The sequence below is a fragment of the Salvia miltiorrhiza genome, chromosome 4 (assembly GCF_028751815.1).
Source record: "Salvia miltiorrhiza cultivar Shanhuang (shh) chromosome 4, IMPLAD_Smil_shh, whole genome shotgun sequence".
Classification (NCBI taxonomy): domain Eukaryota; kingdom Viridiplantae; phylum Streptophyta; class Magnoliopsida; order Lamiales; family Lamiaceae; genus Salvia; species Salvia miltiorrhiza.
The window spans coordinates 31,706,955-31,778,747 of record NC_080390.1 but is presented as its reverse complement, the minus strand read 5'-3'; the positions used below and the strand labels follow the sequence as shown (position 1 = coordinate 31,778,747).

At 37.6% G+C, this 71,793-nt stretch overlaps 7 protein-coding genes across 9 annotated transcripts; 1 reads left to right on the top strand and 6 right to left on the bottom strand.

Moving 5' to 3' along the window:
* Positions 1 to 9,351: 9,351 nt before the first annotated feature.
* On the bottom strand, positions 9,352 to 10,863 carry LOC131019933 (probable carboxylesterase 18). Its single transcript, XM_057948556.1, has 2 exons — positions 10,153 to 10,863; positions 9,352 to 10,018 (listed from the first exon to the last, which is right to left on the bottom strand). Exons 1-2 carry the CDS (start codon positions 10,724 to 10,726, stop codon positions 9,540 to 9,542), a joined length of 1,053 nt encoding a protein of 350 aa, XP_057804539.1. The 5' UTR covers positions 10,727 to 10,863; the 3' UTR covers positions 9,352 to 9,539.
* A 19,223-nt stretch (positions 10,864 to 30,086) lies between these two features.
* Positions 30,087 to 34,030, top strand: LOC131019931 (putative late blight resistance protein homolog R1B-16). The gene is made up of 2 exons (XM_057948552.1): positions 30,087 to 33,657; positions 33,792 to 34,030. Exons 1-2 carry the CDS (start codon positions 30,323 to 30,325, stop codon positions 33,802 to 33,804), a joined length of 3,348 nt encoding a protein of 1,115 aa, XP_057804535.1. The 5' UTR covers positions 30,087 to 30,322; the 3' UTR covers positions 33,805 to 34,030.
* Positions 34,031 to 34,172: 142 nt separating this feature from the next.
* On the bottom strand, positions 34,173 to 39,053 carry LOC131019932 (uncharacterized). Of its 3 annotated transcripts, XM_057948555.1 has the most exons (7): positions 38,940 to 39,053; positions 37,924 to 38,823; positions 37,274 to 37,839; positions 36,170 to 37,165; positions 35,508 to 35,733; positions 34,824 to 34,970; positions 34,173 to 34,722 (listed from the first exon to the last, which is right to left on the bottom strand). In XM_057948555.1, the coding sequence occupies exons 2-7, from the start codon at positions 38,804 to 38,806 to the stop codon at positions 34,418 to 34,420; spliced, it is 3,123 nt and encodes a 1,040-aa protein (XP_057804538.1). In that variant the 5' UTR covers positions 38,807 to 38,823; positions 38,940 to 39,053; the 3' UTR covers positions 34,173 to 34,417. The 3 variants fall into 3 exon arrangements, with proteins under 3 accessions (XP_057804538.1, XP_057804536.1, XP_057804537.1); XM_057948553.1 differs by having other exon boundaries at positions 37,274 to 38,823; XM_057948554.1 differs by having other exon boundaries at positions 37,274 to 39,031.
* Positions 39,054 to 46,441: 7,388 nt separating this feature from the next.
* On the bottom strand, positions 46,442 to 48,579 carry LOC131023300 (putative late blight resistance protein homolog R1A-10). Its single transcript, XM_057952847.1, has 2 exons — positions 47,750 to 48,579; positions 46,442 to 47,678 (listed from the first exon to the last, which is right to left on the bottom strand). Exons 1-2 carry the CDS (start codon positions 48,577 to 48,579, stop codon positions 46,442 to 46,444), a joined length of 2,067 nt encoding a protein of 688 aa, XP_057808830.1.
* Positions 48,580 to 52,012: 3,433 nt separating this feature from the next.
* LOC131019930 (uncharacterized) lies at positions 52,013 to 53,523 on the bottom strand. Its single transcript, XM_057948551.1, has 2 exons — positions 52,612 to 53,523; positions 52,013 to 52,492 (listed from the first exon to the last, which is right to left on the bottom strand). The coding sequence occupies exons 1-2, from the start codon at positions 52,703 to 52,705 to the stop codon at positions 52,053 to 52,055; spliced, it is 534 nt and encodes a 177-aa protein (XP_057804534.1). The 5' UTR covers positions 52,706 to 53,523; the 3' UTR covers positions 52,013 to 52,052.
* A 1,100-nt stretch (positions 53,524 to 54,623) lies between these two features.
* LOC131023299 (uncharacterized) lies at positions 54,624 to 56,276 on the bottom strand. Its single transcript, XM_057952846.1, has one exon. It carries the CDS (start codon positions 56,274 to 56,276, stop codon positions 54,624 to 54,626), a length of 1,653 nt encoding a protein of 550 aa, XP_057808829.1.
* Positions 56,277 to 68,199: 11,923 nt separating this feature from the next.
* LOC131019929 (zinc finger BED domain-containing protein RICESLEEPER 1-like) lies at positions 68,200 to 71,125 on the bottom strand. Its single transcript, XM_057948549.1, has 4 exons — positions 70,936 to 71,125; positions 69,332 to 70,581; positions 68,529 to 69,256; positions 68,200 to 68,420 (listed from the first exon to the last, which is right to left on the bottom strand). Exons 2-4 carry the CDS (start codon positions 70,575 to 70,577, stop codon positions 68,385 to 68,387), a joined length of 2,010 nt encoding a protein of 669 aa, XP_057804532.1. The 5' UTR covers positions 70,578 to 70,581; positions 70,936 to 71,125; the 3' UTR covers positions 68,200 to 68,384.
* Between the last annotated feature and the right edge of the window lie 668 nt (positions 71,126 to 71,793).

Sequence of the window (71,793 nt, the reverse complement as noted above, 5' to 3'; positions counted from 1 at the left end):
GGTATATATGACAAGTATATACCCAAGAGCTACCGCAAGAAAAAGGAGGCTGAATTTTACAATCTGAAACAAGGGAAGATGTTGGTAACTCAATACGACAGGATGTTCTGCGATATGTCTAGATATGCGCCGGAACAAGTTGACACAGATGAGAAAATGGCTGAAAAGTTTTGTGCCGGACTGAGGCAAGAGATTAGAATGGCTTGGGCAAGCCATGGTGGATCGTCTTACGTGGAGTCGCTTAGCAAAGCGTTATGCATTGAGGCAGCAATGCTGGGAGAGATACCAGCAACTGCGCCTACGTCTGCACCTTCACAAACTCGGACTCAAAAAAAAAAAAAAAAAAAAAAAAAAAAAAAAAAACTTTTGAGAAAGAAAAAGAGAATGGGATATAGTAACCCTGGCCAAGCTAAGGAAAGGGTCATGGCAGGGGCAGACGTCCCAGCAACGTGGCTATGACACCTCAAAACAGATGGGGGATAACAAGTATGGGACTCCACCCTACCCAAAGTGGAACAAGAACCATGGGAAACTCTCCAGGACTGGTAATGAAGGATGTTGCATAGTAACTGGAATGAACATTTTACAAATCGTTACCCGAATAAGCAACAAAGGGCGGGTCTCAGGCTAAACTCGCCTGTTCAGACTCTGCATTTGAGCAATTCAAGCTTTGCCCAACCATACCAAGAGCAGTAACCACACCAGCGATAGCAACAACAACAATAATAGCACATGTGTGCTTGAATTTAGAGCTAAGCATAAAAATTATTCAAATTGGAGTGAACAACTCGTATGTTATGCCGATGAGAGACATATACATAATTTTAGGAATGGAATGGATAGTTGAGAACTATGCCACCATCATTTGCAATGAAAGTCAAATTTCTTTTCGACCACGGGGAAGAAACTGACACGTTTTCATGGGATCAGCATGGGTATGAGAAAGACGATCAGCTCCGTCCCTCAAGCAACAAAGATGATAAGAAAATGGTGTCCACCCTACCTTGTGTAGTTGCACAGAAAACTAAAAAAACCGAGAAAAGTATAGGAGACGTGACAATCGTACGTGAATTTCCAAATGTTTCCTGGAGATTTCACCGGGGCGCACCCGTTCTTTTTGTAAAAGAATAAAGATGGCACATTGAGAATGTGTATCCTCTACCGAGGATACACATCAACTTATAGAGAGTTGAACAAGGTGACACTCAAGGACAGGTATCCTCTATCGAGGATAGACGACTTCTTCAAGCAACTCAGAGGAGTGAGTGTGTCCTCAAAGCTAGATTTAAGGTCTAGGTACCATCAACTATAGATTCAATGAGAAGATGTACCCAAGGTGGTCTTCCGAACCAGATATGGACTCTATAAGTTCGTAGTGGTGTCATTTGGATTGACCAATGCACCAGCCATGTTTGTGGACCTCATGAACCGAGTGTTCCACCCATACTTAGGCAAGTTGTCTTAGTTTTCGTAGATGATGTCTTGATCTACTCGAGGAACGAGAAGGACCATGAGAAACACCTGAGAATAATCATAAAAATGTTGAAAACAAAGCATCTTTATGCTAAGTTCTGCAAGTGCGAATTTTGGCTCAACAAAATCACGTTTTCGGGACATATTATCTCATTAGAAAGGATCAAAGTGCACCCTGAGGAAGTACAAGTTGTACATGAGTGGAGATCGCCTACTAACCCCAATGAGATCAAAAGTTTCTTGGAACTAGCAAGTTGCTATCAGAGATTCATAGAAGGATTTTCCAAAATAGCAAGGCCAATGACGCAACTACTCAGGAAGGGAATAAAATTCTCTTGGACAGAGGAGTGCGAGAAGAGCTTCCAAGAACTCAAGAAAAAGTTAACTACGGCACCAGTGTTAGCCGTCCCAACAGCTGACAAGGAATACGTGATCTACACAGACGCGTCCAAAAATGGACTTGGTTGCGTGCTGATGCAAGAAGGAAGAGTGATAGCATATGCGTCGCGACAGCTTAGACCACATGAACTGAACTATCCGACCCATGATCTAGAATTGGCTGCAGTGGTACACGCACTGAAGATTTGGAGACATCACCTATATGGAGTTAGGTGCGAGATATTTACGGACCACAAATGCCTGAAATACTTTTTCGAGCAAAATGACCTTAATATGAGACAAAGGAGATGGCTCGAACTAGTGAAAGATTATGACTGTGGTATTAACTACCACCCAGGCAAGGCCAACGTAGTGGCTGATGCATTGAGTCGTAAGACTCAATCTAAATTGGGATCTCTCATCACTCAAGAGATGGAGCTCATAAGAGAATTTGGTAGAATGAGCATAGAAGTGGTCAAACCACCAGGAACGATAGCAAGCGTTGTTGCAACGATACCCAACTTGAGGAAAATGATAATAGAAGCACAAAGAAAGGACAAGAAAATGGAAAAGCTTCGAGAAGCAATAAGGAAAGGAGACCTCAAGAATTATCAAGAAGCATCAGATAATGATATCCTCTTTGAGGGAAGGATATGCATCCCCCACGATGATGAACTTAAGGATAAAAATCATGAGCGAAGCTCACGATACCCCTTATACTGGCCACCCGGGGAGCACTAAGATGTATCGAGATAAAAAAAAAAAAAAACATTTTTGGTGGGAGGGCATGAAAAGTGACATAGCATCCTTTGTAGAGAGATGCCTAGCTTGCCAACAAGTGAAGGCCCTACACCAAAGGCCATATGGAAAGCTACAACCATTGGAAATTCCAGAATGAAGTGGGTGAGAGAAAAGTTTTAGGACCAGACATGGTCAATGAGATGGTTGAGATAGTCCGCCAGATCAGAGGGCGAATAAAGGAGGCACAAGATAGACAGAAATCTTACGCTGATGCACGTCGAACTGAGTTACGTTTTGAAATAGGAGACAAGGTCTTCCTAAAGGTATCTCTTACCAAAAGGATAACTAGGTTTGGTGTTAAGAGAAAGCTTAGGCCCCGATTTATAAGACCATATGAAATGCTAGAGAGGATAGGTCCAGTAGCCTACAGGTTGGCATTACCGCCAAGCTTTGGAAACGTTCACAATGTCTTCCATGTGTCACAACTTAGGAAATATGTTTTCGATCCGAAGTATGTGATCCACCAAGAAGAGATGATTCTTAGTCCAGATTTGAGCTATGAAGAAATACCTGAAACCATTCTGGATCGAAAAGTGCAACAACTCAGAATTAAGGCAATCACATCAGTGAAAATCTTATGGAGACACCACTGATAAGAAGAAGCTACGTGGGAACTTGAAGACAAGATGAAGGAGAAATACCCCGAATTTTTTTTTAGCAGAATTTTTGCAAATTTCGGGACGAAATTTTTGTTAAGAGGGGTAGTATGTAATGACCCGCTCATTTTTTTTTTATTATTTAAATCCAGTAGCGCGATAGTTAATGTCGCATCTTTCAGTAAATGGAGCCCAGTTGCCAGTTTTATATGAATTCGGCTTATAAACCTGAATTATTATTACCAGAGGCGGAGCTATTACTTTTGCTTTATGCTTTTGTATCGCGTGAGATAAATCGCGACGAGAATTTTTGAAGTATTCAATACGTAGTATTTCAAGTTTATAACTGACTTAGAGAAGTCATATTATTTATTAATCAAGATGCAGCTATAGTTATACTTTGTTGAAACCAGAGTCGTGAAATTATTTACGACTGCAAAGCAGATTAAATCCACGGATTTAATTTAAGTTAGTATGTTACAAATTGTTGATTTTAGCAAGGCAAGGAGACTAATATCGAGATACGAGATTTATTAGTGTATTCAGTATATTAGCAAAACTCGAATCTTTCATTACGAATATAGAATTACATAGACCGAGATTTAATTTCTTCTATCTTACAAGCTCTACTTCCACAACCTATAGTTATCAAATCCCTACTTCTACCTTCCACCTAGTCAACACCAAAGAAAAGAAACTGCAGCAATAAAAAGAAAAGAAAAAGGGGGAAAGGGACGTGGGATAAGGAGCAGCTGCAGTAATCAGCCACCCTACTCTACAGCTACAACTACATCCCATCCCCATCTCTGCTACAGAAATCAGCCGCCCCACTTCACCAATCCGTTAGTCAAAGGTTCTACAATTTTTTCAAGTTTGGCAGCAACTCTTTCCATTTTTGCTGCTTGCAGCAACATTCCCTTTTGTCAACATTTGCAGCTACAACCACGCCCTACTTTAGTCTCACATTTCTGCTCCCAACACTTCACACTTCTCCTCCATCTTGCACCAGCGAATGCAAAGAGCAAAGGGGACTTGTTTGAATATTCTGCCAAGACTTCAAGGTAAATCCAGCCTCTAAATCCTCCATCTTCTCCATGCTTCCACCTGCAATTATTGAAGGAACAACAAATTTTTAAATCTTTTCCACCATTCCAGTTCAGTTGATCCATCCAACACTGAAGAAGGGTGAAGGAACCCTCATTCATTACTCTGACTCAACCAGAAAAAAACTTCAAGAGATATTCCACAACACGTTCAATTCCAACAACAACCCAATTGTTTGAAAGCATTCAAGGTAATTTGCTATCTCAAGTATTCAATTCAGTTCGCATCCATATTTAGCATAATCACATTTCATCATCATCAAATAGCCAAGTTATGTCATACAATAGGAAGATTATAAACTTCACAAACAGGCTGCACTCTAGAACAACAAACTATGAGAGTTTTTTTCCAAACCTTACCAACTGAACATCAACCGACATAAGGGAGTAGGACTTAGCTTTAAGGGAGGAAGGGCCGGCTGCCCAAGGCAATTGCCGAACCTCAACCACCAGAACAGAAAAGGAAGGCGACGAACTCTCGTCGTCTCGCCTGCATCAGATTAACAACGACGTCGGAACTGAAGAATCGCTAAGACCGACCGGAACCATGGCCGAGCAGAGACTCGTGCGCAGCAGCAGCAGCCGCTCGGCAGTAGCGATTATTCCCTTTTCTGGAATCTAGAGCTCGACGTCGGAGAGGGATAGGAGGACGGGAGTTGGACGGCGCCGCTCCCAGACGACGACCGCTCGCCGGATTCCAGACAGAGGTGCGGCCGCGACGAGGAATTCCAAAGTTAGGGCTCGATTGGATTCTGTGTGAGGAAGGAAGAAGGATGAGAGATCGCCGGGGTTCGACGCGTCGACAATTGACGCCAACCGGAGCAGGCGGCTGGACAGCCGGAGAAGAAGACGTCGAGCGAGCTGGGAAGGGCCGATCGACTGGTTTTTGAATCAAGAAGAAGAGCAGATTTTGGGGAGGAAAGAGAGAGAGATCCGACTGATAGGAAAAAGGGAGGAGGCACGACCTTGCCGGGCTTAGGCGGCGGTGACGCCGGCAACCTCGTCGGAGCCGAGGTCGAGAGAGCTCGACTGGATTTTTAGTTTTTCAGTGAGAGAGAAAAGAGAGAAGCGTGCGTTGAGAGAGAGAGAGACCGAGTGGGAGAGATAAGGAAGGATTTGGGCCATTTCATGTGGGCCGAATTTTGGGCTTCTTTTTATTTTAAGTTGGGCCGAAATTTTTAAAGATTTGGGTTTTTTTTTTTTTTTTTTTTTATGTTGGGCTTAATTTTAATTTAATTGAATTGGGCCAAATTTTTGGGCTCTATTTATTTTAATAATTGGGCCGAAAATTTTACCTCTTATTTATTTTCTTTGGGCCTTGTTGTATTTATTTTCATGTGGGCCTTTATTGTTTCTCTTTGGGCCGAGTTTACTAATGAAAGCCCAACTGCATTTTATTTTAATTGGGCTTTATTTTTAATTTATTGGGCCTTTGTTATATTATTTCGTTGGGCCTCGTTTGATTTATTTAATTGAGTCCAGCTAATCAAATTATTTATTTATTAGACCAAGATTTATTTAATTACTTGAGCCGATGAATTATTTCAATTGGGCCTCTCATGTTAATTATTCAAGCCCACTCCTACTTAATTAATTATTAGGCTGCCTTATGTTGAGCCTTTTTATTCATTTAATCTTATAACATTACTTGATCCTATTTATTAAGCCTGATTAATTATGAGGTTATAAAGCGAATAAGTTGAAGTATTTATTTATTTTCTATTGATTACGAGGAGCGGGGTTTATTTAATTGACGGATTAGAACACCCTAAGAGAACGGATTAATTTTTGTTAATTATCCGACTTCATGAGACGAGACTTAGCTTTTGTTTAAATTCGATAGCCTGGATTAACAATAGAAATTCCCTAATTATTATTTCAGAATAATAATTCATGCATAAGGATCATGCATAGTTAATTCCGTATTCTCATTATTTGAGGATTTTACTCGAGCAGTATCTTATTTATATTCTCGTAATCAAGGTCAAGGTCGGGAATAACAGTCAATCAAGGAACCACTGAATCACAGAGATTTCATATCAGGTGGGTTTACTTTCATATATATCAAATGAATTAAATGTTACATTTGAGCAAGTTATTTCGTTCCAAATTATTTGAACTGTAAATCATTTCAATTATTGTCTTGCCATAAATGTTTAAATTTTAGTATGATATCTATCTGCTTTGGCTTTGCCAATGATGCAATCGAATTCGGGTCCTGAGCAGTTGATAGCTATCCTGCCAGGGCTAGTGTACACCAGTTGACCGTGAGTCATCTAGCGGGTTGGCCGGTCAAGTGTTCGTGAGAGGTGGCCACCTCTCCAGCACACAGTTCCAGATATGATAGATTACAAGAGAACTTAGACTGATCAGTCGAACTTTAAGAATCACAAATGAATTTAGTGAGCTTGGGCCTATTTCACGAAAAATCCCTTGTTGCACTGTTAAGATGGCATGACAATTTGATTATTTCAATGCAAGTTTCTATAGGCATATGTACCCACTGAGTACTTTTGTACTCAGCCCTGCATGTATTTCTAAATGTGCAGGTTGAGCAGTAGCCGGTGGTGATGAAGTGACGAGCAGGAAAACCCCCCTTTGTCTGAAGTCATATGTATTAAAGAACTCTTGAGTACATGTCTTCATACATGTATTCAGAACCTTCTTCCGCTGCGTACTCAAAAGAATTTCATGTTATTTTAGCTAAGTCGGAGCTATCCGGACTTACTAGTTTGACTAAGTCATTACGACTCCAACTTTGTTGTAAATGTTCCCTTCGTTGTTAATGTTTAAGTATGTTTCTTCGTCGTTTATTTCTTATTCGTTCATCCCCTTTCTATCCCGCTTCTTATCTCCAACCCTTGGTCATAGTTTCCCGGCTTAATTATCCTTAATTAAGACCGGTCGTGACAAGAATTATTATAACAAGAAACACTAAATTATTGGTAACAAATCAATAATAAAATTTAAAAACAAATAAATCAATAACAAAACCGAAAAAAAAATATATTCGAATTATATAATTTATAAAATTTTCTGAAATAAAAACATAAAAATAAGGAAACAAAGTCTTCAAAAATTAAGGAAACAAAATGGAAGATTTTGTGAAAATTAGAAACAAATTAGCCGAAAAAAAAGGAAAGAAAATGGACGAAAAATAAGGAAAGAGAATGGACGAAAAAATCAAGGAAGAGAGACTAATTTCAGATATATATACATGGAAAAAATCAAGGGATAAAACAGTAAAACCAATAAACCCCTAAAACCGGCCCACTCTCTACCCACCAAAAAAACCGGTTTTTTACCAGGTGTTCAGTACACCTGGTGTCCGTTTATCACTACTCTTAATTAAATATTCAGCGAGCACGTACTGGAAAAAAAATCTCTAACAACAAGTTTGAAAGAAGAATCTCTATCAACACTGGAAAATTAAAATCTTGGAGCTTGAATCTCATCTCTATCCACACCGCATTTTCGAGCATAAATTTCTCCATTTTTGAAACTAACACACTCGGCTAACTCATAAACACATCAATTCATCACATTTTAAAAAATTCTTCAATTTTTTCGTCCCACACGTCTTAGTCGATCAATTTTCGGACTCGACTCGGTAAGCGCCTAGTCCATGATCCGATCCCTTCCTTTTCTTTATTCTGTTCTGAAGTGGACGAACCACTCATTCAACGAGATGAAACTGAACACGAACACAATCTCGAAAACTTACTTATGATTATGGGCTCCACCCGACGGCTGAAGCTCGTTCATAAAGCCTGACTTCCTGAGCTCAGTTGATTGTCAAGCAGTAGCTCTGGATCAAGAGAGCTGGGTGCTTACCTTATTATTATATATGAAAAGGAGAAAGGGCCTGCAAATACTCCTCTATCCCACCGCTTTATCTTGTCGCATTTGCTTGCTATAGAATATAACCAACAATATGATATTGATTATCGCGTGGTGTTTAAACATGTTGCTAAGTTTGTGAAAACAAAGAGGTTATGTATAAAATTACCTTATTATCTGTAGTGGCATTGTTTTTAATGGCTTGTCTTGATGTATGGACTTAAAGATTGTACGTGATCCACCGTTACTGCATTCAAAGGGGAAAATTGATTTTTTTCGCTAAGAGTGCGTTTACTTTGATTGTAAAATTTTCATTAAAAAATGATGGATAAGAAAAGATGAGAAAATATTGAATAATATTTTCACATCTTTACCATAGGATAATATTATTCAACATTGAAGAAAAAATGAGTGAAAATGAGCTGCCCGAGAAAATAATCCACCCTGTCCGGAATATTTTTTTCATTATAGTATCTATACTAATAGAAAAAGAGCCTAAGGCAGTTTAAGACACAACATGTGGATTGTCTATTTTACCCCTATTATATATTTATTATTATATTTGTAAAATATAAATCTATTTTGATATACATTTATTTATCACCCAAATCTATAAAGAATACTTTATATCTATAGCTTATAAATAAATATATTCATCCAATAAATTATTTAATAAAAATAATGAATTAATAGATTTTTTTAAGTAATAGATTATCAATTAAAATAACATTAATTACACGTACAATGTACGTTCTTTCTGCTAGTGCATATAAAAATAATGAAAAATGAGTGACAATATATTTCTAAACGCATTCTCAGCAAAAATAAAATATAAATAGTAGAATTGCGCTCTTAGTCAGACTTCATCATGGTGCCTTCGGGCCCTACCTTCTTAAAAAATTAGTTTGGGCTCAAATGCACTTAAAGGGTACCCTTAATTTGAGTTGGGCTCTTTAATTTTGATTGAGTAATTAACCTAAAGGTTAATTATAGTTTTAACGTGATTATAGTTATAATTAAATAATTTCTCCAAGCTTAGATTATACAAAAAAAAAAATCAAACTTAAGAGTATAAACTGAAACTTTTTGAAAGGTAAGGCTATAAACTATAATTAACCTTCCCATGATATTCGATTTTGCCGACCCACTTTAGACTATGATTTTGATCAACCATAACAACCCACAGATACTATCCCAGTTCTTACATACATGTATCACAATACACAACATTAATCTCTTATTCAAACAACTACGTTTGAAATAACACAATACTTTTCTCTTACACGAACAACTACATTCTATTTGCATTTTCTTTCAATAACAAATTCTGTTATAGTAAGGTTGAAATTCAGTTGGAGTGTAGTTGTTGGCGGACGAAATTGGCGACATCACGAATGCAGAGAGCAAACTCAGGCATTTCAGGAAACACATAGAAACCATGAAAGGCATTGGGATAGTGAGCCACCACCACCCGCTTCCCGCAATCCTTCAACCACTCAGCGTACCTTGTGTCCCAATCCTGCAGCGGATCATTCCCTCCCACCACCACCAAACTCGCCGGATATTCAACATTCTTCACTCCGCCGCCGCCAAACACGTGGGCCGCAGGGTGATTCCTGTCCGCGCCATCCGGCAAAAAATCCCTCCAATACACATCCGTTTGCTTCACACTAAGCAGCGGTGCCTTCGTCAGCCTCACCTCCGACTCCGTCCGTTCCTCGCCTCCGAAGAAGGGCTGCAGCCCTATAATTCCGGCGATCCTCATCTTATCGAATTGCTCCATTTTCTCCAGAAATCTCACCGTCACATGATGAGCTATGTTGCCACCTGCGCAAGGACGGAAACATATTTTATTTGTTTCTTCATCCTCTTTCAATCCTTTTCACTCTAATTTTCCTTTCTTCCTCTCTGCCATTTGACAAATTTGACAGTAGAAAAAACAAAAGAATAGGAAGCAGCACCTGCGCTGTCGCCTCCGATGAAACATCTGGCGAGGTCGGTGTTGGCAGGTAGAACGTCGGAGCATTTGGCATCGATGAATTTGAGCGCGTCCAAGGCATCCTCGTATTGGGTAGGGTACTTGTGGTCGGGGCAGAGGCGGTAGTTGACGGACGCGACGACCGCAGGCGTTCCGGCGGCTAGGTGGCAGCAGAGGTGGCTGTAGTGCTTGGTGTCTGGGGCGTAATTGGCGAATCCGCCGCCGTGGAAGTATACGATCAAGGGCAGCGGCTCGGAGGTGGGCGTGGCCGGGTTGAAGAGGCGGAACCAGAGGTTGCGGGAGGGGTCGATTGTGATGTCTGAGGTGGAGACGCGGACGGTGTTGATGCGTTTGGTGGCGGGTGCCGATGTTTTGGAGTCTACGAGGCGGAAGAGGAGCTGGTTGACGCTGCCGTCGCGGCGTGTGCTCATGTATGTTATCAAGTCGAACATGAGGAGCTTCAATCTTGTGAGCAATGGGAGCGAAGCCATTTTTGTGTTTCTTGGAAAGAGGGGTCTAGTTTGAGATGGGCTACTTACATCATTAATAAATCTCATCTACCTTTCAATTATTAATGGGAAGATATGATTGGTTGGTTTACGGGTTCGACTTTTGCACTTTGTGATTTTCTTGGAATTTAGGTTAGCACGTTCGATGAGGGCATGCAGAAGCGGAATTAGAATTTTAAAATATATGGATAATATTATAATTTTATATAAAAATTTAAAAAAAAAAGAAAAAGAATACAATATAAATATAATAATAAAAAAAAAGTGTGCGGACGATCTGGTAGCGTAGCATAAGTGGCTCCGTCCCTGAAAATGGTGGCATAGGTGTATCCGAATTTGATATGAGATATTGACATGTTGTTACTCTCCCCAACTCTCTTCGAATCATGGCCGTCTATCGCCGTCGTGAACTTGATTGGAGCATTGTCACGTCTGACTGCCACCTTGTAACAGAAAATTAGGTGCTTTCAATTTATGTTACTTGAATGTGTGTCGGCAACCAGATCCAGATGCACTAATACCATAACTAAACCATTCAATTTTACGGCTAAACAAAAGACAAATATATATATATATATATATATATATATATATATATATATATATATATATATAGGGAGAGGTTCAAATAAGAACCACTAAATAAAATTAGAACAGAGAACCATTTTAAACCATTCGATCATCAAGATCTACGGTGGATGCATCATCTTGGTGGATGAATGCAGATCCTGGGTTCGAATCCTGAAGGGAGCAAAAAATTTATTATTTTCGGATGCATTAAATTTAATAGCGAATGCATTAATTTATATAGTAGATGCATTGATTTTAATGGTTCTTATGTTCTCACGATAAATGTGGTTCTCACTATAACCGCACCCTATATATATATATATATATATATATATATATATATAATAATAATAATAATATTCGATTTTAAAATCACTCCATCCCTCCCAATTTAATAGTGACCTATGATTTGAGCATCTCAATTCAATAGGCCACACATGATTTAGCATAGATGTTTTTTTTTTTTTTTTTGATAATTTTACAATATTAAATAAAGAAATTAAATGGCTGCGTCACAGGGGACTCGAACCCAAGACCTTTGGCATTAGGCATTAACCCTTTACCGCTTGGCCAACACACGCACACGATTTAGCATAGGTGTTAAAAACATATAATTTATAATAAAATATAATAGAGAAAATAACTTTTTTTCAGGAAATATTTGTGTAAAAAGAAGAGAGGAATAAAGATATTATTTTTTAAATCAAATGAGAGATAATTATGTATGGGCAACAATGATGTTTGGTGTAAATATTATGTAGGAATATTGTTATGTATTGACTTTCCATATTAAAAAACAACTTATTAAAATAGAACATCCAAATAAGAAAATATGGCATATTGAGGGACGGACGAAGTAACTAACGAGCTATATATGTGAGATCGGGAGAGAGTACAACCAAATAGAGGTGTTGCTGGGAACTGCCTAATTGGCCCGAAATTGAAATCATGATCAACAATTTCGAATCGGAAAAATAACCATCACCATCTGAGTCGATTCCCATTTGAATTTTTTGGAACCGTTGAACTGACAGTTTCAAACCGTGAAACATATATTGTAATTTTTTTCGGCCTTTAGAGAATTTGGATTCAAAGGACATAATAAAGAGATGATCTGAAACAAAAGAAAGATTTGAAATATAAGGGAAGACGCTCGTATCCGTGCTCATCCCTCGGATCAATAGCGTTGTTGGACAAGGTGGCAGCGGCTAAGGTTATCTTCGATTGAGATGAAGAGGTTTGAAGCGGTTGTTATCTGACCAAGTTAGACGAGGTCAACAACGGCGACAAATTTGGCTTTATTATCCACATTAAATCCAATTTTGTGTGTTCCTCTATTATTAATTCTGCCATTAGATAGATATAGAAAATTAAAAAAAAAAGAAAAAAAAGAAAGAAAAAAAAAGAAAAAGGGGAATGGTGTTGAGAAGTACTCTATGCTTCTATGGTTCTTGGCCATCTAAAAATGTCTTAATGTGTAAAAATGCCCACATTATTATGTTGTAATAAAATATGCGCATCTTTATAAAAAAACTTGATCATATGCTCAAATTGTAGTGAACATCCTAATTAGCCCTTAGATGTTGATGGATTGTCATTGATTTTTATTAAAAGTCTTACATTTTTCTTACACAAGTACAATTGTGTAAGAAAAGTTGATAATTATTACTCCATCCGTCCCATTAATCTTGGCATGTTTTTCTTTTTGGGTTATCCCAATAATATTGGCATGTTTCCATTTTGAGCTTTAATTAGAGCTTAGTTAAGGATTACTAATCTCACATACAAATACCATAAAACCTACCCTAATCTAAATCCCCTCACTCCACTAAGCGGCGCCACCCCGCCCCTTTCCCCTTAATTTGCTTATGAGAAAACCCTACTTTTGGGAGCCTAAGCGGCGCCACCCTGGATCTCGCCGTCCTGCTTCTATCAACCACCTTTGAGTGGTGAGACAGAGGATTGCAGCTCTCTCCCCTCGTGCTGTTCTTCTTCTGTCTCCCCAAAAAACCTTAATTTTGGGGATCTTAAGCGGCGCCGCCATACCTGTCGCCGATCTTCTTCTTCTTTAAAAATGGCGGATCTAAACCCTAAATTCTCTCCCTCCCTCCGTGTTCACCGCCATGATGAACTCTGTTGGGTCCCAGAGGGTTGACTGAACAAGTGTATGGGGGAGATACACTCGATGGCTATTTTTTTACGAAAACTAATGTTTGAAAGAAAACGAGAACTTAACAGTTTTTAGTTGAAGAGAGGCAAGCAACTGATACTGATAATATTATCACTGGATTACTTCAGTTATCCTGATCAGTCAGATAACTTCAGTCCAGAAAAGGCTTCAATCGAATTTGAACGTAAATAGATGAGTGTTATGAATCTTACTGATTATCCGTAGATTTATCAGTTTGACTAATAACACAAGCAACAGAAATTAAACTTAGTTCAAGTTGCCTTAGAAAAGTTTGTCACTTAAAGAAATCCTTAGTTACTATTTTCAGTTAGTTAGTTTCAGTATCAAACACGTTAAATGCAAGTAAGGAAAAACTGAAAGCAGGAAGAACACAAGGAATTTTTACATGGTTCGGAAAACAGATTCCTACGTCCACGGTCAGATGATTAGTTTGACAAACACTCTGGGCTAATGCTTAGGGGTGCACAACAAACCGAAGTGTATTTACGGGTGTACACCAAACCTTGAACTGAAAATTAAATTTTCAGTACCAACACCCTGGGTTGGATTTCTCGCTCGCTCTTAGCACGCTAAGACACACTCGTGCCCTTGTAGCGCTTCACTAAGATCTCTGGAGTCAGAACTTTGGTCTGAACTTCGCTCTACTCAAACACTCTTTTCGCTTGGTTGAAAAGGGGTTCGAAATCTTCCAACTAAGATTACTGAGAACAAGCTCTCAAGTAATTGAAAACTTAGGCTTTGGATAATACAATGATTTACCTAAGGTGATAAGAGAATATAGATAATCAGTGAACTGATTTAGACTTTGGGGATTCTCTTTTTCGATTCAAACTTTTGAAGGCAGTTGATGGTTGAGTTCCAAATTTGGCAGAGGTGCAGCTTGTGTGTTTGAATCGATGAAAATTGCAGTGTTCCTCAAGCTCTATTTATAGGCAAAGTTTCGAATAGTTCTGTTGGAGAGAATGTCTTCGAGATTTATGCCGTTGTGAGACAATGTCACTTCTTGGGCTGAGGTGGCAATTTTTGAGGTTCTTGTTTTGGTGAAGGACGACGTCTCAAAGGTATGGCAGGTAGGGCGCCTTTGAAAAACTTGCCCCAAATAAGAACTCTCTGCAGAGAAAGGACGATCTTCTAAATCTCTGCATTTAATGCGGTTGCAGGAGCATTTAATGCCGGTTTCAGCGATTCAGTCCGAAGAAGAATGTCAACTGATACTTGTCATAAGTATCAGTCTGCTGATTCCACGTGGTCCGCAATAATACTTCAGTTTTCACCGATCGTGCAGTGAGACTCTCGTCCAGTCAATACATTAGTATTTGACTTTATCTTTTCGCAGCAATCTTCAGTCTTCAGTCTTCAGCAGTCTAACTAGTAAACATGAACTCTAACACTTGAGTTCGAAAAGTTCTAGTCTATTACAATAGGGATAAGGAGTTTTTGTCGCAGCCCGCCCTAACTAAGGATAGTTAAGTCGAGTGATCTACGACTAGAGATGGGGTTAAAGAATAAGGGGAAGAAATGGGCGTCATTTGGAACCGTAAAACATACTCAACATAAGAAAACTCGTCATAATTTCTCATTAATACTCATTTAAACAGTCTATGAAAGACAACATAAAGCTTAATTACTATTATTAATCAAGTTGTACATCATATGAAACCATTCTCTTAAGACTCATAGTATGACATAACATACTATAACATCATAACATTTTGCAGCGGAAAGTAGCTAGACATATGTATGAAGACATATTCTAGACAGGTTAACTTCGTTTATTAACAACCCTGGAGACTCCGCTCATTGCAGCACCATCATCACACCGGCTCAACCTGCACATTTTTGAAAAACATATGCAGGGCTGAGTACAAAAAGCACTCAGTGAACACATGCCAAACATCTCATCTCATCTCGTGCTTATAAAGCTATAAATATTGTCATTGCCATTTCATATGCATAATACAAGGAATTTGTAGAAAGGCCCTGTATTAGCTAAACTCATTTTCATTTCCTCAAAGTTGTCTGCGCAGACTTTTCTCATCAAGTATGTATCATATCTGTTATAACATCAAGTACTGAGAGGGAGGCCTCCCTCTGCAGCACTGTGATCGGCCAACCCGCTCGATGACTCACGACCACCTCAGTGTACACAAATCCTTACTAGTATCTACACTAGCATAGGACCGAATTCTTCATCTCAAGCAGATAGATAACATACCAAAACATCAAAATTTTGGCAATGCAATAACTTCAATATAACATCCTTCATATAATAATTTCCTTCATTTCATTTCATTTCATAAAGAACCATTCATCATTTGATCATTTTCATAAAATCGAAACTTAACAATTATATCATGTCATTCATTTTATTTCGTATAAGAGGCCTGCATGCAGGGGATCTCTATATACGTGTTTAAGAAAGCCCACCTCGTTGTGTCTCTGTATCAATGAGTAACGTCACTCTCTCCCTCAAGTCGTTACTTCCCAAAAGGACCTTCATCGTTATGAAGTATCAGTGAGAAGTTATAAAAGAAAACTCGATTAATAATCTAATCTCTTTTATTAAACATTAGTATCTCTAATGTTCATCTCTCTAGGTTGTTAATCAATATAATCATTATTCTCTCTTGTCATGACTCATTAATTATAACATCCTTATGTTACAATTAGCAACGCTTCAATTAAAAGAAATAGCTAACTCATCGAAAAGTCCACTTTCTTAGCCGATCAATTCGCTCACATCTCATCTAATAAACCAATTAGAAAGTTAAACTTTCCATTAGGCATGTATTTGAGTCACGGGTCAACAAGAATTGACTATGCTCAAATCCTAGTTTCACTAAAAATTTATAATGATTATTTGATGATACATCAAAGTATTCACTAAAAATTTCGGCATGACCTATTCATACATAATGTCAGCCATGAGATTTCAACGCGTGAATCTCACTACGTGAACTCGTCTCTGGACTCAAAACTTAACATCTTGACATCTCTTCAACGCAAACCAATTAATTCAAAATCATCAAAACTCTTTATCTGTAAACTATCATTTATACTCGAAACCAATTGTTCGAGTGTCAGATACCAACATTTATGTGCGTTAATCATAACTCTCACACTCACTCCAATTAGACACATAATCGATATTAACTCAAATAATAAATTATATCTTAACAATTTAATATGCTCATAATTCTCAATTAAATCTACAACTTAGTAATTAAATACTAAATTCCAACTTTAATTAATTAACATACTTCTGTAATTTATTTCTCTCATTGAAACACAATATATCTAATTCATGCTATCTTCTCATACTTGGTCATTTTATATGCATTTCTCATGCAACTCAAAAAGCTCAACAACTCACTAATCATGCTCATCTCATAAATACTCAAATAATTCATATAGTCTTACTAACATAGCATTAACTCATATGCAGTGCTAGTTCACTTACATGACATATCTCAACTTAATAAATCATCGAATAATTAGAAAATTTGTATTTAATGGAAATAAATTCCAAAATTTAAATACAAATATTTTTAATTATTCTAAACACATTGGCATGCTCAAATTAACTCAATTAAATTCGAGCATCGCTCGTCTCTGGTCTTATGACTCGCGGCCTTCATCAAATTTGAACCTCGGTATTCAAATTAATCTAAGTAAATTATACGTGCAATATTTAAATAAATATAACCACATATATAAACTCAAATCATTCAAATAAAAATCAAATATTCACATTCGGGCATCAAACCATTCGGTCCTCATGCTTCTCGTTTCTAACATTTCTCGAAAATTCCCAAATTAATCTAGCATGCTCATGTGATACGGTAGAACACATATACGCAATAATATTCATCATGCAACGTCCCAAACTTCACGAATTTAAATAATCATACTCTAAAAACTTATACAATTTTCGTGCTTGGAAAAATACGAATTTAATATATATTGATCCTAGCATGCCCCTAAGCACAAATATCAAGTCAAAACGATCAAACAAAAATCGAAAGACGAGCTAACGGACGAAAAACGGGGCTGCCCTCATGAGTTTCGTAGCTACGGTTCGTTCCGTTCTTACTCTCTTCATTAAACATGCTCGACATCTACCCAAGAACAACATACTAAAATTTTACGACGATCCGACGTCGTTTCAAAATAAAGTCGAGAATCGACGTTTTTCGACGTCGACGAAAATCGAAAAGAAAACCATCAAAACGTAGGTAGAGATCTTACCTACTTAGATACGTGATCGAAAAGATGATCGGCGCTCGTCTCGGTGCTCAAATCGGAACTCAAAAGCTTGAACTTCAGGCTAAAATGGTGTTGTGTGTGAATGGTGTGTGTTTAATGTGTTTGTGTGTGTGCTGCGTGAGTTTGTGTGTGTGGGCTGAATATCAGCCGTGTAATATGTGTGAGTGGGTGGGTTTGGGCGGTTGGGGGTGGTTAGGGGTAGGGTAGGTTAGATATTTTAGGATATTTAATCCTTTAGTCGTTAAATATCTCGTTTCGTCTCGTTTTAACGACTAACTACCCGTACTCATCGTTACTCGCCCTCTCAACCTCTACTCACTTTCATTACACTCGTAATTCTATATAAATATAGAAAACGTAAGCCTGTTCTCGAAAATCTGATAAACGAGCTCGGTTCGTTTATCGAGAAATCCCGATTCACTATTCACTCGTCGTCCAAAAATAAAAGTTTTTATTATTGGACTCGTATCGAAAAACTAAGAATATTTCTCGACGACGTGCACGTAAGATTTTGAAAGTCGACAAAAAGATGAAATAGCAGTATTTTACTATTCATCGTCAAAAAGTCAAAATTTTCAAAACGTCGTAACGGACTCAGATCTCACTTCCGAGTTCACCGTTCTCATTCAAATAATTATCTCGAATTATTCAAATACTCAAACTCAATTACGGATATAAAATCCCACATCATCCTCACATCATCAAAAGAACATCTCAACATCTTCAAAATATAACAACAAAACTCCATATAACTCCTCATCTCTATACAAAGTAATCAAACAAGGGATCTATACCCTAATTACTCAAACTTAAGCAATTAAACACGTCATCAAAAGCCCAGGTATTACATACCCTCCCCCTTAAAATAAATTTCGTCCTGAAATTTGTACCTCCTGTAAATGTTTCGGGTACTTCTCTCACATCTTATCCTCAAGCTCTCTTTCCACTTCTTTCTAACTATAATATCTCCATTGGACCTTATCAAATGCAATCGACTTATTAATCAATTGCCGAATTTTATGATTTAGCATCATCTGAGGTCTCTCTTCATAACTCAAGTCTGGTTCTAAGATCATTTCTTCTTAGTAAACCCCATGGTTTGGGTCGAAAATATATATCCTCTCAATTGTGACACGTGAAACACGTTATGCACATTTCCAAAGCTAGGTGGCAAAGCCAACCTGTACGCTATTAGACCTATCTTTTGCAATATCTCGTAAGGACTTATAACTCTGGGTCTAAGCTGTCCTTTAACTCCAAATCTATTCATCCCCTTTGAGGGTGAAACCTTCAAGAAAACTTTGTCTCCTATCTCGAAACTTTGTCTCACATCTTATTGGCAAACTCAATTAGTGGCAACACATTCTCCCGATGTACTCCTCTATCAAGGATAGTAGTTCTTATCATATCGTCTATCGTCTGCTATGCTAAAATTCATCCTTGTACCCAACTCTTTCTGTAACTCATCCAAAAACGTGATGTAATTTTTTTTTTCACAACCTGATATATCTTTGTGCCTCCTGGGTAGGCGGTGGAAGGCGTGTCATGAGTCTCACTCATGATCGTATTCTTAAGTTCATCATCGGGGGAAATGCATATTCTCCCCTCAAATAAGATAGCATTGTCTGATGCTTTTTGGTAACTCTTGAGATCTCCTGCTCTTATCATTTCTCGTAACTTGTTCATTGTCTCATCTTTCCTTGTGCTTCAATCACTATTTTTCTCAAACTAGGCATCGTCGCAACAATACTCGCTATCGTCCCTGGTGGTTTTATCATCTCTATCCTCATCTTGTCAAAGTCCTTTATAAGCTCCTCTCTCGTGAGAAGACATCCTAACTTTGACGAGACCTTTCGGCTCAATGCATCGGCTACTACATTGGCCTTGCCATTAATGTCGCAGTCAACATCCTTTACTAATTCGAGCCATCTCTTTTGCCTCATGTTAATATCCTTCTGCTCGAAAAAGTATTTCAAACTTTTGTGGTCCGTGAAAATCTCACATCTAACTCCGTAGAGATGATGTCTCCAAATTTTCAGGGCATGCACAACGACTGCAAGCTCTAAATCATGCGTTGGATAATTTATCTCGTGGGGTCTAAGTTGTCGTGATGCATAGACTGTAACTCTTCCTTCTTGCATCAAAACACATCCTAGTCCATTCTTTGCCGCATCTGTGTAGATGGTATACTCTTTATTCATTTCCGGGACTATCGGCATTGGTGCTGTAGTCAATTTCCATTAAGCTCTTAAAAACTCTCTTCACACTCCTCTTTCCAATTGTACTTAGCTTCTTTTCTAAGTAATTGTGTCATCGGTTTTGCTATCATGGAAAATCCTTCAATAAACCTCCGATAGTATCCTGCTAAGCCTAAAAAGCTGCGAATCTCGTTAGGCGTAGTCGGTGATCTCCACTCATGTACAGCTTGTACCTTGGCGGGGTCAACCTTAATTCATTCGGATGATACAATATGTCCTAGAAAAGTTACTTCGTTCAACCAAAACTCGCACTTGGTGAATTTGGAAAAAAGCTTCTCAACTCTTAGCGTTTCCAACATCGTTCTCAAATGTTTTGGCGCTCCTGCTCATTCTTCGAATAGATGAGAATATCATCTATGAAAACTAGGACAAATTTATTCAGTTATTGATGGAACACTCGATTCATGTGATCCATGAAAACTACTGGTGCCTTCGTCAAACCGAATGGCATAACTATGAACTCATAGTGTTCATACCTCATTTGAAAAGCTGTCTTAGGTATATCCTTCTGTCAAAATTTGAACTGGTGGTAAATCTGATCTCAAGTCAACTTTCAAGAAAAAGCTCGCTCCCCCGTAATTGATCAAACAAGTCATCTATCCTCGGTAAAGGATATTTGTTCTTGAGTGTCAATTTATTCAACTCTTGATAATCTATGCACATTCTCAACGTGTCATCCTTCTTTTTGACAAAAAGGACTGGTGCTCCCCACGGGGATACACTAGGTCTGATAAAACCTAACTCGAGCAGTTCTTGTAGCTGAATCTTCAGCTCTTGTAGCTCCTTAGGCGCCGCTCTGTAGGGTGCCTTCGACATTGGTGCTGATCCAGGTTCTAGGTCGATAGTGAACTCCAACTGTCTTGTTGGTGGCAATCCTGGTAAGACCTCGGGAAATACATCTCTATATTCCCTTACCATTGCTACATCCTTAAAGTTTTTTTACTTGATTCTCCTTCATCATTCAAGTAAACTAGGTAAGCTTGTGCTCATTTCTTCTTTACCAATTTCGACGCCTGAAGTGCCGAAACGATTGGAACTCTCTTCTTTCTATCAATGCCGTGAAAACATGTCCGTTCCTTCCCAGGTGGTTGGAAAGTTATCTGTCTCTTCTTACAATCAATCGGGGCAAAGTTCTCTGCTAACCGGTCCATTCTTAGAAAAATGTCTACGTCCCACATAGGCATTAAGTGCAAGGTTCTTGCTTTCATTTTTAGTGATCCTAACTCAAGCTCTAAGTGAGAAATCATGTGAGAAACCGTAGTAGCTCTTCCTACAGGAGTGATTACTCTCAACTCGGGACTAGCTCGTTTTGGTTCGAGTTTGAAGGTAACATGCTTCAAACAATTAACGAATGCGAGGCTCCTGTATTAAATAGGATTCTAACTGGTGCATCCAATAACTTGCCCATACTACCTTAAAGTCCTGCCTTAAACCGGCACATAAAACTCAGATATCTCTTCATCAGTATCCATCTTCTGATGAGCGAACGTGGTAGCTCACAGAATTTTCGGTTATACTCTACAACCAATTTCTTTTCTTGCATCAAACTTCGATAGTCAACCTCTCGCTGCTTACTGTACTCCTCGGTACATACTTCTCAAGAATAGCCTTGAATTGTTCTCAGGTGTAGTTTACCAGTTGCTCGGGTGTCAGAGTCTTCTGACGTGCCTCTCACTAGTCTTATACATCAAAAGAATCTACTAGGATAAATCAAAAGTTGTAAGGGTTCAACCCTAGAACGACATCAAAACAAATTGTTCAAGAGACTCAAATGAATGACCAGAGGGTAGAATGAAGTAACTACCAGGTCGAACAAAAATGACCTAGAGTAAGAACCCATCTGGCTGTTCAACCGAAAGTTGAAACACGTGGGTTTATAAACCCAAAACACGTCTACTGAGATTTAGACCATGCGGACTGGCCAGGTCCAACATAATCACTCCCCAGTCACACGGGATATACTATCCCGAACTTGGAAATTCTGTGTCTTCTAAACCCTCAACATACTATACATAACAAAACTTAAGTTCGCACCAGCAAGCTAAAAGCTTAAACTTAGGGTCCTATGTTCTAAACTCTTGTTCCGAATGTTCAACATTTTTCAACTCTCCTCTCATGTTGCGGTAGTGGTGGCGGAGTATTATCCCGCCTATCCTTCACATCACACTCTTGATGACATATTTGAGGCATTTTGAAATCACAAAAGAAAGACTCAACTCGACCAACGCTCTAAGCATCCTCGAAACTCAAGTTCAATTTACTAACTCAACTTTAAGGAAACCCTCACGGTCACCTTAACATTCATCTGTAAGGCAATAAGCACGCACGAAATGCTAACAAAAAGACCACTCTGGTCAACCCAATATATCCATCAGTAGAATGTCTCTTTTAGAGGACTTACATACGAAAACCATAGTATCTATCGTGATGTACCTTCTAAGCCGACACCATTAATAGTACTATGTCTCGGTCTGGACCTCCTACGGTAATTGCTACCAGTTAACTCATCTAGTTGCTACTTTAGCACACTAGGAACATCCATCTATCTAACATCAGTAGGGTACTAGATTCGTATGCTTATCTATCAGCATGTCAAAAGCTCAAGTACAAGTATCTCCTAAGTAAGTTATATACATCGTAATGTAATTGAAAACTAATCAAAACAAGGGTGTACCGCTCGTACTCTCAAGATCATCCTTAGCTTTAGCCTACATCGGCTTCTCTTCTCATCCTCATCAACTCTAGCCCTCCTCGGCTACTTCTCATCCTCATTAACTCTAGCCTTCCTTGGCACTTTCTCATCCTTTCATAGTCTATGAACATGTGTTTGAAAATCTGCTAGGGTATCTCTGTACCACATACTGTACGCCTCGTCCTCGTATCCGATCTTCCCTGAGTTCGATCTCACAGCAGTGCACTTTCGTGCAGTGCCAACAGTCCTGGCCAGCCTATAAGGAGAACTTAAAGGTGACTCTAGGAACTAACTCTACTTGGCTCCAGCAACAGAAATAAACAAAACATAACTTAGCAAAACTCCTACTAAGTAGTACTGTTATCTTAAAACTCAAGCTCAAAACATCTAAATTCTCATCTCGTCCTATCATTACATGGTAGGTAACCTCTCTAAACAATGATATTAGATCCCTTAATTTAAATCATCGTGACTCAGTAAGACAACTCAAACAATTCTCTCTCAAAGCCATCTCCAAAGAATATGGCTCATGATACCTTCTCAAGTACCATTCAGGTTGCGTGAGCAAAACTCGCGTCACAACTTTTAGCTTTTTTTTTATATATATATAAAATATCCCCCAATTTTTAGCATTTTTTAGAAAATGTCCTCAACTTAATTTCATTTTCTATATTAAAATACATACAACTTTTCAGTACTGCACAAAATTCGGCAACAATGAGTTACTTCATCGAATTTTAGATGAAATATATATACTGTATTTGTTTTCATCTCACTCAATAAATTGACATCGTTCCACCTAAGATTTGGTGAAGTGACTTATCGTTTCGTCGCCGAATTATATATATAACATGACAATTTTTGGAAAATGATGAAAGTTGATGATATTTTTATGAAAAACGATGAAAATTGGGGATTGAATAAAAAACAAAATTGTTGCTCCATTATAATTAGCAACGCTTCAATTAAAAGAAATAGCTAACTCATCGAAAAGTCCACTTTCTTAGCCGATCAATTCACTCACATCTCATCTAATAAACCAATTAGAAAGTTAAACTTTCCATTAGGCATGTATTTGAGTCACGGGTCAACAAGAATTGACTATGCTCAAATCCTAGTTTCACTAAAAATTTATAATGATTATTTGATGATACATCAAAGTATTCACTAAAAATTTCGGCATGACCTATTCATACATAATGTCAGCCATGAGATTTCAACGCGTGAATCTCACTACGTGAACTCGTCTCTGGACTCAAAACTTAACATCTTGACATCTCTTCAACGCAAACCAATCAATTCAAAATCATCAAAACTCTTTATCAGTAAACTATCATTTATACTCGAAACCAATTGTTCGAGTGTCAATACCAACATTTATGTGCGTTAATCATAACTCTCACACTCACTCCAATTAGACACATAATCAATATTAACTCAAATAATAAATTATATCTTAACAATTTAACATGCTCATAATTCTCAATTAAATCTACAACTTAGTAATTAAATACTAAATTCCAACTTTAATTAATTAACATACTTCTCTAATTTATTTCTCTCATTGAAATACAATATATCTAATTCATGCTATCTTCTCATACTTGGTCATTTTATATGCATTTCTCATGCAACTCAAAAAGCTCAATAACTCACTAATCATGCTCATCTCATAAATACTCAAATAATTCATATAGTCTTACTAACATAGCATTAACTCATATGCAGTGCTAGTTCACTTACATGACATTATCTCAACTTAATAAATCATCGAATAATTAGAAAACTTGTATTTAATGGAAATAAATTCAAAAATTTAAATACAAATATTTTTAATTATTCTAAACACATTGGCATGCTCAAATTAACTCAATTAAATTCGAGCATCGCTCGTCTCTGGTCTTATGACTCGCGGCCTTCATCAAATTTGAACCTCGGTATTCAAATTAATCTAAGTAAATTATACGTGCAATATTTAAATAAATATAACCACATATATAAACTCAAATCATTCAAATAAAAATCAAATATTCACATTCGGGCATCAAACCATTCGGTCCTCATGCTTCTCGTTTCTAACATTTCTCGAAAATTCCCAAATTAATCTAGCATGCTCATGTGATACGGTAGAACACATATACGCAATAATATTCATCATGCAACGTCCCAAACTTCACGAATTTAAATAATCATACTCTAAAAACTTATACAATTTTCGTGCTTGGAAAAATACGAATTTAATATATATCGATCCTAGCATGCCCCTAAGCACAAATATCAAGTCAAAACGATCAAACAAAAATCGAAAGACGAGCTAACGGACGAAAAACGGGGCTTCCCTCATGAGTTTCGTAGCTACGGTTCGTTCCGTTCTTACTCTCTTCATTAAACATGCTCGACATCTACCCAAGAACAACATACTAAAATTTTACGACGATCCGACGTCGTTTCAAAATAAAGTCGAGAATCGACGTTTTTCGACGTCGACGAAAATCGAAAAGAAAACCATCAAAACGTAGGTAGAGATCTTACCTACTTAGATACGTGATCGAAAAGATGATCGGCGCTCGTCTCGGTGCTCAAATCGGAGCTCAAAAGCTTGAACTTCAAGCTAAAATGGTGTTGTGTGTGAATGGTGTGTGTTTAGTGTGTGTTTAATGTGTTTGTGTGTGTGCTGCGTGAGTTGTGTGTGTGTGGGCTGAATATCAGCCGTGTAATATGTGTGAGTGGGTGGGTTTGGGCGGTTGGGGGGTGGTTAGGGGTAGGGTAGGTTAGATATTTTAGGATATTTAATCCTTTAGTCGTTAAATATCTCGTTTCGTCTCGTTTTAACGACTAACTACCCGTACTCTTCGTTACTCGCCCTCTCAACCTCTACTCACTTTCATTACACTCGTAATTCTATATAAATATAGAAAACGTAAGCCCGTTCTCGAAAATCTGATAAACGAGCTCGGTTCGTTTATCGAGAAATCCCGATTCACTATTCACTCGTCGTCCAAAAATAAAAACTTTTATTATTGGACTCGTATCGAAAAACTAAGAATATTTCTCGACGACGTGCACGTAAGATTTTGAAAGTCGACAAAAAGATGAAATAGCAGTATTTTACTATTCATCGTCAAAAAGTCAAAATTTTCAAAAACGTCTTAACGGACTCAGATCTCACTTCCGAGTTCACCGTTCTCATTCAAATAATTATCTCGAATTATTCAAATACTCAAACTCAATTACGGATATAAAATCCCACATCATCCTCACATCATCAAAAGAACATCTCAACATCTTCAAAATATACCAACAAAACTTCATATAACTCCTCATCCCTATACAAAGTAATCAAACAAGGGATCTATACCCTAATTACTCAAACTTAAGCAATTAAACACGTCATCAAAAGCCCGGGTATTACAGTTTTGGTATTATCAAAACTAGGGATAAGATATTTCATTAAGTTCCCAACAAATTCCAATTGGGAGGGTTATCTGAGCGGGGAGTATGTTCCCGAGTCCGAAGACTCCATGTCCAATTGGGGGCCACCGCCGGAGGTCTATTTCCCTTGGTCTGACACTTTGTCGGAGGCAGATCACGCGTCGATCAGGACGAAGTAGATTGAAGCTATGCGTGAGTGTTCACGAGGCCGAGCTTCACCCTCGGGCCCAACTCCAACCTACCGCCGTGCATGCAATGTTTCAGAGAGTATTCATTCTTCTAATTGTTCATTGAATTCTGAAACTAACTTTGTTCCTTCTTCATTTTTGTGAGTTTTTTAGGGTGGTGTGTTGATTATGTAAACCACTGAATTCTGGAAAGCTTATGTAGAGGGATTGCAAGTTGTATTTTAGCTAATTTTAAGAGGGAAATTTGAATTCCCAAAATTTATGGAATAAAGTATGAATTTTTTGGAATGAAATGAATGTCCGTTTCTGTTCTATACATTTGGCAGGAAATCACCAAAAAAAATTAGACTTGGCGCCTTTTATTTATTTATTTATTCAGTCAATGCATTTAAATGAAGTCAGCCTTCATTTAATTAAGGGAGAACAACTTTTGTTAATAAAGTGATTTAAAATGTGGGCCCCAACCTTTACTACACTAATTTAACTCTCCTTAATAATCATGCCTAAAATAAATGGGACAAGCTTATTGGGACAAAGAAAGTATTAAGTTAACGGTACAATAGTTGCAACATTGGTAGTATTTGAATTTTTAAAAAAAATTTAATGCTGTTGTCGGTCAAGGTAAAATAATATTTGAGGGTTTTTTATTTTATTTTCATTATTAAACTATAGTTTAAATTCTCGAATTAATCCATTATTTATGAAAAAAAAAATACATGATTCGACTAGAAAATAAATACGCTACTTACTATGTAGTATAGGTTGTCATCCGTCAAAGTAGGTTGCCGGTTGGAGGTATGAGGTTGCCGACGGTCGACAACCTCCCATTTTCCTAAAATTAATGCAATTACTTCATATTACACTATTTCTGCAACTTGTTACCTTTAAAATTCACTTAAATGTGCAGTCATCACATTTACTACAATGAATTTAGTACAATAATGCATGACACGAATTTGATATATCGACCAACTAATACATTGGCATTCAAACACAATCGAAGAGGAAAAAAAAAAGCAAACAAGAGGGTGCATTTTGAGTTGAATTGAAGAAGATCAGAGGCTACAGAAAAAAGAGAGGTAAACATTAATATTATAAATTAACTTATAGTTTAATTGAGCATGAATTACACGTGGAGTGAATTTAATGAAATTCGTGGGAAGCATATGGGGTGGATTAGATAGTTAATTAATCATGTTTATTTATTTTCAATTTCTTTTATGGTATGAGAATCACATGAATTAGATTTTATTCGATGTGAATTGCATAATATTGTACTAGAAAACATGTCAGGTGGATTTAATAATTGAAATTATAAAAATCAAGAGCTTGCTGCCAGTGAATAGAGGTTGCCGGCCGCCGGCGAACTTGATGAAATCACGGGCGGCTAGCTTGTAATTTTGGCTATTTTCGAATTTCAATATTGTTGTTTAGTTAATTACTGTTGTTTTCTAATTGAATTATCGTTGTTTAATTAATTTTGGTTGCTTTCGAATTTGATAATTCTTGTTTAGTTAATTAGATTGTGGATTTAATTTAATTATTGTTGTTTAATTGATTACTAATTCACGATTTTACAGGAATTTTTTTAGCTTAGTTGTTCGATTATTTGTTGTTTAGTTATTTTATATACTTGATTGTATGCAATTAGCGGATTATATAAAAAATTTATTTAGTTATTAATTAAATGCACACGATTATTATTTATAGATTCAAAATTGTAAAAATTACGAGTTTGACGTCCGTGAATAGAGGCTGTCGGCCATTGGTAAGCTCGTGATCTTTACAATTTCAGTTATTAAATCGTTTAGTAGCTTGTGATCTTTACTAGATCAGTTATAAATCGTTTAGTGACTAATATAGTGATTTTGATTAGTTAAATCCTATTATGTAATTGGACTAGTTAATTTGCTTAGCTAATACACAACAAATTTGATTATTAATTCCTTTTGGTAATATTAATTGGGGTTTTAAATTGTTAATTCATTAGTAATCTTTTGATTAATTGATTAGTGATATATTGAGTATTAATAATTAATAACTAATTTACTTTCAATTGATGGTGAATTCCCATTTTATTAGTAATTGATTAGATAATTATTGCATTTGATAGTAATAGATTGAATAATTATTACATTAGATAATTAATTGATTTTAATTATTCTCAATGCATACAATCAAGACTCACCAACATTCTAGAGAATTCATGCATTTGCTCATGAAGTTGAAACAAGCGTTGAATGTCATCTTCATTGGCACTTCTCAAGTATTGAGCTCCGAATAGATCAATGACACAATGACAAAAAATGGTTAGACAACTCGAGATAGTTCCGTCGCCCATCCGCATATATTCATTGAATGAGTCACCTGGACACCCATATGCCAATTGGCGGATAGTTTTCGTGCACTTTTGGAGTGGTGATAAGTTGGTCCTTCCAGTTGCATCTCGTCTCAACTTGAACTCATCTGAGTAGTTTCCAACGCATTAACAATCGAAGGAATAACTCTCTTCTCATTCGAAATCAACGACAGAATGTATCCACGCCAAACATGGGAATATCAACAAAATAATCCTTGATAAGACGCTCATGTCCGCTTTCACAATCTCGCTCAACATATTTTCGTAGAGCTCGTCTTCTTGATGAACTATGAACTGCTTCTACATCTTCTTCATCAATAATAACAATCATCTTTTGTTCTATATCATCTTTCGTTGTTTCACGAATCAAATTCATAACCATTTCTTTTATTTGATCTCGACTCGGTGAGTAGGACATTTTAAATATTACTTTAAGAATCAAGAAACCAATACAAAGAGGAGGAGTTATATATATAGTTTGCAATATTGAGAACTTAAAGTACATATAAATAAAAAAAACTAAAATAATAAAAATTGAAAAAAAAAACTGTAGCACATTAAAAAAATTACAAATAAAGGTTAAAACATTGAAAGAAAAAAAAAGTGAAATGAAAATGCAAATTGGCCAACAAGTCTGCCAATAAAACGAAAATTTAGAACATAAAAGAAAGAAAAAAATTGAAATAAAAGTGTAAATTTTCAGCTATGGTCTGAATTTTATCTTGATTTATATGTACGAAGTTGGGTTTTATGTGTATTTTTAGCTATGGTCTACATTTTTTTAAATTTATGTGTATGGAGTTGGGTTCTATGTGTGGAAGTCAACTTTAAGAAATCGTGTCAACATAGCAATTTGTAATGGCATGGAGCTAACTTCCAACTCCTTAAAAAATGAAATTAGTTGCTAATATCACCAGTTCACCTTTATCAAGTTGTTTTATAAGTTGTTACATATAAACTATAACGTAAGGTGATTTCACGTCAAAACTTCTCAAACTCAGAGGCAGTCCTACGAATCTACTTTTTTACTTTTCTTTCCTAGAAAAGTCACATGCCTTAAATCTAATAATAACTCGAATTATCATAAAAGAATAAAAAAAATCTTACACCCAAAAATGCCCTTTCCTTTCTTGGTTGGACCAAGGCCGACTAAGCAAACTTTGAAGGGGTAAAAGAGAATGAAACTTTTACAATATGTTTGGATGTACTTGCGTTCTCAAAATGAGAGTTTCAGGCCCCCTAGTACCGCTTGTGTTATCGACAGAGCTACAATTTTAGAAAGTTATTATTAAAACGTGAAGATTTTATGTTAAAATTAGATGGACTATACACTAGTTAAACTTATATCTCAATAAACAAACCTCAAAGCCGAGGTGGACATTTGTGAAGCTAAACCTAATAAAAACGTAATAGCAAAAGTAGCACTTCTTCGATAAATTGCTATCACCGCAGCCTTCCTTGTCTTCTTGCTCCCGCACTCGCTCTCGCATAATAGAAGAAACTGTAGTAAAATATGATAAGGTCAACTTGGACCATTTCTTGATAACTCAGAAGGTCAACATAACAAAGTTGCATTTTACATTCATCGGTTACTCTTCCCAGAATACCTGCAGCCATTTTTCTCAGTTTTTGTGATTCCTTCAATTGCTGACTTTGCAAACTCTGGCAGTTTCCATTCCTTCTCAGGAATGTCGGCTTATGCGGCGCTGGTTTCTCTCCTCCAAATTCTGGCAACCATCCTTGATGGCGGCAGATCGTGGAGTATTCACAACCGAGCTCAGCTCCACTCCCTCCACGAAAAGGTCATTTTCTTTCTTGACTTTCTCGACAACTCTTCTACTTATAAGGCTACCCAGATATCAGCGCTAGAAACAAAGATGAGAGAGGCAGCTTACAGAGCAGAAGATCTTCTCCAATCCCAAATATCTCGCATTTCGGGTTCCGCGAGTAGAAGGTTGCGCGTTTTAATGGTAATGACAATGATCAATTTCCTTCTCTCCTTCGCCATTTTAAGAAATTGGATTGATGTGAGCTTGCCTCAAGCGATGCCTGATTGGATCAAGATTTTCATGCTTCGTATTTTATTACCTGTTCTTGCTGCCATCCCCATTTGCACGATCTTAGCCGTTGTTTTGAATGTGGCCCTCCGAGAAAGCAATTTTGAGGAAATCAATGGTATTAGGGCGCAGGAAACTCAAGACCTACGTCTGGTGTTGTACGATTTCAATGTGATGGTGAAAGAGGTGGTTAGAATTAAGGGGGCCCGTGGCCGTGGTGATGATGACCTGGACATGTCGGCTTATGCAGCATTGCTTTCTCTCAGGAAGATTCTGGATTCCATCCTTGAATCTGGTGAAGTGCGCATGTCTCATAACAGAGCCCAGATCAAATCCCTCCACGAAAAGGTGACTTTCTTGCTGGATTTTCTAGAAAATACTTCAGCTAAATCAGCCCCACAAATTCCGGAAGCAACAATCACAGATGCGGTCTATAAGGCACAACAAATAATTGAATTCCAGATTCCCTCGCAGCTTATTCTGGATTCGGACAAGAGAAGGTTCCGTAGATTAGTGAGATTCATATTGCTGGCTATATTATTTTCTGTCTTTGCGTCGGTCAGCTTGACCACAACCCGTGATTGGACCCAGTTTCTGGTGGGTTGGGTTATTGCAGTTGTTGGCTTTGGTGTTGTTGCATTAGGCGCCAATGTTTCCACGACCAAGAATAAGAATGAGATGCTCGAAAATAAAGAGCTGTGTCTGGTTATAGATGATCTCAGTATCATCGTGAAAGATGCGACTAAGATTAAGGATGCGTGTGGAGACCCGAGTGACCAATTGCCAACAGCATCTTCTTCGACTAAAAGGGATTTGGGAGGCACTGGCAAAAATGTTGTAGTGGGACTTGAAAGAGACATGGAACAGATAAAGGCTCGTTTGATTCAAGATTCGGCCAATCTTGAGGTTATTTCAATTGTGGGAATGGGAGGCATTGGTAAAACTACCCTTGCTACCCAAGTTTACAATGATCTTGATATTGCGTTCTTCTTTGATATTCGTGCTTGGTTAACAATATCTCAGGAGTACTCCTTGCGCCATGTCATCCTAGGCCTTCTAGATTCTGCAAGGATACTCACAAAGCAAATGCAGGAAGACAATGATGAAAGATTGGGCGAGCATCTCCACAAAAATCTCAAGGGTAGAAGATATCTCATTGTAATAGATGATGTGTGGGACACAGAAATTTGGGATTTCTTGAGAAGATTTATGCCTGATGATCATAACAGAAGTCGTGTCCTTTTGACTTCTCGGTTATCAGATGTGGCCAGTTACCCGGACTCTCGTAGCCCTCTTCATCAAATGCAATGCCTTAATGAAGATGAAAGTTGGTACCTACTTCGTGAAAAGGTTTTTGGAGCAGAAGGTTGTCCTTTTCTATTAGAATCCATTGGAAGGGAGATTGCAAGGAGTTGTAGAGGACTTCCTCTTGCAATTCTTGTAATTGGAGGACTCTTGTATAAGGACAAAAGAAGCCTAATCTGGAGAGAAGTAGCAGAGAACTTAAGTTTAAAATTGCGGCAAATTGAAGATCACTGTTTGGAGATACTAGGTTTGAGCTATAACCACCTGCCTCACCATTTGAGACCATGCTTCTTATACATGGGGGTTTTCTTGGGAGACGGTGAGATCCCTGGCTCGAGACTCATTAGCTTATGGGCTGCAGAGGGGTTCTTGAAACCATGTACATCTAAAAGCTTGGAAGAGGTGGGTGAGGACTATCTGAAAGATCTCATTGACCGGAACTTGATTTTGGCTTGTAAGCGAAGCTGTAATGGCAAGATCAGAACATATAGAATCCATGATCTATTAAGGGATGTTTGTGTGGAAAATGCTAGCAAGGAAAACTTTTTTCTTGTTATGGATGGTGGTGGATATACAACCCGAGTACGGCCTGAACAGACTCCACGAAGACTAAGCATTCGGCCTGATGCTCTACAAGTTAATGGCAGGCATGACTTGATAAGTTCATATTACTATGTCCGTTCTTTCCTCTGTACTGCGAGTGAGCTTGTTCGTAACCCATCTGTTGTCTACTTAGGTTTTCCCTATCTCCGGGTACTAGATGTACTTGCATTTCACTTTGGTCAGTTTCCTCATCAAATTATTAAACTTGTTTGTTTGAGATATCTTGCTTTCCATTATAATGGTTCACTTCCTCCATCCATTTCCAAACTCCGTAATCTTGAGACAATTGTTCATTACAATTATTCATTCAACAAGTATCCCATGCTCCCTAGGGTGGTTTGGAGCATGCCGAATCTGAGGCATCTCTATGTCAGGCCAGGTTGCTACTTTTCTGATCCTCTTGGTTATCGACTTCAGTGGAAGAGTTCCATTCTTGAACACTTGCAAACGCTCATTGGGATTAGAAACTTCAAGCTGAGCAAATCCATCATCAAAAGAATTCCAAATCTGAAGAAATTGGAAATTTCATATGATTCTGTGGATTGGTCTAAATACCAGCTGGAATCCCTTGTTGATCTACACCAACTCGAGACTTTGAAGATCCTTACCAAGTCGCCTATTTGCCATGATGCGCCAAAGCTTGCGTTCCCTGAAAAGCTTAAAAAACTGACTCTAAGTGGTTGTGGAATTCCATGGGCAAGCATGACGGCCGTTGGTGCATTGCCAAATCTTGAAGCACTGAAGCTGAGATGTGAAGCATTTTGTGGTTCGTCCTGGGAGACTGTGGAAGGGGAGTTCCCCAAACTCATGTTCCTGCTTCTGGAAGAGATGAATTTTACGAGTTGGAAAACTGATGCAGAGCACTTCCCTCGTCTCCAGCGCCTTGTTATAAGGTCGTGTGGCTTGCTAGATGAGATCCCTTTTGCTATTGGTGATATTCCGACACTTGAGATGATCGAGTTGGTCAACTGCCATCCTTGTGCTGTTGATTCTGCAAAAGAAATACAACGAGAACAAGCAAGCATGGGAAATGAGGACATCAAATTTGATATTGAACGGTAAGATTGAGTAACTGTGTTATGTGTTGATGCATTTCTAGTTCCCTCTGAGCTCTGATCATTTGTATCTTGTTAGTCAGTAACTGAAGTTCATTCTTCACTAAAATTGATGTTGTTTGTTGTCTGGTTTTTAGGGGGATTAAATGAATCTGGGGAATCAAGAGGAGTAGGTGGAGCAGGAGTCTTTCAAGTTGTTCTTGAAATGAAAAGGAGTTGGTAGATGCAATGCTTAGAATGGTATGTTTTGGAATCATGAATCAGGAATCATGATTCTTCAAGATAAGTAGTTACTCCTTTATAGCCACAATGATGTTGTGAATTGATGTAATTGCTTGAGGCTTGGGCTATATTTAATGCATCAAATTTTGTCTTCCTCGGCCCGCTTTCCCATTCCCACAACTTTTTCTCTCTCATCTCGCACTCCCTCCTTCCAGTTTTTCAAGTCATTAGGGTCAAAGAATTCAGCAGTATAGCCAAATTCTACATTCAAATCAAACTAGGTCCCTTTCTTGATCTCAGATAAAAACATGCATTGAGCAACTCCATATTGAAAGCTTGTTTACAACTAAACACTGTAATTGTGTATACAGATTGGATGAATAACCATGTCAATACTCTATTCTAAAACTCACTTTACAAAAAATACACCCAGTACCACAAGTGTGACTGTGTGCAAGAATCAACAAATGAAGAGTATCTTCGCAAACTAGTATACAAAATAGCGAATTCCACTTATTTGATCCAACAGCCAAATCGCAACTCAGAGGGAGGTGCTGGGTAACGAACCCATCGGGATAACATTACTGATGCCTTCTGCCTCTCGTTTTCTGGGGATTTGAGACCTTGCTGGCATTACTTTAGAGAACAGGCCAGCAAGAATTCCAGAACTAGGTTCAACCACTCTGGCCGGTGAAATCAAACTGCTATCCACACTGTGGATAATCTCATTAGAACTTATCTTCATCTCCTCTTTCTTGAAACGTGCGCCACAGGGACAACTAGCTAGTTTCTTGAAGCAATTCTTGTGGAAAACCAGATCACATGTTCTACACTTTTCTACCTCTCCTTCCTGTTGACTCAATTTTAACAATCAGGGAAAATAAACCAGATGTACTCTATTAGCTAACTACTAGTAGTTACTCTTTTTCATTGAACGGAATGGACACTTGCTTGGAAAGGGAAAATGAGAGCAACTGGATCTTGACAGTCCTGACGAGCACCGCAAGGAACCCCAACATCATAGCATATAAGGCACTGATCGGTTATATGTTCCTGAATTTTTCGAGAGACAGTTTCAACCATCACTGGTAATGCTGCAGTGAGACATGTTAAAACGTTACAATGCATCAAAACAGAGAAATTTCTGTACTTGTATATAATATTGGTCCAAACAACTCAACGGCCAAAAGGAAAAACTAACAACAGTCAGACAACCAGAAGGCACTTGAGATCTGAAATCTAGTACAAGTTTTGCATTAGATCACGCAAGAGCAAATATAGAAGCCAATGCTTATTATCCAAGGTAAACTCAATCATGCTTTTACTTGTTCAGAAAGGGACTTACACTTTCACTAGTCATTTATAATGTATCAGAATGCATATGGGTACTAGAAAGCTCTGAGATTATTTCATCATACTAACACCCACGCAAAACAACACAACAACAAAAAGCATGCCACTTAAACAAAAATTCATAATATAATTTACTTGTAGAAGATAAGAGTAACAAAACAAAGAAAGTGAGGAGAGTTCCATAAACAGTTAGTAGGTAAGGAACAGGAAAAATCACTTTGAGTAGATTTCAAGTCTACTCAGGACAGAAGCAAGAAGCATCTACTTTCAACTTTCACCTGAGAAAACTCCTTTGGACAGATCAATGAGGTCTTTTAGAGCGAAGAAATCATTGCTGTCAAGAAGATATCTCCGAGATCCAAGACCTTTATAGATGGATCTACGGTACTGGCAGCGAACATATGGCAACACCGCTCTTATTCTATTTCGGACATTTGCCACATGCTGCAATGTCGGAACTTTAGAAAATAGGAAGGGATTCACAGCACTGGCACATAGCATTGGCTGTAAGAAAAGAAACAAAATTAGAATGCTGAATAGAGAGGCTATGTTTAATTGGATTTTGCCAAAAACTCCTTTCCTGTTCCTTGTTTCAAAACCCAACCAATAACTAAAAATATTTTAATATATTCCTCACTAAGCCATCAGATTTTCATATAGACTCGTTTTCAAACTCTATTCCCTGAACATTCAAAGCCCATCAAAACATTCCCAAATTGGAAAATGTCTACCAAGAATTTCCTGTTTTAACACGGTCCAGTTAATGTATAAGCAAAATAAAGTGGAGAGAAAATGTGAGTAGATGAAAGAGGCAAATCAATTAAAAATGGGAAATTAGTCCAGAACACAACATCTTATGGAGACAAGCTTTGACATTTCTCCATAACACATTTGAAGTTACTCGACTAATTCAAAATTATGGCAAAATAAATCTTGATACCTGGTCATGAATAGAATCCAGAAATGATTTAGCCAGCTGAGATACAGGGTATCGAGTAAAATCCCAATGATGAAGAACTCTGGCAGGCAATACAGCAGTATCATTGGCATGGCATGAAGAGCAGAATAACTGGCCACTGTATTCACAAAGACGAGGTTTACCCCAGCCAAGTGCCTGTACAAGTTCCTGCATCCTTGTTCTTCCATCATCAAAGTTTCTGTGGCATCCTGCACACCTGTAGTGTTGCTCATCTAGCATCCGTTTCATTGATTTCAAAGGGCGTATTTGAACAACAAGTGAGATGGTTTTTCCCAAGGTGGAAAAATCATTTGCCTGTGTGCCTCTGTTTGCTAGAGGTGATTGAGACAGGCCAGCATCAGATACAGGAGAACTAGGCACCGTCTCTGTTGGGGAAAGAAAACTAGTGAGAGCGTTGAGAGAACTGGAGGGAAATCTATGGTGGATAATGGACTGTAAACATTCCTGGATAAGAACACTCCTCTCTGCAATGACATCTGGAGAAGCATTACCAAAGAGTTTTCGGGATTCTCTTTCAACGGGAGACCAGCACGGAGGAAGAGTCCATCCATTGTCAGCAAATAGTTTCTTCAGCCGATGATAGAGTGTGTAAAAATCGCGATAACGACGTTCTACCTCCCATTGGTCTTCCCCACTCCACACTTTCATATTATATACTGTGTATTTCTGGACCCCAACCAACCGTTCACTGAATGACACATCCCCCTTTCTTTGCCTTGCACCCACTACCTCAACCCTATCAATTTTAAGTGGTTGATGAATCCAATTATTAGCATAATCTGCACCAGATGTAGAAGCACTAGAGCCACCATCCCTTGAAGGCCTACGAAATTGTGGCTGATTTATCCTAGTGCTATAGGCTAACCTAGATACAGGAGACTCAGCTGAATCAAGTAGTATATCTTCCATATCATTAACAAATTCATCATAGAATTCATTTAACTCGAAATCCCTTGTCTGCAAGATATTACACCAAATCATATTAAAAAATTTGCTGTTTGATCATCATGTAAAGAAATCCCCCAAAATACAAAGAGCACACTCTAAGAAAGAAAGAAAAATTACCTTAGCTGGAACAAAATGATCTTCAATTGGGTCAAATGCAGAAGACAAGTTATTCTTAGCTGCGGCACTCCCTCTCGTATCAGCCACCAATGGAAATGCAAATGAACTGCTGTCTTCAGATAATCTGGTCTCCTTCTCTTCCTTACCTTTCGCTGCCACCAGATCATTTTGATTAGACACAGAATCAGAAACAGGGTCCACCTCTATGTTTTCATCCTCTAGATTCCTTCTTTTTGATGCAATATCATGATGCATAGAGATGGCTTCACTTGTAGGCACATTTCGGTTTTCCATTTCTGATTCAGTTATGAACTCCTCGTTTGCTGGGGCCTTTTCCAGTGGGTCTTTCTTTGTTTGAAATATATCGTTAACAGAAGCAACACTTCCAAGATATTCATCCAATTCATCAATGTCACTCACTTGATTTCGTGAAGCAAGCACTTGTTTTGCATCTTCACATCGAGCATCAAGTTTCATAAGATTCGCTGAAACAGTGGATTGAGCATTCACTTTAACCTCGGATGACCTATCACCAGATTCAACTTGACTGCATGTTGCAGGACTACCTGTAACATTGTCCTGCCTTACAGTGAGAATCATATTAGGATAAGTAACCTCACTGCCAGCAGAAAAACTTGAAGAGACAGTACCACTTGGTCCAACAGTCTTGCTTTCAGCCTGAAATTCACCCCAAACCATGGAATCGATAGTATTTTCACTGCTTTCGTGAACAAAATCATCCCAATCATCAGAACCAAAAGCCACTGCAGAATTCATGATCAACCGATTTTCCTTCAGCCCACTTTCCTCAACATGAAAAGGTGCATTCTTCCCGTAATACAAATCAATCTTCCTCTCATCATCACTACCACATCCAAACATGGAATCCTCACCCTCCGAGTGTTCACACCTCGATGAAGCTTCACCTTCATCCGATAAATTCTTATCCTCACCCCCATCAATTTCCAACCTTTCGCCACTATCACTAGCCTTCTCAACGCTCCCACGAAACCTTCTCTCCTTTCCGGTCTCAACAAATTCACGGGCAATTCGCACATTTCCATCAGCAATCCCTTTCATCTCACTCTCAGTCACAACCCCATTCCCCCAATCACCATCCGCATCAAAATTCCCCCTCAAATCCACACCACCAACGAAAAAACCCTCAAATCCCCCATTCAAACTCAACGCGCCGTTATCCTTTTGATCACGACACGACTCATTTCCCCCACTCCCACACTCCGATTCGCGATAACCCGATAACACCCTCTCAGCCCCCAGAATCTTATTAAAATCAGAAATTTCACCACCAAGTTTGAAGCTTTTCAACGAACCGAAATCAGAATCATACAACGAGCTACCTCGGAAACTAGGGGTGCCCATTGCGGAGCTGGCACTGCAGTATCTCTCGAACTCCGATTCGCCACCGCAAGATGAGTAGTGAGACAAGTCATCGCCGCCGTCCGATTCCCGATCGCCCTGAGTGGCGAACGCAGGGGATTGTTTCTCCTCAATCCCATCGCCGTCTATCATCTCATTTATCCGAACAACTGAAAAAGTGTCAGGATTGATTGCATATACACAATCAAAACATCCAGAATTTCAGCTAATATAAAAGCGGAAACAATAGAGAATTATCACTGAACTGACTGAGGAAAAATACTACCTCCACGGATGCGGGCGGGGATGCAGAGAGAGAGAGAGAGAGAGAGAGCGGGGAGAGAGAAACAGTTCAGATCTTGAAGTCTGATGTAGAATAACGACTTCTTCTACTAAACCCGACTTAATTTAGTTTTGTTTTCATAAAAATAAATGTTCCTCCAAAAACAAACGATGGTGGTCTTGGATACAACAGTGTACCGTGCAATCGAGTTGACCCGCATTCAAACTCTAATCAACATCCTGATCCAAATTCGCATTATGATTCAAATTATGTAAATAACATTATTCGGTTATACAAATGACACTGCCTATTTGACATTATTATATTATACAAATGACACTGCGTATAAATGACACTGCGTACAAATGACACTATAACATTATAAATGACACCTTGTATAATTGACATTATTCAAAAATATAAATGACACTTCCTATAATTGATATTATAATATTGTAAATGACACTAACATTTAAAATATTATAGTGTCATTTATATAACCGAATAGTGTCATTTATATAACCGAATAGTGTCAAACTGAATAGTGTAATTTACACGATTTGTGAGGATGTAGGTTTGAATCAAGATGTGTGTCAAGATCTGAATGCGGGTCAACTCGATTGTACAGTACACCCGATTGTAACAAAATTTTTGTAAAAACAAATAGATTCAAAACTTGTTTCCCAAACTTATATAATGAAATTTTTTATTTCAATTACTTTTTATTTTCTCATTCCTGAAAAATGTGGTGGTTTGGACACACAAAAAAATATATCAATTGTCGGAAAATATATATATATATATATATATATATATATATATATATATATATATATATATATATATATTTCATTGAACAAGTCTATACATTTTACGAACAGATCAACATAACTAACGAACAGACGTATTAAGTAAAAAAAGAGAAAAACTCGCCACCAGCAGGATTCAAACCCGGGGCAAATTGTTGTTCATGCGGTACATTGATTTGTTCGTAAAAAATTGTAGATCTGTTCGTTTTTATTTCACGAATTCTCTATTCTCTAAATATTTAGCATTCTCTGTTTAACTTTTCTCTCTCTCTCTCTCTCTCTCTCTATATATATATATATATATAGGGGGCCGCTCCAATGAGACCCCCTAATTTTAGTGAGATCTAGGGCACGATCTGATGCGTTTATATTTTCAATCCTATGGCTAGATTTTTTTCTGATTTGATTCATTATTTAATCATCTAAAGGTTAAATTTGGCATTCGTTAATATCGTCATTATAGTGATGATGAGTGTTTTCTACATCAACGCTGAGTATTTAATTAAAAGTTTATTATCATTTATTTTACTTTAAATTAATATCGTCATTAATTCATTATTACTATTCCAGCGCAGGAGACGTCGAAAATATAGGGAACCTCTTCAAATATAAGAGAAGATTCAGCGCATGTCGCCAGCACAGTGAGAGAACAAGAGAAGCCAACATATGATCATAAGGAGAATAACGATATGCATCAAGCCGCAACTAAAGGAAAAAGACCCAGTGCAGGTGCGGAAAGAAGAAATTAGTCATCCTGAAGCGCAACCATTACAACGTCGACAAGAGAAATAAGTGCACGCCGATGTGAATAACAAGTGAAGAGAGCTTAGCTCCACAATCATTTTCAGCGCCGAATCTACTAGCACTGAACGACAAAATGGAATAATATATGATGGACGATTGTTAGTTAGTTAGTTAGTTAAAAATGAATATTTGTTAGTGATCATGACCCTCATCCGTGCATGAGGAGTACGTGACTCGAGTCAAAATATCTTTAGTGCCCTTCTTGATGTATCTCCTATAAATAACGATAGATGGGCCATTTGTAAGATTTACACAATATTGAATATAAGAGATTTTGTCCTGCATTTTACTGAAGGCTTTTCTGAGTTCATCGTAAGTTCGTCAATTTGTGAGCAATTCCGGAAATCCAGGTTATATAATTATACTTTTTAATTAGTATTGGAATAGGTGTTGATACTTGTTACATCACATAGTATATAGGTCTAAATCTGGATCATACAGTATGGCTACATAGTTCACTAGGAGCACGATACGTGGCAGATGCCTTCCAAGACCTTCCAAAGTAAAAAACACGGAGGGGTAAAATAGAAATTTTTGAAAATCAAAAAAAATATTTAAAATTTATTTTTTTTCCCACGGCCGCCGTCAAAATTATATATATAATTGAACAAAAATATGCATAAACATAAATACAAATATGCATAACGTTGGATAGAAATATGCATGACAAAGTATCACTATGCAAACTCTCTGGTGCCTCTTGACTCAACTAGAACACCTCTAGATTGACTTGCAATAGGACAAGGACACTCTAGCAGTGGTAAGTTAACCCAATGTCGTCTCCCAAGGAAGATCTTAAAGGGTTTTTAACTATGTCACGAGAAAACTGTAAACTTGGATTATTAAACTAAAACTTGTAAAGTAAACTTAACTTGAATTTAAACTAGAGAATTAACTAGGCATGCATATTTATAATAAGGAACCTCGAAGATTGAAGCCTCTGCCCAAGTTCAAATTACTCTCTAACGGAAGAAATCTTGAAGACCTTCTCCGCCAACGGATCTATTCAAGACTTCTCCTATAAGTAGCGCTCGAGGATCACTTCAATCTTCACCGCTGAAGCTCTGCCAAAATTGCTTCTCAGCCAAAGCTCAAACTCCCCAAACCTTGAATCGAAGAAGAGAATCCCAAAGCCAAAAATCAGTCACTGCTGATTACATAAATTCTCTTAGACCTTAGGCAAACCTTGATTATCCAAAGCCTATGTCAAACTAACTCCAAAGAACTTGTTCTTTGAAGTTTAGTTGACAAGATTTCAAACCTCCCTTCGACCGATAGAATCGAGTGTTTGAGTTGCAAAAGAGTTCAGGAAGGTACTCTGACTCCGTGAGGTCCTAATGTCAGTTCGTGCTAGGAGTGAGAAATCCAACAAGGTGTGTTGGTACTGAAGATTGGATATTCAGTTGTTTCGGTTGTGTGCACCCGCAAGCACACGGTTCGGTTTGATGTGCACCCATAAGCACAAACATCGGTTTGCTGTGCACCCGTAAGCACAAGCATCGGTTTGTAGTGCACCCGTAAGCACTTGCAAAGTGAAGTTGTTGGTCTGATCAACCGACCGTGGATGTAGGAAGTGTTTTTCGAACCACGTAAAAATCTCTGTGTTATTTACAACTTTCAGTATTTCATTTGTTACTTGTGCTCTTCCTTTCATAAACTGAAAACTGATTAATAGCAAAGAGAAACTTAAGACTAACTACGTGCTCAACCCAAAAGGCTATTGTGAAACAAAAGATTTCCGCTGCGTGTGTTATCAGTCCGACTGATCTGTCCTCTAATAGTCAATAAGACTTATAACATCTCTGTTTATCAAACTCGACTAAAGCCTTACTTGCATCAGTTAAGTTCTCATAACTTAACTGATAACTCCTTACTGAAGAGTCTTTCAGTATCAGTCGTTAACCCTGTTTTGGTCAAAACTCTTTTCTGTAAACAGGTGTCTGAGTTTGTGTTTGTAGTTTCGCTTTTGATCTCTGTATTGAGATCTTGATTGATTTAATTAAAAATAGCCTATAGGTGTATTCCCCCTCCCCCCATACACCTATTCGAGACCCTCCGGACCTAACAAAAATATTTAATTTCAAATTAAAAATTACGAAAAGATCGTTAACTCAATGTAAAATAAGTTATAATCGTTTAAAATTGTTGGGAACTTAGTGAAATATCATAATCCTTGTTTTGATGATACCAAAATCAATAGGTTTCATTTGTAATAGACTAGAACTGCTTGAACTCAAATGTTAGAGTTCTTTTTCTAGTTTAGTTGCGATTCTGAAGACTGAAGACTGAAGTTGCCGACTGAAGCATCAGTCGAAGAATCAATTTTGACTGATTACTTAATGCGAACCACGTGGAATCAACGGACTGATACTAAAGTCAAGTATTAGTTAAACATTCTTCCTCGGACTGAACCTCCAACGTTCAAAGGAAGCCACGCACTCCAGAAGTACAGCCGCATTAAATACAGAGATCTCAGGATCGTCCTTTCTCTGCAGAGGCCATTCCTTTTTAGTGATTATCTTTTCAGAGATGTCGCATCTCCTGCTCTTCAAAGTAGCCGTTCTCACCAAACAAGGAACCTCGAAGATTGAAGCCTCAGCCCAAGTTCAAATTACTCTCTAACGGAAGAAATCTTGAAGACCTTCTCCGCCAACGGATCTATTCAAGACGTCTCCTATAAATAGCGATCGAGGATCACTTCAATCTTCACCGATTCAACAACATAAGCTGAAACGCTGCCAAAATCATTACTCAGCTCAGAACCAAACCTCTCCAAAGTTTGAATCGAAGAAGAGGATTCCAAAGCCTAGGTTAAACTGACTGCAAAGAACTTGTTCTTTGTAGTTTAGTTGGCAAGTTTTCAAAGCTCCCTTCAACCTATTGAATTGAGTGTTTGTGTCGAAAAGGAGTTCAGAAAGGTGTTCTGTCTCCGTGAGGTCCTAGTGCCCAGTGTGTGCTAGGAGTGAGAAATCCAACAAGGTGTGTTGGTACTGAAGATTGGATCTTTAGTTGTTTCGGTTGTGTGCACCCGCAAGCACACGTTCAGGTTTGCTGTGCACCCGTAAGCACGAGCATCAGTTTGCAGGGCACCTGTAAGCACTTGCCCAGTGAAGTTGTTGGTCTGATCAACCGACCGTGGATGCAGAAAGTGTTTTCTGAACCACGTAAAAATCTCTGTGTTATTTACAGTTTTCAGCACTTACTTTCTTACTTGTGTTCTTCCCTTCTTAAACTGAAAACTGATTAATTGCAAAGAGAAACCTAAAGACTGACAACGTGCTTAACTCACAGGCTATTACGAAACAAAAGTTTTCCGCTGCGTGTGTTATCAGTCTAACTGGTCTATCTTCTGATAGTCACTAAGATTCATAACATCTCTGTTTATCAAACTCGACTGAAGCCTTACGTGTATCAGTTAAGGTCTTTAACTTAACTGATAACTCTTTACTGAAAAGTATTCAGTATCAGTCGTCAACCCTGTTTTGGTCAAAACTCTTTTCAATAAACAGGTTGTGTGAGTTTATGTTTTGAAGTTTCGTTTTGATTTCTTCTTAAAGTCAAAAATAGCCTATAGGTGTATTCCCCCCCCCCCCATACACCTATTCGAGACCCTCTGGACCTAACAAAAATATCGTAAAAAAAATTATTATCTCTCATTTATGTATAATGTTGGTCTGTTTTTTTTTTTCTTTTGTTGATAAGTAGATGCCATTTTTTTCCTTTCAATTTTTTTTATGTAATTGTTTAATTATAATTTTTTAAAATTTAAATATTTTTAAATTATAGTAATAGTTTTCAATGCAATTAAGGTGAAGAAAATTTATACTATCCTTAATACTGAATTTGTAAATAAAAAATTAGCCATTATCTAAACATAGAATTTAAATATTATATAATTTTATTTAAACCGACCAATAAAGGCATGGGAGTCGAAGATTCTCAAGCTCTCTTTCAAACATACACGGAACATGAACTCAATAATACACGCTTCAATAAACAGGCTTCGTTGGCCTTTATCACAGAAATCGCGGTTAAGGTTGTTATACGTTCATTTCCACCTTATTCTAGAATCTATATTATTATAAGCCATTTTCTGATTAATGTGAAATCTTTAACAAAAGAGCGCATTTCTTTAATTGAATATAGGCCCTTTAATCCCTTGTGAGTAGGGAATACATTCTTCAGTTCAACCTTGGTAATGGCTCAATCTATAAATAGAAAGCCCTATGATGGTGATGGGAAACGCGCGCCTGATTTTCCTGCTTAGACAGAGAGAGGCCTTGTCAACTACATATTCAAATTAGCATTATAATTATGTATACGTATTGTTTATTTATTTATATAAACATATTTGTTGTTATATTTTTCTTTTTATACTATTCATATTTTTCCTAATCTTTTTAAGTAGTTTTGAATTATTTAAATATCAATTTTTAATAATAATATAGTTTGAAATTTGAAGAGCCCAAAATAGGTATATTGAATGATGACTATTAACTTTGTTATATTGATGGTTTAGTGTTATTTTTCTAAAGTGAGACTGACTCCAATTATTTGTTTAACAATCTATAAATTTAGTTTATATAATACGTGTTTAATTATTAATGTACAATACTTATTAAACTTAATATTATACTCATTAAGATGATATTATTATTATTATTATTATTATTATTATTATTATTATTATTATTATTATTATTATTATTATACACTATTTTAAATTGAATACTAATATTTAAAGTAACATAATTATTTTGTTTCTGATTAATCTAACTCATAAATAATTATTTAAAAAATATATTTTTACATAATTTAAAGTATATAAATAATAAAATATATCATCACTTGTGCATTGCACGGAAGAACATACTAATTATCAAATAGAAGACGACTAATGAAAGAGAGCAACGAGTGCAAACTGGTGAAAACATACAGGAAACACACGAATTATAGAAAAGAATGAATTTTAGTTACCAACTAACAAGATGCAATTGTCAAGAGCCATGAAACACAAGGGACGAAGACAATTGACCAACCGTTTAAAATAAAATTTGATATATATCCTCATTTCCCATGCTTGCTTGTTCTTGTTGCATTTGTTCTGCGGAATTTGCAGCACAAGGTTGACAACCAACCAACTCGATCCTCTGGAGTGTCGGAATATCACCAATAGCCCAAGGAATCTCCTCTAGCATGCCACACGACCTTACAGAAAGGCGTTGAAGACGAGGGAAGTGGGCTGCTGCATCAGTTTCCCACTTCTCAAAACTCATCTCTTCCAGAAGCAGGAACATGAGTCGAGGGAACTCCCCTTCAACTGTCATCCAGGTAAGACCAGAAAATGCTTCACATCTCAGTTTAAGTGCTTCAAGATTTGGCAATACACCAATGGCCGTCATGCTTGCCCATGGAACTCGACACCCACTTAGACTCAATTTTCCAAGCTTTCAAGGGAATGCAAGCTTTGGCGGATTATGCCAAATGGCTGATCCGAGATCATCACTGATACAACTACTAGATCGGGGCAGACTAAGCCCAATGAAGTGGTAGCCCAACTTGAAGAAGAAGTCCAGAATGAGGAAGACCTCCGCACTGAGGGTAGGCCCACGCGCACTCGAAAGATGCCGGCCCGTTTCCGTGACTTTGCCATGGGGCGGAGCACCTGATAGTCCTTGATGAAGGTCCCCACCTGCTGTTAGGATATCTCAGTTTGTTAGGAGTCCTGCATGTTGCAGAGCAGGCCGTTGTGGCTCGTATCAAATAAATAGCAGATGAGAGTATGTACGGGGGGACTTTTTTTGGAATGAATGAAATTATCTGCTTTCTCTATTATTCCTTTTGAACTGGAGTTAGACTCACTCGAAGTAGTCATAGCCGAGCAATATCTTATCAATCACACTTGATAATGATCTTCAAAGACTCAAGTCGGCGTAGATAGACTAGAGTTTCGAGCTGGTATGTTGACCAATCTACAGAAGAGGAGACACGATATGAAATTCCCAGTTTCTTCAGATTGGGAATTCTTTCGATGATGCCTTTGGTCCATTTGAAGTTTCGGACTCCCACAAGCGTTTGCAAGTCCAGGAGAAATGAAACACTCGAGGACAGCCGGTAAGGATTGATAAAGTAGCAACCAGGCTTCACATAGAGATGCCTTAATTTTGGCATATTCCATATCACCCAAGAAAGTAAGGGGTAGCTGTGAAATGAAGAATGATGATGGACAAGTGTCTCAAGATTATGGAGTTTTGATATGGATGCAGGGAGTGGACCATCATAGTACAAAGCAAGATATCTTAGACGAACAAGTCTAATAATTTGATGAGGAAACTTACGAAAGCAAACGTCAAGTACATCTAGTACTCGAAGATATACAAAACTTAAGTAGGCAACCAATGGGTTGTCAATAGGCTTACCAGCCATGCAGACGATAGAACGAACATAGCTATAAGATTTCATCAAGTCATGTGTTGAATTAGCTTGAAGAGCATCAAGATGAATGCTTATTCTGCGCGGAGACTCGTCAGGCCTTTCTCCGGTTGAGTCCACAACACGAAGGAAATTTTCGTTATGAGCATTTTGGACACAAACATCCCGTAGTAGATCATGTATGTTGCATGTCCTGATCTTGCCATTACAACTCTTCTTGCAAATCGAAACCAGGTTTCGGGCAATGAGATCTTTTAGATAGCCCTCAGCCACATCTTCCAATGTTTTAGATGCATGTAGTTCCAAGAATCCCTCTGCAACCCATAGGTTGATAAGTCTCGAGATAGGGATCTCACAATCACCCAAGAAAACCACAATATATAATAGGCACGGTCTCAAATGGTGAGGCAAGTGGTTATAGCTCAAACCTAGTATCCTTAAACACTGCTCGTTGAAATCCAAAGATTGTTGGTTTTTAAATGTTTCTGCTACATCCCTCCAGACTTTGATTTGAATGTCCTTACAGAGAAGACCTCCGATTACAACAACTGCAAGAGGAAGTCCTTTACAGCTCTTAGCAATCTCCCTTCCAATGGATTCCAATTCTGTTGGACAAACCTTTGTACAGAGCAGTTTCCAACTGGTTTTATCATTGAGGCAAGGCATTTGATAAACACGACTACTAGGGTCCAGACAACTAATAATCGAGAAGTCAAAAGGACACGACTTCCATTAGACTGGTCGGGAAAAAATCTACTTAAGAAATACCAAATCTGTGTGTCCCACACATCATCTATTATGATGAGATATCTCCTGTACATAAGATGTTGGTGGAGATACATACCCAATACTTGTTCATTAATGTCTTGGCGCTTTTCTTGGGTGAGCATCTGTGCAGAATCTAGAAGGCATAGGATGAAATGGCGAAGAGAATACTCTTGAGAAACTGTAACCCAAGCGCGGACATCAAAGTGGGCAAGAATAGCTCCATCTTTGAAAACTTGGATAGCAAGAGTAGTTTTACCAATGCCTCCCATTCCCACAATGGAAAGGAGTTGGCGTTCGGAGGAAGCCTCAAGTAAACGTTCCCTAATCTTATCCACGGCACTATCAAGTCCCACTAAGACATCTTTGCCAGTGTCTCCCAAATCCTCTCTAGACGATGCAGCAGGAGGAGGCAAGTCGCTCGTGTTTCCATATGCCTCCTTAATCTTCATCAAATCTGTCACGACCATTCCGAAATCATCTATTGCATGAGGCAAGTCTTGCTTTTTTGGCGCACCAGAATTATATTGGGCTGTTAAAACTACAAGTACAACTACAACAGTCGCAACGTTAGATGCAAAGATAAGACACAAATGCCCTAGAATATATTTCATCTTCTGTGAGGAAGTCTGCAGATACAATACAACAAGTCTAATAAGCACGACGAAGAGAGCATAGGGAAAAAGATCCAATAAGAAGTCAAGCAACGAGATATTCATGGATCTGAAAAACTCCAGAGTATATTTTTGAGGATGAAGGAATTCAGTAAGAGCTTTTTTTGCCTTAGAAGCAGCATCACTGATGGTTGCATCCAGATTTTGTTGGGTTGACATATTATAAGCAGAAGCATTTCCTAGAAAATCCAGCAAGAGATTCAGCTTGTCGTGGAGGCATTGGAGATGGACTCTCTCACGAGATATCCGCGGTTCACCAGAATCAAGGATAGGTTAAGGTTCCAGAAGCTGCCGGAGAGAAATCAGCGCTGCATGAGCCGACGACTTGCCCTCTTCACCACAAGCCTCCTTAATATGACTCACGTCTTTCACGATCCTCTCGAAATCATATAATACCCGATGCAACTTCTGGGAATCATTTATGGCCGGGAAAACATATATTTCTCGAAAGTAAATATATATAGCCACGGAATTCATGGTGCACAAGATGGCTTCAGCAACGAAAAATTGGATCCCGAACCTTTCTCTAGATAAGACGACGGCGATGAGGTAGAGCATGTAAAACAGTGTTATTTTGATTGCATTAGGCGATACTCTGCTGTCGGAATCGAGAATCCCATTTTCTATAAGATCTTCTGCCTCATGAGCTGCATCTCTCATCTTTCTTTCCAGCGCTGCTATTTGATTTGCCTTATAAGCATCAAGAAAATCCAGCAAGAAAACGGTCTGTTCAAGGAGGATTTCGAGCTGAGCTGTGTTGAAAAGGATCCGCCGAGGAGCAAGGACGGTTACCAGAATTTGCCTGAGCGAAACCAGCGCCGCATACGCCGACATTTCTTCTTGATTAATGGATCTAACTCTGAGGGTTGAGCTGAGAGAGAAAAGGAATGGAACTGCGTTGCCAAAGTCTGCAAAGCTAATCAATGAGTATGAAACTGTGAAAATGCTGGTGGTGTACAATAGTCGACGTTGTCTGCGTGTTTGAGCACCAAATTTAGTCCGCCACTTTTTCTCTTTCTTTTTAATTAAACAAAAAAAAAAATTGAAATTTTACTTGTACTAGCAGTCCATAGAATTATCAAAGAAATTTTGATACACAGCATATAAAAATACAATTTTATTTAGCCCAATCAAAATCTCAAAATATTAAACAACGTCTCTCTTATAAATTCATTCTATAAAATAGTTATTTCAAATACCTTAAATAAATATTGACACTCATTTATAAGGGATTATCTTCGTTTTTCTCACACCATATTTCGTTCAGAAAAGTAACCTACACAAATTATTCATTGCATCAATATCTAATATGGAAACCAACATCCACAACGCTGACTTGTAATATGAGCTAGTTGATGGATGGCCTCAATTTGTTCAGGCTAATGGAATGAAAGGGCTATTCCATTCACTTCAATAAAATTTCAAATTATCTCGTTTACAACAATTATTTTTCCTACAAATTTATTCTTTTCATTTCAATTTTCAAATAGAAATCACAAAATTATCTAGTAGCAACTTTTATTTTTCCTACAAAATCACACAAAAAATTCAAAATTAAATATTAGTTATAAGAAAAATAATATGTTACTAATATTTTAATTAAAATTATCAGCATATACATTTTTCAAAGAGTGGATTTTTAAAATGACCACTTTCATATTGCAAAGATAAAAATTGTCCACTAAGATAAAAATATTAAAAAATGGCCACTGTTACCAAAATACCCTTCCACATTAAAAATTAAAAAAATGTCCACTTTATATCACCCCTTTAAAAAATCCCGCAATTCACAACCAGTGTGAATTCACAACCAAAATTTTTTGGTTGTGAATTCACACTGGTTGTGAATTGAGAATTCACAACCAGTCGAATTCACAACCAGAATTTTTTGTTTGTGAATTCACAACTAGTCGAATTCACAGCCAAAATTTAATTCACAACCAGTCGAATTCACAACCAAAATTTAATTCACAACTAGAATTTTTTGGTTGTGAATTTACGACAAACGAATTCACAACCATATTTATGTTGGTTGTGAATTCACAATCAGTCGAATTCACAACCTGAATTTAATTCACAACTAGAATTTATTTTTGTTGTGAATTTGAGTTTTTAAAGTTTGAATTCACAATTAAGTTGTGAATTTGAGTTTTTAAAGTTTGAATTCACAATCAAAATTGTGAATTCAAAACTGTAATTTATTTTGATTGTGAATTTATAGATTTGGTTGTAAATTTAAGAATATTAAGTTGTGAATTCATCGAGCTAGTTGTGAATTCAAGAACATTAAGTTGTGAATTCATCGACATGGTTGTGAATTCTTAAATCTAGTTGTGAATTATTACGATTGTGAATTCACAACTGAACTGAAACACTAAATTCACAACTGAACTGAACTGAAACTAAACTGAAACATTAAATTCACAACTAAACTGAAACCCTAAACCTAAACCCTAGTTGTGAATTGTTACGATTGTGAATTCACAACTGAACTGAACTGAAACTAAACTGAAACATTAAATTCACAACTAAACTGAAACCCTAAACAGCTAAACCTAAACCCTAGTTGTGAATTGTTACGATTGTGAATTCACAACTGAACTGAAACACTAAATTCACAACTGAACTGAACTGAAACTTAACTGAAACTGAACTGAATTGAACTGAAACATTAAATTCACAACTGAACTGAAACCCTAAACACTAAACCCTAGTTGTGAATTCACAACTGAACTGAAACTGAAACTGAACTCTAAACCCTAAAAACTAAACCCTAAACTCTAAAACCTAAACCCCTAAACCCTAAACCCAATCTAAACCCTAAACATAAACCCTAATTGTGAATTGTTACGATTGTGAATTCACAACTGAACTGAACTGAAACACTAAACCCTAAACCTAAACCCTAGTTGTGAATTCACAACTGAATTGAAACTGAACTAAACTGAAACTGAACCGAACCCAACCCTAAACCCTAAAAACTAAACCCTAAACTCTAAAACCTAAACCCTAAACCCTAAACCCAATCTAAACCCTAAACCTAAACCCTAGTTGTGAATTGTTACGATTGTGAATTCATCGAGCTGGTTGTGAATTCAAGAACATTAAGTTGTGAATTTATCGAGCTGGTTGTGAATTCATAGATCTAGTTCTTAATTTAAAAACATAAAATTGTGAATTCAATAATATTAAGTTGTGAATTCATAGATGTGGTCGTGAATTCAAGAAATCTTAAAATATTTGATCCTTGATAAACCTCAAATCCCCACCTCTTATTCCCAATTTAACCCAAAAGATGATCATTTTCAATACAAAAACGAGATTCCCATCACATCTCCTCAAATGTTATTCACTCAACAAATTCACCAGATTTCAGTTCATGCAATTGATGGCACATGCTTAATCAGCTTAGTGAATAAAATACTTCATGATATTTTAAATTCCATTTAGCAATATAGGTAACTGTGATACTCCTCAGATCTAGAGAACTAAATTTAGCTAAAAAAACAACTTATAACTAACTCAACTATCTATATATTATTTCACTAAATTCACAGAACTCATTGCTGCCAAATGACACAAATGAAGAAGATGATGAGAACTTCAAAAGTGCACATTCAACCCCAAAAGCCTCACTGAAGCAGGACAACAACATAAAGGTAACAACACCACCAAATTCCAGTCCAAATCCAAAACTTCCAAACTAACAAAATTCTCAACAAACAGATGGACTCACAGCAACGAAGAACATGGCCGAGGGGCCAGTTCCTGAGCAGCCTATTCGGGTGGAGGAACGAGAGCAAGAAAGAGGAGAGACGGCTCCAAACAGCCCAGCTGCACGCGGCCCTCTCCCTCACGCAGCTAGCTGCAGCCATTGCCAGGATCAGCAGCACCACGGGCAAGGAAGAGGGCTCCCCATTCCAGCAAGGCATGCCGTGCCAGGACATGGCCAACGTGCTGTCCTCTGCTGCAGCGCTGGTCACCAACGTGTGTGCCGAGGCAGCAGAGTCCCTGGGCGCCAACAGGGCTGAGGTCCAAGCCGCTGTCGACTCCGGGGTGGCCATCCAGACCCCTATCGACATGATAGCCATCACAGCCACAGCAGCAACATGTAATTAACACAAATTAATCTCAACATAACATGTACTGTTACATTACACACACACATAACATGTGCTTAAGCAGGCTTACGAGGAGCTTCCCTTCTGAAGTCGAGGGCGACGGTCGTCCCCCTATCGAGAGTGCAAGAAATGCTCAAGATAAGCACTGAGATACGCACAATCATGCCTTCTGGTATGTAATCTATTCTTGACTAGCTACTTCATACATCTGCTAGCCTCAAAGAAACACGTCGCGTTGCAGGACGGAAGGAGTGCACGAGGGTGAACGTCTACCTAAAGCATCAACATCTCAGCTTCTGCTTCACAAGGAAGTACCTAAGAGGAGCCCTCACCTCAACAAAAGAGTGTAATAAATCAATTTAATTTCCATAATAAAACTCAACAAGATTATAACACTCATGTTTTGCAGATCAGGTCACTAATATCACTCAGGAGAGAAGAGAGCAACAAGGAAAATGTCCACAATCTGTGGCTGGAGATCGCCGAGGGCGAGCCTCTCTCGCCGATTCTGTCCCTCCTGTTCACACGGTCGAGGCACCGCGGCCGCCCGCTGTCGGAGAAGATGAAGCCCGGTGAATCGGTCGAGGCGGCGGTTTACCGCGCCGTGAAAGAGGAATTAGGGTTAGGATCATCGGTCAAAATTGGAACTCTAGGGATCGATAATTGCTCAGCCCCAATGGAGACGGCGATCGACAGTAATACCACTCCAGATCTCCGGCGATCGACGACGATCGATGGTGGCTGTGCGGTGCTGCCGCTGCGATTGCCGGAGATCTACCACTGCAACTGCGGCTGCGCTCTCCACAAGTTGAATCCGACAACTCCAAGTCAGAATAAAGAGATAGAGAGATAGAAAGAGGCGTCGCGGTGGTGGTGGTTGTGCGGCGTTGCCGGAGATTAAGTGGCGACGGCAAGGCGGACGGGCGGCGCGCAGGGAAGGCAGACGAGAGAGAGAAAAAGAGAGAGAAAGAGAGTGGAGAGAGAGAAAGATGCATACGGGAGAGAGGGTACATATATTTAAAGGAGGATATTTCTGTCTTTTCAATCAAAAAGTGGACAGTTTTTAAGTTTTTTATCTTAGTGGATAATTTTTATCTTTACAATATGAAAGTGGATAGTTTTATATATTACTCCCTCCGTCCACCAATTCAAGACCTAGGGCAAGTGTAATTTACACTTGCCCTAGGCCTTGAATTGGTGGACGGAGGGAGTAACTCTTTTTCAAATAAATTATTCAATATATAATGGTATAATTCAACTTTCAGTAAAGGTTAAAACAATTCAATTACACAAATTAATTAAAATAGTTGGCTCGGTAAACTTAAAGAGCAAAAGCCTCAGTACAAAACGCAATTGGGCCGATCAAAATGAAAGACAAACTATATAAAGGTAATTTTAAACACGTCCACTAAGTTTTTCAATATAATTACTTGTTTTAAAAATGATCAAAATAATTATAATCGCACTATTTTACCCTATAACCCAATTTTTTCAATGTAATTACCTGTTTTAAAAACTATCAAAATAATTACAATTGCACGATTTTACCCTATAACCTCTAAATTAAATTTTTAATACTCCCTCTATCCACAAAAATATAGTTCATTTTTGCCATTTTGGGATATCCACAAAAATTAGTCCATTTCTATTTTTGAAAACTTTTTATCACATGGTGAGCTCATTTCTCCACTCACAATACAATTAATTATTACTATTAACACTACCTTTTAAGTGGGACCTTTTCTCCACTTACAATAAACTAAATTATTTTTATTAAAACTTGTTGAAACTTATAAGATCTTAAAAGACTATACATTTTAAGCTGTTGAAACATCTTATAAGCTCTTTAAAATAAGTTTAGCCAAACAACCTCTTAATCCATTTATAAACACTACCCATAAAAGATTATCCTCCATGTATTAACTTATTTATCTATTCTATCAGATGGTGGGACCCTCTTTTCACTCATAATACAATTAATTATTATTATTAACACTACGTTTATGGTAGGACTCTTTCTCCACTCATAACATACTTAACCATATTTATTAAAATTCGTATCACTCTCTTGTAAGACTATTTTTATAGGATGAAGGGAGTATCTACTTGTATAACTAAATGTTGTGTCTCATCAGTAGTCGAAACCGAAACCGAAACCAAATTCTCCACAACTTTTTCAGTTTGTCGAAACCAAGCCTGCCATTCTTCTATCTCTGCTGCTTTCTCATGATCCATGGGCGGCCATTCCAGCCGCTGCACAGCTTCAACAATCTCTTCCGTTTTGCCTAGAAGCACAAACGCTTTTTCAACACTCTTCTCCCTTTTCTCTATCGCGCTACCTTGACACATCACGGTTATAACATTAGGCAAATTCGTGAAACACGCCGCCATTATATCTGCAATCATCACACACAATTTCTCCAACACCCCTTCGTCGTCGTCATCATCATCCACACACAGCACAACACTTCGACTGATTCTGTACATTGAATTCGCAGCAATAACTCTAGCCGGCCAGTCGAGAGGATCTTCTACAAACGGTCTCTCCAAATACTCCGCCACGATCCTTTCAGCCTTCTCCGAGAGCTCTCGCAGCATCTCCTTCGAGTTCCTGCAGTCAAGAGACATTCTCTTGAGATCAATATCCAACCATTTCATATACAGCACGACTCCCACCCAACACATATCCGTAGCTTCTCTGATGTTGATGACACGTCGCTCATCCTTCACGAGAGTTTTCTCCACCAGCTTAGCTAGAGAAAGCCCTTCTCTCACGCTGTTCAACAACCCTTCCTTCTTCTTCTCCGCAGCGTGAGGAATCGCGAGAGCAATGCTTGTCAATGTCACAACTGGCAACGACCAACAATTTGGAGGCTCTTGAGAATGTAGGCTTGGAACTTGGTTGCTATCAAATAGCCCTAGCCCCTTCAAGTCCACAGATTTGGATACAAGATTTATAAGGCTCTTTGGCTGCTTCCCTTTACCAGTCTGAATTATTCTGTCTGCCTCGCTGCATATATTCTTCACGGCAGTTCTCGGCAGCTCTGCCTCCCCTTGGAGCAGAAGCACGTAACGGCTCAGATTTAGACCTTTGTCGTTGTCGGATTCAATTGAGTAAAGTTGCTCGCAGAAATAAAAGCATGGAGTCATGAGCAATGCAGAGAGGAAAACAAAGAGTTTGCTGAGAAGAACAATCAAGATCTGAATCCCAATGCAGAAAGTAATAACAAACCATTTTAAATCATGTAAGCACTTGACTTGCCCTATCTGCAAACCTGAGAAGCTCTCTCTCAGATCGACCAGAGTCTGCACCCAATACTTCTCCATCTTCATCTCATCTCTCAATCTGTTCATATTTGAGTACTTGAAGCTGACAACAACAAACCATCTCGACACGGGGGCTATCGTGGCGACCGCAACGCCCACAGTCTGCGTATACAGAATCCACTCAACGGAAGCTTTATACACAGACGGCCCTTCGTGCCTCTTCCAGACGAAGACATAAGCAATCGGCAGAGTGATGAGAGCGATCAAGCAGAGCAAAGCCGACGTCGTGCAGACGACGGAACGAGCCATCACGAACTCAGGATTGGAAGTCGCTGCCATAACCCAATACTTCATCATACAGCTTCTCCTCTCATCGATTCGCAAAGCCTCCTTCCGCAGCAGCGGCACCTCCTCCCTCAAAGCCAGCCTATGCCTCTCGCGATACGTGGCCTCGAGGCTCCGCTTCATGGCCGGAGCGCCAAAGAAACCAACGTGGCGAGAGAGAGGAACATCAGAATCATGGGAGCGATGTAGAAGTTAATCACGGCCAGCATGATGAACCGGATTGTGACATCGACGAGAACCGTTATAACGAGGATTATGAGAGCGACGACGTTTGGTAGTATGTGTTTGCCGTCTATGGATCCCAGCGACGACATGAAGTTAGCCATGGCGGTTGACATGAAGATTAAGGTAGTGAGCTTGGCGATTCTGATGTTCTTCATGACGGCGGTGAGATCCATGGTGAGCTTCATCGCGACTCCTAGCAGGGTTAGGGAGGTCGCGTTGAGGGAGAAGTAGGTGCAGGGGAACCAGAACTTCTTGCGGCGGAAGCCGTTGAAGGCGTCGGCGGCCATGGCGAGGGTGCAGACGGCGGATGCGACGGCGATGTATGCGCCCACCCATGGCATTGCCTTGTCAAGTTTATTTTCTTCTGGAAAATCATCCATGGTTTAGTGTTGCCGAGAAACTCTGATATTAAATGAAAAGTTTATATATGGTTTGAGTTTATGAGTGTTTGGGAGGTGAAGAGGAAAGGTTTTTATGCTCTCCGACGATTGTTTGTATATGCAGAGCTGCCAATTTATAGTTGTACTTTCCTCTTCACTGTCATAGTCAAGGATAATTTTTAAAAAGTTACATTAAAATATTTTAAAATATCATTATTTTATGGATTAAATTAATTGAAAACAAAAATAATTTTTTATTAACTTAAGTATTTTTTTAAGTCAATGTATTTAAATATTTTTTTTATTTAAAATAGTGTATAGTAATAATATTATCAACTCGATTAATATAATATTAAAATTAAGAAGAAAAACTAGTAAAAAAATTAAGGAGTTTGTTCATATAAATAAATATAAAAATTTGTGCACAAACATAGCTAAAAATTAAATAAATTTAAACTATATTTAAAATTCTAATTTTAAGATATTTATAATTAATTATTCATCTATAAAGTATTCTCTCCCTTCATAATAAATTTTAAAATTTTTTAAACTGGTCAATATAATTTCTTTATCTTTAGTTGCATTAAAAATTTGCCACATTTTCTTTTTCGATTCTTCCACGAAAAATTTGTCATTTTCATTTATAATAGTAGGGTTCACACAACTCCACTTACATTTGAAATGAAACCTTTACTCTGGATGGCTAACAACTTCATTCGAATTTTATTAAAACTCGTGTAATCCATAATGTAATAAATTTTTTGTGGATAACTCCTTTGTTTTTAATTATAAAAAATTAATATCTAATAAAAATAAAAATAGAATTAATGTAGAAAAAGAAATGAAAGAGATAAAATAATCGCAAACTTTTCTTTTATCACTTGTTTCTTGATTACGTTTTATACTCCTTTTTTTTTTTTTGACAAAGTTACATTTTATACTAGATGCTAGATGCCACAAAAGTCAATATGTATTTGTATAGTGCTATATGTCACTTTTGTCATGTGCGTGGTTTAGTTTTGAGGTGAGTTTATACTTTATAAGATAATGTAGACACTTTTTTGAACAAAAAGTCCATCCAACACTATTCTACCATCCCGATTTCAATGTCGCCTGCAATCGATCGAAGTTCATCGTAGTTCCAAATTAGGGACGAAAAAGGCAAAATTTAACGACGAAAAGTCTGTTATTAAAATTGCATTTTTTGTAATAATACTTATAAGTGTTTTATTAAAATATTGACTGATCAGTATTGTTCGAATATTCATACATGAGAATTTGTTTGTGTGTGTGCGCGTGTTTTCTGAATAAGTAAATTTAACGATGGAAAGTCATGTTATTAAAATCGCATTTTTTATAATAATATTTATAAATGTTTTATTAAAATATATGATTGATCAGTATTGTTCGAATATTCATACATGAGAATTTGTGTGTGTGCACGCGCGCGTTTTCTGAATAAGTACGTTTACAATGTGCTCACCATTGTCGAGTAGCACATCATCCCTTGTTTTATATACCCAACACTAGAACGTCCACTCGTGCGATGCACGACGAACATCGAAATTAACGATATATTTAAATAAATATAAATAAATATAAAATATATTTTAAAAATAAAATAAAATAAAATAATTCAAGTCAATTATTCAATAAAATCTTGAATTTAAAAATTATATTAACAACTTTGCATAAAGTATACTCCCTCCGTCTCAAGAATAATGGCCTGTTTTCCTTTTTGGGCTGTCCCATATATAATGGCATGTTTCCTTTTTGAGCTATAATTAACATTTAATTAAAAATTTTAATTGACCCATCAAAACCCTAATCTTCTCTCCCCACTTAATTTTTCACTTATCTCCTCCGCCTCCCAACCGTTCTCCCTCCACCATCCTCAACAGCTGTCTCCACCAACCTCGCCGTTCCTTACTGTTTCCCGGCGACGGAGGGCGGCCTCGCCAATCCTCCATTGTTTCTCGACGTTGGAGGGCGGCCTCGCCGCTCCTCCACTGTTTCCCGGCGACGGAGGGCGACCTCGAGGAGCCCACTCCTCCACTGTTTCTCGACGATGGAGGGCGGAATTGCCGCTCCTCCACCACTAACCTCGTCGCTCCTCCACTGTTCTCGGCAAATTGGAGATCGATTCTGCTTGAGGCAATTTGGGGCGGATTCTGCTTGAGAACAGTGAGATCTCCACCCTTTGCATCCTCCGCCTCCGCCTCCGTCTCCACCGCCTCCATCCTCTGCATCCACCGCCTTCGATTTCCTCCATCTCTGCTTTCGATCTCCTCCGCCTCTCATCTCTCTCACCCTCTGCATTTTGAGGTTTTCTTGGTTTTAGGGATTTGGGTTTTCTTTGTGTAGAATTTGGAGAAACGGTGGGAGATGGTTTCGATGGTGGAGGGATTTAGGTGGCGGTGGTGGTGGCCGTTGCCGGAGGAAGGGTTGGGTTTGGGTGTTGGTATTGCAGCAATGGTGATGGTGATGGTGATAGTTTAAGGAACTGGTGGTTTTAGTTTAAGCTTTCTTCATCACATTTCTGTTTTTTGGGGGTGGAGGTAAGGCGGCGGCGGCGGCCGTAATGCAGCAATGGTGATGGTGAGATGCCGCCGGAAGGGGAGAGAGAGTGAGGAGAGATGGGAGTATTGTATTAAAAATATTTAAAACTAATTAACAATAAATTAAACATGTGGTCCCTACAACTTTTCTCCCTAATTCAACACTCCTTAATTCCCGTGCCGAAAAGAAACGGGCCATTAATTGTGGGACGGAGGGAGTAATAAAAATTATTCAATAACAAAAATTAGCATTTACACATTATTATTATAGAGTTACGCGTCATAATAAATATTTTCATATACAAACATAAATAAAAAGTTATAAAATTTTAATGAAAAGAGAGAAAATAAAATATTTTAAAATTTTCATAACATATTCATTTTAAATTTATTTTTGATGTTTTTATACAATAGTATTAAATTTAAGGTGCATATTGAAAAAAAATCATGAATTAAATTTGACAATATTTACAAAAGAATTAAATTATGAAAAACTAAAAGAAAAAATTGATGGAAGAAGAGAGAGAAAAAGAGAGGGAAAAGATGGAGGGAAAAACTCCTCTTTTATATATTATATAGATTTGATATTTCACTTTCTCTAGTAAATGGAATAAATCTTTTTCCAATTGCTATACTGCCACTAAACTTTGTCTCGAATTTGATGCTTGAAACAAAAGGAAAACAAAAAAATCTTTGTAAATAAAAAAGGCAACTACTAAACATGGGTGGTCTCTATTTGTAGGAAGAGGTGGTCTCCTGTACATTCGGGTGTACCGTACACCCGAGTTGATTCGATTTTAATTCTGATCCAATTAAATTATTCTGATCCATTTTTTCTTGAAATGACATTAACACTAACATTAATACTAACACAAAATGACACTAACACTAACACGATCTTGGAATGACACTAACACTATTTTGTTTTACAAATGACACTATTTCGAAAATAACACTAACACTATTTTGTTTTATAAATGACACTATTTCGAAAATGATACTAATACTATATTGAAATGACACTAACACTACATATGTAAATGACACTAACACTATATCAAAATAACACTAACACTTGACATTCGGGGAGGATAGTTCAATTGGATCGTATTTGGGTCGGGTACGACCCGGATGTACTATACACCCGGGTGTACGCAAGTTTTTGTGTTGTAGGAAAATGATCTTATAATTGAAATCTTAATGAATTAGAATTATTTATGCTCCGTGCGTATGATTAAGGTATCTTATGGAGGCAATATTTAAAATAGTCATTTGCTTAAACAAAAATTAATAGTAGCCAATAATTATAAATATCCTTACTAAAAATGTCCTTTTATTATTTTATTTTAAAATTAGGTTATTCTTAAAAAAATAGTTCAAATTTTGATCTCATGAATCATGACGACTACGACCAAGTAAAGATGCATGAAAGTCGAATTTATAAATATTACAAATATATCATGTACTTATTTTCGTTACTTAATTTATAGCCCGAGTTAAAACTATGACCAAGTAAAGATGACGTGAAAAGTCAGAAACTGACTTAACATTATTTTAAAAAATAAAATTATACATATACATGTAAATTACTTATTGAACAGTTAACAAATCAATTTTTTCCTTATCATCTCTTCTCCCTCCTTATCTTCCTCATCGCCGGTTTCTAGCTATAGTGCTGACGCGGCAGCAGGGGCATTATCGTAGTCCGCAGCTACGCCAGAAGCTGATGTGCTTGTCGTTTTTGTGAAGGGCATGGTAGAGGTGCTTTTAGGAGATCATGTAGCGCCCCATTTTCATGATTAGAGTTTTGAATCCACATCAACGGTGGCAGAGGCGATGCTCGTGGTGGTAGAGGGCATTGAAGGGCTTGCAGGTGAGGTGAACCTCATCAGGTTGGCAAGGTGGAAGAACGACAACACGCATAGACAACGAAATTAGTGTTTCAATCATGATAAAAATAAAAATAAAAATCTAAATTCTTTCTTTTTTGCCGGCAACTGAGTGCAATGCTTCTTGAATCTTGAAGATAAAAGATTGAAATCATGAGATTGAGTTATAGGATTAGCCGATTTTGATTGGACGAAGGAGAAAATGGGAGATGAAGAAGGTGGGGGAGATGAGTGAATTTTTTTTAATATTCAGTAATTAATTTGCATGTATATGTGTAATTTCATTTTCGAAAATAATACCACGCTATTTTTTCGGTACATATTATCTTGACTTGTTCAGAAGTTATACATGGATTATAAATTCAACAACGAAGATAAGTACATGTTATATTTGTACTATTTGTAAACTCGAGCTAAAATGTCATCATGAGATCAAAGTTCGAACTATTTTTTAAAAATAATTCTTTAAATTTAATAATTAACTTAAAATTTGAAAAGGAAAAAAAATAACGGGTGAAAGACATATCTAGCCAATCCCATATAGTGTGGTTGTTATACACCACAAACATACAAAGATACGTTTGATAGCCAAAATCCAATAGAAAGGCAAACACGCCCTTAGTATTTAATGAAATAAGAATAAGTCAAATTAACTTACATAAATAAAAACAAAACAAAATTAAAAACATAATAAACTTAAAGTAAAAAAAATTGACTCTCACACTCGTCGTTCCTGAAACTCTCGACCCTCTCTGTGAAATGCTCCTCTTCTCGACCCTCTTTTTGGGTAAATTCCAACTTGGTTGAAATGCAATGCTTGAAACCGTTCCGATGATGACACGTGTTCCTTACTTTTGCCTTTTTGTTTTTTACTTTTCTGTTTTTCAAAAATATTTCTTAAACTATTCATGCAAACCATGATTATGAAATCCTCTGTTCAAAATATACATGCAGAGTGGGTTTGACTTTTCCAATTTGACGTATAGAAACAAAACATTTTATAAATAGGTTTTAACACTTGCTCAAATTAGACCATTACAACGGCAACATTGAAATTGATATCACGGCAGATTTGAAAATAGAACAACAAATTTTTTTTTGAATTCATTTCCTCCCACTAAAATCAACATTTTATCAACTCGTGGTGTTCAACAAAATATTCGACCAACTGCAAATGTTCTCAAGAAAAAGTTGCTTGGCAAACAATTTTCTCCCGGAGCAGTACCGTCGAAGATCGGTCTCTAAAAGATTTTGAGGAGCATTGATTTAAGATACAACAACTACCGTTGGAGATGAATGTGGAAAACTCAAAAAATCAGAAATCTTTTAGTTTTCTCAAGAATCGGAGCGGTTTTCGCAAGCTCGAAAAACAAAAGAATTTGAGTTCTTTGACAGGTTATATGTTGTCTCTTATTATCGTCTAGTTTTAAAGTGTAGTTACAATGCAAATTTGATAGAGGTAGGATGAATGATAGATGTTTAAAGAAGTACTTTCGATATCATGTTAATAGGTTTGACCCTTTAAAATAATGTGTATCCATCTTTCTTCAATTTTGAATTTCATATGGGTAAACATTACTTTTTTTCTTAAATGTGGTAATGCTTCTACTGTTTATCATACAGGCGCTAGTATATCTTCTCGTTGCTATGCGAAAACTATTATAAACTCAATACGGACGAAGCTTGATGCTGTGAATTTAGAGAAATTTCATGAATCTTGTTTCGGGCATCTCTTAGACCTAGGAGAAGTAAAGTTTCATGGTCAACTCGTGTACCACATGCTTCAACGTTTAAATATGCGTAAAAGGCGGGACGGTATACCCGTTTTCAACTTGAATGATCGGGAAATCGAGTTCGGACCGTTGGATTACTTTGTAATGAGTGGTCTATCTTTTACAAATTTTGTTGAACCCCCATCTCGGTCATCCATGTATGAGGAGATATTCGAGAGCCAGAAGATTATTAAGTTCATTAATATCCAAAGTAAGTTTGAGGCTGCATGCTTGTTTTTAAATGGCAGTGGAGAGTTATGTTTGAAACTTGCCCTATTGATGTTTCTGTATGGAGTTCTATTGGGTAGGGATACAGATCAAAAAAAGTTAGACCTTAAGTATTTCCATGTCATTGACGATGTCTCTGCATTTAACAAGTATCCTTGGGGACTCGTATCATACCGATATATGGCTGACGAGTTGTTTTTAGCTTATGATCGTATGGCACCTAAGATGCTAAACGGCGAGAAACCTGGTTTCGATGTGTTTGGTTTCTTATTTGCATTTCAAACATGGATATACGAAGTGATTACGAAAGTCGGTGAACTTTGTGGTACTCGGGTAGAAGGTTGGGAATCATTAACCCCCGTGTCTTACGGTGGGAGGCAACTGGAGTATGGCGTTTCAAACATTTGAAGACATTTATTGAAAATGGTGATATCCTATTGGTGAGATTTTATATTTTTTGTCATTTAGTTCATATAATTTTGTCATACAGTAAATGGGTCATTACACGTTTTGGGCATTTTCCCTATAGAAACCTATTGTTTTAAGTTGTGAAGAAGAAGAAATTGTTGCCGCTGACTCATTTTGGGATGAGGTTCTATCTGAAAATTTTGGAGATTGCTCAAAGCGTGAAAAGATTCCCGTGAAACGGAGGATTGATTATGGAGATCCAAAAGAACCAAAGAATGAATCATCTAAGTGACATTCGATGTGATGGTATGCATCTTTTCTTGTGAAACCAACATTCTCTGGGCCTCCACATTCTTTTTCCATATATCCGCATGCACGAGCAACTCCAATACCCATAGCACGTAGAGCTTCCAACACGGACTTTTGACCAAAGTTCAAATTCCTATTGGATCTCAATAGATATGACTGATCACGAGGGACCAAGGCATGGTTGTGGTTTGCTTCAAACAAGGAAACTTGGAATGGACCTAGGTCTTCTCTACTTACAATAAGCCTTGCTGCACAATTACTTCTCGTAACCAATTTCTTATAGCATGCAACCCTCCTACCCTTTTTCAACCGCGTACAATCTGGAATTCCACTGCATGAGCACTTAAACTCTTTCCATCGTATATCACCAGGACCCTTCCCAAAATACCGTTGTTCGCCCTTCCTTACACTAAATCCTTTACAGTGCGCATATCCACAATATAATAAATAAGCTTGCTGCAGATTGGTTAAGCAAGATCCAACAGATAATTTCTTCTCAATTTCGATAAGTGTACGCTCATCTGTAAAGTTGCATTCCTTTCCCTCCTCAAATGATCCAGTGCTTTGTGACTCTAGGATATTAGTATCTCCACCACTTTGGTCTTTCTCAACCTGAGGGGAAGCATTTTCTACAAACTCCGCAGATTTATTGTGTTGCAAAGATTCAGAAATATCATCTAAACCCAAAGCTACATTCAACTTAACTTTCATTCCCAATGTCCCACCACCGTTATTATCTTCGTCAGTGTAAGTCTCTCTATTCCGTTGGGTGCACTCCTCAATATCATCAAACTCCAATGCTACATTCAAATCAATATCCATATCCACCTACACAACACGTTTAAAATTTGAGGGAAGTAATTAAAATTAAATAACTCTAGATATGATATTGATAATACCTTGATATGTTATATGAAAATAGAGTGCTCTGTTAAATAATTCTAGATAAATGAAAAAATAATCTCATTTCACAAACTATTTACACCAACAAATTTAACACACTCAATACTTCATATTTGAATGACAACCATTCCAAAATATCATGTATCCATTTTTACATAGAAACATACAAGTATTCAAATATTTTCAAATCAAGTTAGGATCAAGGATATCACATACTCACAATCGATTATGATCAATGCTCTAGATTTTCATATTTCAACGCTCCTCTTTGTAGAGTTCGATCTTTGACGGCACTGCTCCGGGAGAAAATTGTTTGCCAGCAACACTTTCTTCAGAACATTTTCAGTTTGTTGTTCTATTTTTAAATCTGCCGTGATATCAAGTATATTTTGCTGTCCAATTTTAATGTTGCCGTTGTAATGGTGTATTGAGTAAGTGTTAAATGTGGCCACTTTGTTTTCGGCACGGAGATTAAGAAAATGATAGTTAAGTTTTAATTGAGTGCTCCACCAAAATTAGTGAGTTAGTTAGTCCTCTCTCCAAACTTTCTTCTTCAACCTATCTTCTTCTCAATTTCCACCGATCAGCCTCATTCCTTCGATTCCGGCGAGCAATAGCAGGAGCCACCACCACCGGTCTCCCCCAATTCTCCGTCTCTGGCGAACTCCAAAATCAAGACTAAATCCCTAAATCAAAATCAAACCAAATCCCTAAATCAAAACCAAACGAAACCCCAAAATCGAACAAACTCCAAAATCAAATCCGTAATCGAACGAAACCCCAAAATCGAACAAACTCCAAAATCAAATCCGTAATCGAACGAAACCCCAAAATCGAACGAACTCCAAAATCAAATCGAAAAGCAGGAAATGGCGGAAGGCAGGAAGCGACAGAGAACGAGAGGGCGAGATGGGCGACGACGACTGTGGCGTTGAACGGCGCCGGCCGTGGTCTTGAGGCGACAGCAGATCTGCTGTGAGGATGAAGAAGGCGGCAGCGGGGCGTCTGCGTGTTGTTTTCGGCAACAGAGGGTGTGAACGGTTAAGAGGGTGAGAGGAGAGGGAAGAGAAGGCAGCGGCGGCGGCGGCGGCGCCGCTGAACGGAGGCGGCAGGTGCCGAGAGAGAGAGGGTCGATCAAGAGAGAGAGAGTGGCGAGATGGGTTTGTGTGTGTTGAAAATGTGTTTTGTGTGTATTTAATTAGGGTTTAGGTTTAATTAGAATTTTTAATTAGATTAATTAATTAGATTTAATTAAAGTAAATATTTCTATTTTAAGAAAGTGGCCACTTTTAATGAGACAAACTAAAATGGAAAGGTGGCCACATTTATTGGGACGGAGGGAGTAACATGTTTTGTTTCTATACTCAAAATGGGCAAAGTCAAACCCACAATATGTCTGCATTTATGTTTCGAATAATGATAATCATGGTTTGCATGAATAGTTTAAAAATATTTTTGAAAAATAGAAAAGTAACAAAAAAATAAAAAGGAAAAAGTAAGGAACACGTGTCATCATCGGAACGGTTTCAAGCATTGCATTTCAACCAAGTTGGAATTTACCCTCTTTTTGGTGGTTGATCTCAATTTCCCCCAGACTGACACGCGGTGTGCTCCCAAGTTTGATCACCCATGCGTTGATTCCAAGGTGCCCAGGAATGTAATCCATCTGTGGTCTGCCATAAAATAGTATTTAGCACTCCTTCATCACCCAACCAATTCAAACGGCATACCTTTGAATTGCTTTCAATCCATTATCAGCATGTTGTAAAGATTGTGAATCACTAAACGAAGTGACGTAGACCTCTTCTACTAACTCTTCAACCATAGGATCTACATCAACATTGTCGTGATCAATATACATTATAGGATTTGCTTGTGCAATAAATAACTTGCGCCCACATCTCCATCCTCATCAATCCGATGTTTTCTTGACCTACCAAGTCAACTCTTTGATAAATAAAACATCTCTTGGCTAGATGATCGCCATTCCGAGGGCAATACATGGTTAATTTGGCATTGTAAGCTAAGAAAATCAACAGAAAGAACTGTGACCATCGTTGTAGCCCTACCAACGTAGTTATAGCCCTCGAATACACTCGCTTATCTCACAGTGACATTTTTAGGGAATTGATCTATCTACAAATAATTGATAGTAAATTAGTAATTAATCATGGATTCAGAATCAAACATTAATCTCAAAATAACTAAAAACACGATTTAATTTTGAAATTATGAAAATCATGAGCTTGCCCCCCGTGATTTTGAGCTTGCCGACGAGCGGCAACCTCAATTCATCGGCGGCAAGCTCAAATTGACAATAAATAAGTAATTAAATGCAATAAGTTATGAAAATAAATCAATTACTAATAAATAAGTAGTTAATTGCAATCAATTATGAAAATAAATTAATTATCTAATCTATTAAACTTGTTATTGTTCCTTTCGTCCTATTATTATTGGTTTGTTTTCTTTATTGCGATGTCCCATTAATATTAGCTTGTTTCTATTTTTTATAATAATTTTATACTACAAATAATATGACCTCACACACTTTGACACTATAATCTTATTCTCTTTGGTATCCATGACCAAAATAATAATAATAATAATAATAATAATAATAAATAGGTCAATAATAATAGGACAGAAGAAGTAGCTTATAGTTATTGAGACTTGGGATGATATAAATGTAAGCCTATAATGAAAAAAAATCTTGTACAAGTAAACATTTGGAAAGACGTTTAACAATTAAGGGTAGATCTAATAAAAATTTAAATTTAAAGTATGTTAGATCAATATTTCATTTGTATATTTTTTTGCTTTTGGACTTTACTATGCTAGGGTTTTTTTTTTTTTTGTACAGTATTATATAAAAAAATTTAAAGATAGCATCACAGGGAATTCGAACGCAAGATCTTTAATCTTAAGCATTAATTTCTTCCCGCTTAGCCAATACATGCAAACGCCACTTACAAGGGGTTTAACGATGTAGAAATTAGTACTAGTACAAGATTCAATAAGAGTGTGTTCTTTAAGTGATTAATTTTTCATAAAAAAAAAAGATAAGAGATATTTCTCCTTTTTTCCCCTTATTTAATTAGAACAAAAAAATTACCATTTTTTATTCTTCATTTATCTCTTTAAGGGGGAATAATATTATCTACACCAAAAACGAAAGAATAATATTATTTCTCCTTTGTAGAAAAAAAAGAAAAGAAATAAGTGATTTAAAAGAATATTTTTTTTCCTCACTTTCTCAAGAAATTTATCAATGAGAAAGAACACATCTTAAAAGTAAATAATAGGCAAAACCGGAAACAACATAACTTAATGAAGAATAAAAGAGAACACATCTTTAAAGTAAACAATAGGCAAAACCGAAAACAACATAATGAAGAAAACAGTATATATAAGAAGAAAAAAGCCTCCACAAGAATCAAACACTGAGGTAATAACGCAAGTTCATTCACTCAAGGGGTTAGCAAAACACCATAAGCCACTCTTCGATAAGAGTTGCCGTAATTCGTTCTTCTCCAATGCTCATAAAAGCTCCCAAGTCTCAAGCTAGATTAAACTCTTGGATGCTCTTCTTTTCCTTTAAAAGAAAAACACATAGTATTAAGTGTTGAAAAAAAAAAATTAGACAGTGATATAGGAGCATGCTAAATATATAATTAATCAAAATTACTACAAGTTTACTCACTTGGGTCGTTCTCTTAATATCAAAACGATTTCGCAACCAATCTCCTCCACAAAGTAAAAATTGCGCTCTATCCACTCCCATAGAGGCATAACGTGGATCAATAACCCTATTGCCAGCATCAAAAGCTGAGTCTGAAGTCACAGTAGTCATTGAAATTGAAAGCACGTCACAAGCCATCTTCGACAAGATCCCATACCTATACACTGAACTATCCGTCTTCCACCATGAGATTGCATCAAACTCATCATGATTGGAATTAGGAGGTCTTTCTTTTTTATCCGACAAATACACATCTAAATCAGATTTACTCGGCTCGTTTTTCAAATATTCAAGATATTCAGCTTCAATATCGTCTAAAAATTTTCCTCCACCACCATGATCACTAGAACTTTTATCAGTTTTAGCTTTGTTAGCTTCGTCGGCCTCAACATACTCATTGTAAAGCAAATGCAGTGTCTCAAGAAATGCGATTCTACGCTCAGCTGCCTCAGTAGTAGAATAAATATCTTTGAAACACCAATCAATAATAAACATCTTGAACCTTGGATCTAAAACAACTGCTATACACATCAATAAGTTGCATTCGCTCCAATATTTATCAAATCTAACCTTCATCTTCGTAACCATATCTATCATGCAAGTATCTTCACCCACATTTAGTTTACTCAAATGCCTCCTAAGACATACAAAGTCCACCCCAACACAATTTGAAGTTGTATATTCAGTACCTGAAACAAAATTGATGATATCAATAAAAAAAACAATAGTAAACAACAAATGTGAAGTTGTTGAGTCTTCAATACCTTGGCTGAGGTGAATGGCTTGCATAGAATTTTTAAGAAGCGAACAAACCACACGAACTTTATTCCATTCCTCCTCACTTGGCAATAAAGTAAATGAAGTATCTCTTTGTTGATACTTTGAAAAAACATCTTTCAAATCTAAAGCAGCTGACAACATAGAGTATGTTGCATTCCACCTCGTGCAACAATCCAAAACGAGCTTCTTAGAAGATAACGCTGATTCTTTTGCAATCTCACTAAACATACTGATGCGCGTCTCTGAAGCAACTACATACTTTACACTTTCACGAACCTTGATAATTACATCCTCGATTGCACATAGTCCATCTTGCACCACAAGATTAAGCATATGAGCATAACATTTCACAGGAAATAATTTACCATTGAAAGGCAGATTGTTGTTTAACGAAAGATTCTCCATCAAGATCCGAACAGCAGCATCATTGCAAGCAGCATTGTCAACAGTTATCGTCCAAACCTTTTTCTCAATTTCCCACTCAACCAAACATTTGTGCAACACATCAGAAATCACACGACCAGAATGAGGTGGAGGAACTTCACAAAAGTTGAGAATACGCTTCTGCAAATTCATATCAAAGTCCATATACTGACAGCTGACAACCATGTATAAAACATCTTCACCCGACTTCCATAAATCTGTACTCACATTGACTCTATTCGCATTATCCAAATCCGTCTTCAATTCCTCCTTCTCGATTTCAAAAGCAACTAGGCAATCTTTTTTCGCTCTGGCACAACTAACTTTCTTATAGTGGGGATTAACAGATTCCATCAATGAATTGAATAATTTAGATTCTGCAAAACTGAATGACAACTCATGCACAATAATCATATGAGAGAGAGTCTCCCTAAACTCTTCATGATCATACTCGAAACCAGGCTGTTTAGGTTTCTCAACAACAATTTTCTGATAGCACTCGGTGAGATGTCTATCTAAATGCCCTGTAGAACCAGTCTTGTTGAATGGGAGTCGATCACTACAATAGATGCACTCAGCCTTCACTATCCCATTTGCAAGAGTTACCTCTTTGAAACCGCCCCATATTTTCGACGTGCATTTTCTTTTCTTTGTGGCACGTAGATTTTCCTCCCCATCTTCATCACTCTCAACTTTAAGACCATTATCATCACATCCTTCATCAGGCTCATATGTAGTTAGCTGAACTTCTCTAACTGTAGGACTTGCATTTGATTCGTTATCTGGCAATGCATCCGGAGCTGACATGATTCTGAAAAATTAAACAAGTAAAAAGTTTGAAACACAAAAAATATGTTTTGAAATTATTCAGATCTACTCATGTCTTCAGCAGAAACTAATCCTTTATAAGCATATATCTATTCCCAGGCTTAACACAAAGGAGAAATTTTGAAACTTGGAAAGCGGAGTATGAATTTACGCGACAAGTAGGAATCACAAACAAAACTACAGAATCAATTCCGATTGTCTTCAAATATTTAACAGCCTAAAATAAAACGAAGTGCAATGTTGTAGAGAATACAGGCATTTCCCGGCAAAAAGTTGCAACTTTTACAACTGAAATTAAATATAAGAAAGAAGAAGGGAAACTAGCACGAGAATAGACCTGGTTAACTTGATTTATAGACTCTGGAGCAGAAGCGCGGCGAAGGCTGGCCGTTGGTTCACGGCGGAACTGCAGCGACGGAAGAGAAGAAGTGGCAGAAAAAATGGCGGGGCGTGGCGCGGCGGAAAGGGAAGGGTTGAAAGGGATTCAATTTTCAATTTTGGAACTGACAACGACTCAACGAGTAGTGGTGGAGTAAATAACTCAATATTATATTATTATTTTCTTCTATCGTTTCGGTTTCCCGTTGCAAAATCTTGGTCGGGATATACAATCTAGTCTACTGCATTAAATATTATAGGAATGAATAAAAGAAAGCCCAAGCCCAATAAGTTTTCTAGGCCTCCAAAATCTTTAAGGACTTTTATTTCTCTGTTACTGGATTAGAATCCATCATAGTAATACGTAAGAATATTCTTTTAAAAAACTGATGGCATCAAATATGATAGAGATTAATATTTGAGGTGAAACTTTCATGTTAAAATTTATAGTTATGCTATCTTTTAAAATTGATCAGATCAAAATCAAATAGAGGCATTGGCGCAGGTACAAACTGGCGAGGTTTTCGATCCGCTGTAAAAAAAAAGGATTAAAGAAGAAGGGAAAAAAAGTGGGGAGGGTTACGAAATTGTGTTGAGAGTTTCGTGTTACAGTTGTAAGAGAGATAACACTTTAGTTTGGCGCGGGTGGAAGAGCCAATTGGACGATACGGAAAAAGATGCCGCGGGTGGAAAAGGAGTGGCGCGTAACGTAACTACCTCCTGTTTGGCGACACAGACCATTGTGTGATTCAGATTTGAGGGCTATGTTTTTGGCACTATTATCTACATTTATTAGCACACGCAGTATTTGATGTAC

Coding starts and splice junctions, on each gene's coding strand:
- LOC131019933 (XM_057948556.1), bottom strand. CDS start 10,726: ATGAGATTTATTAATGATGTAAGTAGCCCATCTCAAACTAGACCCCTC. Junction 10,019..10,152: donor CATCGGAGGCGACAGCGCAG/GTGCTGCTTCCT, acceptor GTCCTTGCGCAG/GTGGCAACATAGCTCATCAT.
- LOC131019931 (XM_057948552.1), top strand. CDS start 30,323: ATGTCGGCTTATGCGGCGCTGGTTTCTCTCCTCCAAATTCTGGCAACC.
- LOC131019932 (XM_057948553.1), bottom strand. CDS start 38,806: ATGATAGACGGCGATGGGATTGAGGAGAAACAATCCCCTGCGTTCGCC. Junction 37,166..37,273: donor ATCATTTTGTTCCAGCTAAG/GTAATTTTTCTT, acceptor AATATCTTGCAG/ACAAGGGATTTCGAGTTAAA. Junction 34,971..35,507: donor GTCCAAAGGAGTTTTCTCAG/GTGAAAGTTGAA, acceptor GTCTCACTGCAG/CATTACCAGTGATGGTTGAA.
- LOC131023300 (XM_057952847.1), bottom strand. CDS start 48,579: ATGTCAACCCAACAAAATCTGGATGCAACCATCAGTGATGCTGCTTCT. Junction 47,679..47,749: donor GTGTGGGACACACAGATTTG/GTATTTCTTAAG, acceptor CTCGATTATTAG/TTGTCTGGACCCTAGTAGTC.
- LOC131019930 (XM_057948551.1), bottom strand. CDS start 52,705: ATGATTGTGCGTATCTCAGTGCTTATCTTGAGCATTTCTTGCACTCTC. Junction 52,493..52,611: donor CTTCAGAAGGGAAGCTCCTC/GTAAGCCTGCTT, acceptor TCATGTCGATAG/GGGTCTGGATGGCCACCCCG.
- LOC131023299 (XM_057952846.1), bottom strand. CDS start 56,276: ATGAAGCGGAGCCTCGAGGCCACGTATCGCGAGAGGCATAGGCTGGCT.
- LOC131019929 (XM_057948549.1), bottom strand. CDS start 70,577: ATGTCAGCTCCGGATGCATTGCCAGATAACGAATCAAATGCAAGTCCT. Junction 69,257..69,331: donor AGCCATTCACCTCAGCCAAG/GTATTGAAGACT, acceptor ATTTTGTTTCAG/GTACTGAATATACAACTTCA. Junction 68,421..68,528: donor ATATTAAGAGAACGACCCAA/GTGAGTAAACTT, acceptor TTTCTTTTAAAG/GAAAAGAAGAGCATCCAAGA.